This window comes from Dipodomys merriami, unplaced genomic scaffold (assembly GCF_024711535.1).
Source record: "Dipodomys merriami isolate MVZ:Mamm:240054 unplaced genomic scaffold, mDipMer1.0.p SCAF_26, whole genome shotgun sequence".
In the NCBI taxonomy this organism is placed as follows: domain Eukaryota; kingdom Metazoa; phylum Chordata; class Mammalia; order Rodentia; family Heteromyidae; genus Dipodomys; species Dipodomys merriami.
Window position 1 is genome coordinate 21843226 of NW_027204048.1, and position 71677 is coordinate 21914902.

The window sequence follows — 71677 nt, forward strand, 5'->3', positions numbered from 1 at the left end:
CCATTGGCCCGTAGACCTGTGTGCCCGTCAGTGGAGACTGCAATGAAGCTAAGTGCGGATGGCGCCTTGGTTCTGTGAGCGACCGGTGGCGGGACGGCACTCGCCGTCGGTGCGTGGGTCAGATACTGCTGTCATTAGCCGTCTGTGGGCGTTCACTTCCCCATGCTGAGACAAAACACTGGAGGCGGTGTGCTTTATGAGTACCAGAGGTGTCTTCAGGGGGTCTGTTCTGCTCTGGTCAGGGCTTTGCGGCCTGTGCTATCACAGTGCTGGAGTGGGCAGGAAGGTGGCAGAGGAATTCAGAGTCCATCCTTTAGGGGACAAACTATAGAATCTCTTGAAAGTGATACTAAGCGCTTCCCAGGGCAGCGTTCCAGATGCTCTGTTTCCTTGCGTGGGGCCCCCCTGCTTCAAACGGGAAAGCTCTACCTACTTCACACCACCACCCTTGGGAGCGAGTCTCTGTCATCTGTGTCTCTGGGATGTGGGCTCAGATCAGCTCTGACTCATATACTGTCCCTTCCAGAGTGGACGAACAATGGCTCACGTTCCGTGAGTCACTGAGCTCAGCGAGCCCTCTGGGTCTCCTGACCCTACAGGCACATGGCGGCTGACACTGGTCCTTAGGAAGTTCAACTGGGATTGAACTGAAGGTGGCTTCTTTACTCAGTACTTTTCCGTGTAATGTTTCACTCTTCAGATATCTCTTCATGGCCTCTTTTCTATAGAATGGTTGGAGGTGTGTGTGTGTGTGTGTGTGTGTGTGTGTGTGTGTGTGTGTGTGTGTGTGTATGTATGTGCTGCTATTGGGGCTTGAATTCAGGTCCTTATGCTCTTGCTTGGCCTCTTCACCCAAGGTGGGTGCTCTACCTCTTGAGTACAGCATCACTTCCTGCTTTTTGCTGGTTAATTGGAGCTAAGAGTCTCTTGAATTTATCTGCCTGGGTTGACTTCCCACCTCTAACATCGGATCTCAGCCTCCTGAGCAGCTAGCGTTACCAGTGGGAGCCACTGGTGCCCCACTGAGCTGGGCTTCTTGTAGCACAAGGAACTTGGGGCATAACATGAAGAAGCTGACGTGGTTTCCCGAGGCTAGCTGGGGACGGCCGTGGGGTCACTTCAGCCACATCCCCTTGGTTTGATCAGGTCACAGGATCAGTACGGAGGGCGACTTCACTCGAGTGTGCTCATCCGGAGATAACCATCATCAGAGGCCTTCGGGTTTCCTGACATCCCTCGGGCAAGAAGCCGCCGTGGTTTGGTTACGCTACTTCATTCCAGGGTTCCTTTGGCAAAACCATATTTGGATTGAGCCAGAAGCAGTCGTGAGTTACAAAGACACGGGAGACCCTCTGCCCCAGGGGTGCAGCAATCTCAGCGGCTTCCCCGGCCTTCTCCCTAGGATTGCTGCCCTCGGGGGCTTCCGCGTGGAGGGTGGGAGGAGAAGGCTCCAGCTCCCAGGCCCCGCCCCGAGCCCTCGGAGCTCCCACCCCAACCGCTCGAGGCTGCAGATCCCTGGAGGAACTCATACTTGGTGATGACTTTGTTTCTTCCCCATGTTAGGTGTGGCTTTTGGCCTCTGTGACAGTTTGGGTTGGAAATAATCCCCCGGGGGTCCCTGGGTTCAAATCCCAGTCCCCAGCCTGCGGCACCACTGGGAGGCAGCAGAAATTTTAGAAGGTGGAGCTTGGCGGAAGAAAGTTAGATCTTTGGGGGTTTTCCTTTGAACCTCGGCCTCTCTGCCTCTCCCTCTTCCTCTCCCTGCCCCTCCCACACTCCTCTGTTTTTCTCTCTACCATGAAGTGATGGACTCTGTTTCACCAAACACAGACCCAAAGCCACGGGCCCGAGTGGCGGTGCATGGAAACCTCTGGAACCCTGAGCCAAGGTAAATCTTTCCAGTGAGGGAGAGGGAAGCAGCATTTACAAACAAATGTACTCATTACCTTCCTTATTCTTTGACTGTCTATTTTTATTGTAAAGATGCTGTACAGAGGGGTTATAGTTACGTGAGCAAGGTCATGAGTTCATTTCCTATCGAGCATCGTTACCTCCTCCTTTGTTTTTCCCCTACCATCCCTTCCCTTCGCACCTCCCCACCTCCTCCCTTCCCTTCCCCCCCAAAATTAAATCCCCCAACAACAAATCCTCAAAGAAACAACTGCCTGATAAACAAGTGGGCTAAAGACTTACAGAGAAACTTCTCTGAAGAGGAAAGAAGGATGAACAATAGACACATGAAGAAATGCCATAAAAGAAATGCAAATCAAAACAACATTGAGATACCACCGCACTCCAGTTAGAATAGCAAAAATCAAGATCTCTAATAACAACAGATGCTGGAGGGAAAGTGGACAGAAGGGAACCCTACTGCATTGTTGCTGGGAGTGTAAACTTGTTCAACCACTTTGGAAAGCAGTATGGAGGTTCCTCAAAAGACTCCACATAGAGCTCCCCTATGACCCAGCAATCCCACTTTTGGGCATTTACCCAAATGTTTACAAACAAGACCACACTAAAGATACCAGCTCGTTCCCTTACTTATGCAACTGTGTCCCCTCCACTCATCACCCGTTCAATAAAATTTTAAAAAGAGAATCTTTCTGCCAAAGTCATTTTCTCTGGTGCTTTGTCAGGATGAGGGGCATGTGGCTTTCTCTCTATCCCCTTCCGCACTTCACCTCCTGTAACACAATTAAAGCTCCGGGATGTGGCTCCGTGTAGATGCCTGCCTGATGTGCACATGAGACCTGTGGGTTCAATCTCTGATACTTGCAAATGAGCAAGCAAATAGGCGAACACACAAAATCGCTGGGCATAATGGTACATGCCTGCAATCCCAGCACTTTGATGTTAGAAGCATGAAGATGGAGAGTTCAAAGCCAGCTTAGGTTACAGAACTAAACACTGTGTCCAAATAAAACCCCAAGCTGAAAGAAATCTAAAAGGAGAAAGATCAGGGGAAGGCAGTCAGGAAGGAATAAAGGAAAGAAGAAGGAAGGAAGGAAGGAAGGAAGGAAGGAAGGAAGGAAGGAAGGAAGGAAGGAAGGAAGGAAGGAAGGAAGTCAAAAGAACTTTAATGTATAGGATGAACATGACCACTAAAACTGTTAACAACATCTATTAACAAGAACTGCTCAACAAAAACTATGAACAACAAGCCCCCCCCCACTGTATTAGGAGAGTGTTTCGTGTGCTTTAACCTGCTTCCCCCGTTTGTAATCAGCAATGACAAGGAAACTCAGCCAGATGAAGTGCCATCGTCATGGAGGTACCAGGCAAACAAGGGGAAGGCAGTGATTGAAGAGCCCTTCAGCAGGCTGGGTACGTTCACATCAGCAGGGCCTGATTACAGGCAGCCAAGGCATTTAAGGAATTGGCAAATGTAATTGCACAACTACCACCAGCCTTTATTTCAGAAAAGCAAGATTGGCCAGGAGAAGGTCCTGATGAGCAGTCAGCAGCTCGAGTACCTGGTTTTTTCAAAGAGGGAGAAGAACAGCCATCGTAATTATAGACTATTCAGCTTACCTGGGATTCCTGGGAAGACAGGAGAACAAATCATTAAACAATCAATTTGCAACCTCCTAGAAGAATACAAGGTACTGGGTATAATCAACCCGGTTTCTTTTGAAGTGCAATTATGCCAGACCAGCCTAATTTTATCCGGTGTAGAGTGATGAGCCTAGAAGCAGAGGGGAAAGCAAGATCGGTTGGAAAGCAGTTGGACACCTGTTTACGTGTGTGTGTGTGTGTGTGTGTGTGTGTGTGTGTGTGTGTGTGTGTGTGCGGGTGTTTGTGTGTTAAGTTCCACCTCTTGGCATTTTAAGTGTCAACTCTACAAGGACATGACACAGAACAAGTTGGATGGAAATGAATCTGGGTAAGGCACCAAAATTGGTAAAAACAAAGATTCTGCTCACAGTGAATAATAATTACTGTAATTATCTTCATGGATGGTGGAAGATGAGAGTTCTGAAGATGTGGCCATAGAAATAGCATTTTCTACCACTGATGGAAAATAGGAGAGAAGATAGAGATAATAAACAACCAGTCTCAGGAGGGGAGAAAGTTGGAGAAAATGAGGGAGCGGATAACACTGTTAGAAAAGAAATGTACTCATGACCTGATTTAGGAAACTGTAGCCCTCTGCACATCACCTTTATAGTAAAATTTAAATAAAACCAATCTGTGAAGTCCAACAGCTCAGTCATACAACATCTAGCCACAGACATCAGACACAGAGCTATCAGGGAAATTATTAGAGCAATCATACAAGAAAAGTTCTCAGGAAAGGAAAGGACGCAGTATTGACATGAAGATAAGAGAGCACCAGACAGAAGGGTTGGGAGAACAGAGGAAGGCGTGGGATTGAGCAACGTGCCCTGCACTCATCATCCGGCCAGTTGAGTTGAATCCCTTTTGTGTAGCTATTAAAAATTCAAAAATAACGAAGGAAAGAAGCCCTGTAAATGCCAACTAGGATAAAAGAGGAGCATAACCCAGTTGGACAGAGCTCTGTACGATTTTAGGACTCTGTGAGTCCAGGTTTCCCCCGGCTTTCAGAGAGAAGAATGCAAATGGAGCAGCACTTTGTAGTTGGTGTCTCTGGCCAACCTGTCAACAAACCAGGAATTGGAAAACTTACTTCCCAGGATCATTTTCCTAAGTCATTTGAGTATGTGATCCAGCAGAGTGACAAAGTTATCCAAGAAAGAAGATGGTAGCTGGGTGCTGGTGGCCCACTATTGCAGCTACTCAGGAGGTTGAGATCTGGGGATCAGAGTTCAAAGGCAGCCCAGGCAGGAAAAGTCCGGGACACTCTGATCTCTAGTTAACCACCAGAAACCCAGAAGTGGTGCTGTGGCTCCAAGTGGCAAAGCATTGGCCTTGAACAAAAGAGCTCAGGAACTAGGCCAGTTCAAGCCCCATGACCAATAGAAGAATAAAGATGGTACGTGATATTCCTAACACCAGATAGGAGCATAAGCGTAATACAGACACATCGCTACTGGAGTAGAGGGTGAAGAGATCCAACAGCGAGTACTGGGGCAAGGACAGCTCTGTGCCGCCTCTGTGTGAGAGAATGACAAACCTTCCAATACAGAAAATACATATGTAGTCCATTCAAAGACATTTCACGGACTAGGCGGAGTATTTCAGTGGTAGAGGGCTAGCCTAGCATCCCGGAGGCCCTGGGTTTGGTCCAAGTATTGCCAGAGAAGAACAAGGCAACTAAATGTTCCAGAACAAAACAAAAAGCAAATTCAAAGTGTTATGGTCCAGTTTTAACAACAAATGCAATGTGATTTCAGTCATTTATGTAGCGTGAATAGATGACTAGTACATGCTACTCAAACATTTTCCTTTGGATAGATGAAGTGTCATATTGCCCTCACAGAAAAGAAAATCATCTTCCTAACATCCTACCTCTCTGTGTACAGTATGGAGGTCCCATGAGCAGGACAAAGGACTCTGATGGCAATTTGTTTGGCTTTGTATTTTCTTTGCTTTTTATTTTCTTTGCTTTTTATTTTCTTTTCTCTCTCTCCCCTCCTCCCTCCCTCCCTCCCTCCCTCCCTCCCTTCCTTCCTCCTTTCCTTCCTTCCTTCCTTCCTTCCTTCCTTCCTTCCTTCCTTCCTTCCTTCCTTCCTTCCTTCCTTCCTTCCTCCTTTCCTTCCTTCCTTCCTTCCTTCCTTCCTTCCTTCCTTCCTTCCTTCCTTCCTTCCTTCCTTCCTTCCTTCCTCCTTTCCTTCCTTCCTTCCTTCCTTCCTTCCTTCCTTCCTTCCTTCCTTCCTTCCTTCCTTCCTTCCTTCCTTCCTTCCTTGTGGTGCTGGTCCCGGGGCTTGACCTTAAAGCTGCCAGTGAGGTATTGCTCTACTTGCAGTTTTTCTGGTCTTTTACTGGGGATAAGAGTCTCACAGACTTTCCTGCCTGTGCTGGCTTCGAACTGTGCTTCCTGAGAATCACAGAGGCTGGGAATATCAGCCTCGTGACTAGCTAGGATTGCAGGCATGAGCCACCAATGTCTGGCCTTTCTTTCTTTTCTTTTCTTTTGAGACAGGTCTTGCTGTGCGAACGGAAGCTGACTATGAGCTCACACTCCCGCTCTGTGGGTCACCATCGCACCTTGCCTGCTTTATGTTTTGCTTTGTCTTAGAACGAGTCATTACATTAGCTCTCCGTCCTTTGACTCTCCTCCCTTATGGACATCTTAAGGAAAGAATAAAAAAATCTTAGTTATGGTTCTCCTATGCTGGGCAAACGATCTTGGGAATATAAATCTTTCAAAGAGGTGAGAGGTGAAAAGTGAGAACTATTCAGAAAGAGAAGGGCAGTATCTCTGTTTCCCACAACTTCTGAAATCAGAAGTCAAGATACTGACTCAGCTTGGGAAGCAAACATTGAGGTATAACGCAATTTCAAGTTACAAGAGTAATCACAACAGAACCTAACAATAATGATGTAACTAGCCACCACTGGGTGGGATGGAGAGGAGGAAGAAGAAGATTACATAAATGAGCTGAATTCTTATCTTTCATACCTAGAGGCCGTTACATAACCAAGAAATTGGAAAGAGGAATGATTTTTCCAAACATCTCTATATATTCAGAGTATACATAATTCATGAGGAACTCTTCATAGGCATACCTGTACCCTCGGGAGTGCAATCTCAGAGTACAGGTGTACACAATCTGTAGCTTCAGGACATATTGTAGGGCTGATGATCTTACAGCCACTGCATTTATCCGTTTGACTTTCCATGCCCAGTTTTAAGAATATATTTGCAAACGTAACGATGTACCTGCTTTAATGCTCTTTTACATTTTCTAAGTTACCCCTAATATTTCATGGAGTACTCTTTCCAAAATTAATAGCGTTGTCTGCGGCCACTACTGCTTTTTTGAAGTGTTTTAATATGCTGACTTCTATTCCAAAAAGAATATATTTTCAGGGTTGGGATTTTATTCCCATTGAATGAAAGCTTAAATGACCTATTAGGGGATAAGAAGCTATTTTAAAATTATAAATGTAAAAATTAAAATCACAACATAAAATTCACTTACATCACTTCTACATTACTTAAATTTAAGTAACAGCACAATTCATCAGCTCTTAATGATGGAGGTGCAGCTTCCTGCCGGCGGCTCACGCCTGTCATCCTAGCTACTCAGGAGGCTGAGGTCTGAGGATCGCAGTCAGAAGCCAGTCTTGGCAGCCAAGTCCTTGAAAGTCTTCTCTCCAGTTAACCAGCAAGAAGCCAGAAGTGGAGTTATGGCTCAAGTGGTAAAGCACAAACTTTGAGTGAAAAGCTAAGGGATTGTGCTGCCCAGGCCACAAATTCAAGCCTAGAACTGGGACCAATAAATAATAAACAAAGAGAGAAAGAAAAAAGAAAATGGCGGCAGGCCCAAGTAAAACCTTGCTACAAATTCCTAAGCATTAACTTCGCACAGTCTCAGACTGTGTGGAGTGATCTTAGTGCAAAGTTAATGAGGGGACCACATGGTCCTGATGCGAGAGAACCAGAGCCAATCACCAAGCTCTCGAGATCCAGATCCTCATTAGCATGGAGTGTATAATCACAAATCCTAGTGTACTTTTGATTACCAGCTAAAGTGGCTTGACACATAGCCACACTGGAACACGCCGTTGCCAGTCCCACCGCCTGCTGGCTTTGAAATTATGCCGTCTTTGATTACGCTTGGCGGGAGTGGAGCCGCTGCAAATTTTGCACAAAACCGGGATGCTCCTAATCGGCCAATTACTCTTCTTCAAATATTCATAGTTCTGATTTAACCAAAATCGGAGCATATTTTAAAAGAGCAGTGCTTACAAAATTTTTTTTGGATGTGGAGCATGTTTACAATCAGAAGAACTAAAAGCTGAAATGTTTAACAGAAAGTTTTCACAGGTCTGGGGGTGTAGAAAAATCATAATCGACTACATTCCATTTCCTCTATATCATTTAATTGGTTACAAGTACATTAATTACTATACTACAGCAAGCATTATTTCTTGAATCAAAGATACCATGCCACTCTTGATTTTTAGTCCATGTAACACTCGCTACATATGCAGATTCCAAAGTTCCAGACACAGCACTCTTTAATTTCCCTCACTGAGACCCGGGAATCTGTATTGAAACCTTCGGTTTAGGCCTTGATCTTACCAAAAGCCGCTTTGTACATTCTCTATTCTCTTCATGCTTATTTGAGAATGGAGAGGTGTGTGTGCCTGTGTGTAGACGCTGGTCCTGAGCTTGAACTCAGGGCCTAGGCATAGTCCCAGAGCTTTTATGCTCAAGGCTAGTGCTCTACACTTGAGCCAGAGCACCACTTCTGGCTCTTCTGAGTCGTTTATTGGAGATAAGAGTCTCATCAACTTTCCTGCCTAGGAAATCCTTAGATCACAGCCTCCTGAGTAGCTAGGATTACAGACATGAGCTGGTGCTAGACCAGGAGGAAGCTTCGAGTGCCGCTATCATAGGTTTTGTTGCCTTTGGTGGTGTTGCCATCTCCCAGCATTCCTCCTTAGAATTTACAAGTACATAAAAAACCCTATCTATCTATCTATCTATCATCTACGCCTATTATACATGTATCTATCTGTCTACCTACCTGCCTACCTACCTTACCTACCTACCTATCTCACAAGGTCTAACAGTTCTAAGATCATTTAAGCTATGCTTCTGAACATGTAATTGCTAAAAAAAAAAATGTGTTGAGTTTTGAGATTCCTGACAGTGACTGTTTTCTTCATCATGCAGGTGGAGGCATTGGAGACCGGCTTCGCATCTTGTTTTGGCGGTGGCCATTTGTTCTCATTCCCAGGACTGCAGGAATATTGATCTCAGCGTTATTGTGACCATTAAAGAAATAGGATGGCAATAAGCAAAGACACGCACCTCTATCCTCGCGGGAGCCTGACCTTCTGCTAGAGCACTAGCATTTGTAAGTCAGCACCTGTTTAATCTATGTCCTAACTATCTGTTATTCTCCTTTAATTATGTATTGACAGTGGTCCATTTGCCAGCTAAGAGCAACCAACTGAAGAGTCAGATTATTAAAATATTGACTTTAAATTAAAAATACCAAAAGGGAACAAAACTGAGTTTGTGCCTATCCATTCTAGTATAATGGCTCAGGGATAATTACTTCTGGTTTCAAGAACAGTTTCAGGAATTCTGTAAGAACCCCCCATACACTTTGGCACTCATGCATTATTTATACCTCATCCCGTTTATCATCCTGCGTGTCTGTCTATCTCTGTAACCCACGGTCACCGTTTAGGATTTCACTTTCTCCATTGTCCCAAAGATGTCCTATTAATCTACTCCCCCCCCCAGTCCAGGATCTAATTCAGGATATGAGTTGTACTAAGTTGTTATAGCTCATTGTCTCCTGCTGTCTATAGGCATTTCTCAGCTTTTCTTAGTTCTCTCCCCCCGCCCCCTCTAGTTTTAATCTGCAGGTGCTGGTGCTTGAACTCAGGGCCTCACACTCTTGCTTAGTTTTTTTTTTTTTCATTCTATCACTTGAGCCGCACTCTACTTCCAGCTTTTTGCTGGTTAATTGGAGATCAAAGTCTCCTGGATATGTCTGCCCGAGCTGGCTTGGAGTCAAAATGTTCAGATCTCAGTCTCCGGAGTAGCTAGGGTTACAGGTGTGAGCCATGGGCCCTGGGGCTGTTTTTCCTACTTGGAGTGTGTTTTATTTTAATGCTGTATTTTTCTGTAGAGTAGCATGGTTTTCTTCTTCTTTTGAACAGTGCCCTTCATTATGGGTTTAGCTTTGGGTTTCCCATACGGGAAGTTAGGGCAGTGTCTTGAACCCAGGGTACTGTGTGAGTGATGTAAGTTTGCCAACAAGCCCGAACAGTGGGCACACGATGCCCGATACTTGGTGATACTAGCTCTGATCGCTTGTTTTGTTCTACTAAACAATTATAGCCTCTTGCCCCGTGACCCTCTAAGGATTTGGGTGTGTCCCTTAGCCTTTTCCCCGTAAGGCTGGTGCTGTACTTCTTGAACCATTGCTTTTCGTCTGGATTTTTGGTGGTTAATTGGTGTCAAGAATCTCATGGACTTTTCTGCCCAGGCTGGCTTCGCACCTCAATCCTCGGACCTCAGCTTCCTGAGGAGCTGGGAGGAGGTGCGTGCTTTGTTTAGATTTTTATTTGTGGTGTTTTTTGGTGTGTGTGGCGTGTGTGTGTGGTGTGCGTGTGGTGTGTGTGTGTGGTGTATGTGGCGTGTGTGTGTGGTGTGTGTGTGTGGTGTATGTGGCGTGTGTGTGTGGTGTGTGGTGTGTGTGTGTGTGTGTGTGTGGTGTGTGTGTGTGTGTGGTGTGTGTGTGTGGTGTGTGTGTGTGTGTGTGTGGTGTGTGTGTGGTGTGTGTGTGTGTGTGGTGTGTGTGGTGTGTGTGTGTGTGTGGTGTGTGTGTGGTGTGTGGTATGTGTGTGTGTGTGTGTGGTGTGTGTGTGTGTGTGGTGTGTGTGTGTGTGGTGTGTGGTGTGTGTGTGTGTGGTGTGTGTGTGTGTGGTGTGTGTGTGGTGTGTGTGTGTGTGTGGTGTGTGTGTGTGTGTGTGTGGTGTGTGTGGCGTGTGTGTGTGTGGTGTGTGGTATGTGTGTGTGTGTGTGTGTGTGTGTGTGTGTGTGTGTGTGTGTGTGTGTGTGTGTCCATATTGAAATGTCTTGAATTTGCCAATGTCTTTTTTTGTCGCTGTGACAAGACACCGGATTTAAACAGCTTTAGGGAGGTAGGCTTTGCTTGCCCTCCGGCTTCCGTCCATGGTGGTGTGGTGGCGCAGAAGACTGCAAACCAGCAGCAGGCAGGAAGCAAACAGCGTGGAAACAGAAAGGAGCCAGGTCAAGATACAGCCCCCGATTTCACAGGACCTGCATCCTCGGCCCAGGTACTACCTTCCGCAGCTCCACGACCACCTGATAATCTGTTCAGATGTTGAACTTGCCATGTGGTACACCACAGGGCCCTCATGGTGTAATGGTTTGGGAAACAGCCTCACACACACACACACACCAGAGAGGTGATTTACTAAGGCCAGGTACTTCTCAAGCCTATCAAGTGGACAAGACTCCAGCAATACCTTTTCTCTTTCTTTAAGTCCGACTCTCACACATGATGTAGCTGCCGAGAGCTTGAGTTCTTCCTGCCTCAGTCTCCCCCATCCTGAGATTATAGGCATGAATATACTTGGCCTAATTTTTTAAAATGGATTTTATGAATTAGGGCTCCATGTTCTTTTTGTTTTTCTTCAAAAAATAGTTATTAGGCTAGTGAAGTGGCACACACCTGTAATCCAAGCACTAGGCAGGGAGGCAGGAGAACAGGGAATCTGGGGCCAGGCTCAGCTACTCAGTGAGAGCCTACCTTCAACGAAGAAAAAACGTGGGGAGGGATGAGGCTGGTTGGAGGTGGCTCACGCTGTCAGGCTAGCTCCTCAGGAGGCTGAGATCTGAGGATCGTGGTTCAAAGCCAGCCCGGGCAGGAACGTCCACGAGACTCTTACCTCCAAGGAACCACTCAGAAACCGGAAGTGGTGCTGTGGCCCAAAGTGGTAGAGCGCTAGCCTGAGGGAAAGAGCTCAGGGACAGCGCCCAGGCCCTGAGTTCAAGCCCTCAACCATCACACACACACACACACACACACACACACACACACACACACACACACACACACACACACACACACATACACACACACGGGGGAGGAGAAAATAGGAACAGAAAATAGGGTTTACTGCTTACAACCGTTTACAACAGAAGCAGGACTCAGGAAAACAGTGCAGTTGTTTCTCACTCTCTTACTCATTATTCTTGTCTTCACCTTCTCGCTGTGAGAGGCGGATTGTGGGGATAGACGTCGTACGCTATACGATTGAACACACTGATGGACGTGGAGCACCGGCACATTTCCTGACGTCCATCTTCACGGTACTTATTCCTTGTTCTCTGAGGCTCTTGCTGACAACCTGACAGGCCGTCAAATTGCTTCACTGGTGAAATCCCCTCTCGGTAGAAGGGAAGCTACGGCCGCTAGGCTTGGTTCCCTTCGGGCTCCCGTCGTGTGGACAGAAGCTCAACTTCAGCTCTTCCAAGGGCGAAGCAGACGAGCACGGTGAGCAGGAGCCGCTCTGTGCGGGACGCAGAGCCCGGCTCACCCCCGCCCCGTGGGCCACCCTCTCCTGCACCTCCACCCCAGACTCACAACCCGCCTAGAGGGGCGCAGGGACCCCCAGCCTGAGTGCTCCCCAAACAAAGGCAGCGCTGGGCACTGGACGCAGGTGTGGCGGCAATGGCGGAGGGTGGAGGTGCTCACGGAGAGTGTCCTGGGTTTAACGGCAGGCCGGCCCTCCTCCTCCTGTCCCCTCCTTCCCTCTCTCCCTCCCTCCTGTCCCCTCCCCCCTCTCTCCCTCCCTCCTGCTCCCATCCCCATCTCCCCCCCCATCCCTGTCTCTCCCACGTTCTGTCCCTCACTCTCCAGGCAGGTGCCCGCTGCGTGTAGCCAGGCCGTCCTCAGCTCCCGCAGTGCCTGCCGCGGGCCGGCGTGGCCTGCGTGCACCACCACACCTGCTGCCGCGGGCTGGCGTGACCACCACACCTGCTGCCACGGGCCTGCGTGCATCACCACACCTGCTGCCGCGGGCTGGCGTGACCACCACACCTGCTGCCGCGGGCTGGCGTGGCCTGCGTGCACCACCACACCTGCTGCTGTGGGCTGGCGTGACCACCACATCTGCTGCCATGGGCTGGCGTGACCACCACATCTGTTGCCGCAGGCCAGCGTGGCCTGCGTGCACCAGCACACCTGCTGCTGCGGGCCGGCGTGCACCACCACACCTGCTGCCGCGGGCCTGTGTGACCACCACACCTGCTGCTGCGGGCTGGCGTGGCCTGCGTGCATCATCACACCTGCTGCTGCGGGCTGGCGTGGCCTGCGTGCATCATCACACCTGCTGCTGCGGGATGGCGTGGCCTGCGTGCATCATCACACCTGCTGCCGTGGGCCGGCGTGCACCACCACACCTGTGCTCACCGCCTGCTTTCTGCCGTAGGCCAGGAACCATGCCAGGCCTGGGACCCAGGCTGGACACATGTCCTCCCCTGCATCGGTGGCGCTGCCATCTGCGCTGAGCATGCCATCTCCTCTGTCTTTCTTGACTATTTTATTGACAAATGGCAAACAGACAGCTCACGGTGCCATGAGCGCCTCTCGTACGTCCGGATCCAGCATCGCTGACGCGTTCCTTATCCTCCAGCCACACATGCCTCCCTCGCACACACACAGTGCACGGAGCCACCGCAAGCTGGACATCACGCTGCATCCTCACCTGACACACACAGTTATCAGAATGACCACTAACCTCAGGGCCTCAGAAACACCACGGTGTTACACCATTCATACATCACAGTGTTACATCATTCATACATGACAGTGTTACATCATTCATACATCAGCGTTACATCATTCATACATCAGCGTTACATCATTCATACATCACAGTGTTACATCATTCATACATCACAGCGTTACATCATTCATACATCACCACAGTGTTACATCATTCACACATCACAGCGTTACATCATTCATACATCACAGTGTTACATCATTTATACATCACAGTGTTACATCATTTATACATCATCACAGTGTTACATCATTTATACATCATCACAGTGTTACATCATTCATACATCATCACAGCGTTACATCATTCATACATCAGTGTTACATCATTTATACATCACAGCGTTACATCATTCATATATCACAGCGTTACATCATTCATACATCACAGCGTTACATCATTCATACATCACAGTGTTACATCGTTTATACATCACAGCGTTACATCATTTATACATCATCACAGTGTTACATCATTTATACATCACAGTTTTACATCATTTATGCATCATCATGCTCACGCTATAGTCTTCTGACGGAGACGTTTCCCCCTCTTTCTTCTTTCTTCTTGCTATCATACAGGTTGGTGTACGGAGGGTTACAGTTATGCGAGTCAGGCAGTGAGTACATTTTTTAAAACAATGCCCCCTTCCCTTGTTCTCGCCCAGCCCCCCAGCCCCCCACAAGTTGTATGTTCACACTCACCACAGGGTCCAGTGAGGACCACTGCTGCGTTTGTTCACCCTCTGTCCCCCATTCTATGTCCTTCCTTCCTTCCCAAATACAGAGAAATGAACAAACAAGACCGCCACCACCACCAACAGCAAAGAAAAAACCTCTTGTCTCCATGTCCTGGAATTCATTTAGATAAATATTATTTTGTATGATCAGATGTACATAGTCATTTGTGCCTTTGTGTTCCTCTCCTAAGAGTATCTTCCTTTGATCCCACTGTGTGTGAACGCCTAGAGTGTTTTCCCTCCCTCCCTCCCTCCTTCCTTCCTTCCTTGTTTATGTGGTACTGAGGAATCGAACCCAGGGCCTCATGCATACTAGGCAAGCACTCTTCCACTAAGCCACCTCCCCAGCCCATTGCATTGGCTGTGTCAGAGTCCAGGGCAATTGGGGAGTGTTCAATAGTCTGTGTCATTGTTTTCTTGTGATGACATTTGACTTGTTTCAGATTCTCCATAAATACTACAATTAAGTCAGCTCTGGGCTGGGTGCTGGTGGCTCACACTATAATCCTAGCGACGCAGGAAGCTGAGGTCAGAGAATTTCCGTTTGAAGCCATCCTAGGCAGACAAATCTTGGACTTTTATCTCCCATTAACTAGCAAAAAGCAGGAACTGGGAGTGTGGCTCAGTTGGCAGAGCACCAAACATGAGTGGGAAATTAGAAGTGAAGCTAGATCATAAAACCCTACATTTAAGCCCCAGGTAAGGTTGAGAGAAGTAGTTGGGTTTCTGTTATGTGGTTTTGGTAAAAAAATATTTCCTGGATGAAGTTGTGCTAGTCTCAGTATTTTATAAAAATTATTTGTGCTTACAAAACAAATTTAAGTTTGTGTTTATGTCACCTAATATGTCGCTGAGCTATATAGTAAGGGAGACAATAAAAGTGTGAGTTTGGGCAGTGGATTTGATTAGAGCCAGTATGATTAGTAGGGTGACCAAATTAATTGACCCAGGAGATTGGTTCCTTCAAAGACCAGGCCAGACGAGTTCCCGTCCTTAACCTGCACGCTCCTCTCCACCTACTAGTGTTTAAAACATTTAAATGGAGCAGTTTTCCCTGCCAGGTGCTGGTGGCTCACGCCTGTCATCCTCGCTACTCAGGAGGCTGAGATCTGAGGGCACGGTTCAAGGCCAGCCCACTCAGGAATGTTCACGAGACTCTAATCTCCAATTAAGAAAAAACCAGACGTGGGGTTGTGACCCAGGTGGTAGAGTGCTAGCCTTGAGCAATTTTTTTTTAAAGCTCAGGGACAGGGGCTGGGAAGGTGGCTCAGTGGTAGAGTGCTTGTCTCGCATGCATGAGGCCCTGGGTTTGATTCCTCAGCACCATATAAGTAGAAAAGGCTGGAAGTGGTACTTGTGGCTCAAGTGGTAGAGCGCTAGCCTTGAGCCGAAGAGCTGAGGGACAGTGCCCAGGCCCTGAGTTCAAGCCCCATGGCCAACAACAAAGAAAAACAAACAAATCTCAGGGACAGAACCCAGGCCCTGAGGTCAGCCGTTGGGCCGACACACACAAAACAATCTCTTTTCCTTACAAGGCCCACTTTAAAAAACAGACGACTACTCACCCTGGCCACTCTCCTATTGTCACCCCAGCGTGAGTGCTGTTGTTCTCCAGGAGCCCTCATCTACCATGAGGGGCGACTGTGAATTTGAAAAGTAGTGTAGGTGTAAATTATATGTAGCAAATCACAAGCTGGACGCTGGTGGCTCATGACTGTCATCCTAGCTACTCAGCAGGCTGGGGTTTGAGGATCGCATTCCAAAGCCAGCCCGGGCAGAAAAGTCCTCGAGACTCTTATGCCCCATTAACCACCAAAAGGCCAGAAGTAGAGCCGTGGCTCAAGTGGTCGAGCGCCAGCCTTGAGCAGAAAGAAGCCAAGCAAGAGCAGGCAGCCCTGAGTTCCAGCCCTATCCCAGCACAACCGCAGCAGCCACAGCAACACGGTATCTACTCAAAAGTCGTCCAAGAACGTTTGCGCTCAGGCCAGAACTTCCATCAGCCTGCAGCGGGGCCAGCTGTGTGAGGACGCGCATTCACACAGAAGACGGTCACACCCACGCACATTCACACAGAAGACGGTCACACCCACGCCCATTCACACAGAGGACGTTCACACCCATGTGCATTCACACAGAGGACGTTCACACCCACGCCCATTCACACAGAAGACGGTCACACCCATGCCCATTCACACAGAGGATGTTCACACCCATGTGCATTCACACAGAGGACATTCACACCCATGAGCATTCACACAGAGGACGTTCACACCCACGCCCATTCAAACAGAAGACGGTCACACAGAGGACGTTCACACCCATGCGCATTGACACAGAGGATGTTCATACCCATGCACATTCACACAGAGTACATTCACACCCACACACATTCACACAGAGGACATTCATACCCAAAGCTGACTGCAGTGTGTGTGTGTGTGTGTGTGTGTGTGCACGCATACTGGGGCTTGAACTCAGGGCTTTGTGTTTTTGCTTGGTTTATTTTGTGGAAAGCTGGCATTCTACCACTTGAGTCACAGCCTCAATTCCAATGCTTTGATGGTTGATTGGAGGTAAGAGCCTCAGACATTCCTAACTGGCTGGCCTCAAAAAGTGATCCTCGCATCTCAGCCTCCTGAACAGCTAGAGTTATAGGTGAGCCACTAGTGCCTGGCTATCACCTACTGTGTGCAGATACTGGAGCTTGGACTCAAAGCCTTGCATTCTCTCTCTCCTCGCTCTATCTCTCTCACAGCTTTTTCATGCATGACTCATGCTTTACCACTTGAGCCACCTTTCTAGCTTTTTGCTGGGTAATCGAAGCTGAGAGTCCTGAGGAGTCACCATAGAAACACAGTCACATCCCAACTGGGAAGAGAAAGGGATGGTGAGGGAGCTGGGCAGAGCACTGTGGAGCCGGCGGTGGAATGGCCGATGCTATTGGAAGCTCAAGCTTTAAGGAGGTGACCTTTAAGCTGGGCACTGGAGGCTCATGCCTACAATCCCCACTACGCAGGAGGCTGAGACCTGAGGATTGAGGTTCAAAGCCAGCCTGGGCTGAAAAGTCCCTCCAACTCACCTCTCAAAAACCAGAAGTGGCGCTGTGGCTCAAGAGGTCCAGCACTGGCCTGGAGCATAAGGAGGCCGGGGCAGCATCCGGGCCCCGAGCTCAAGGCCCCAACTGAACATTATTTATGGTGTGGCTTTCAGAAGGACGATTCCAGAGGCCAGTTCTGACGTCAGCCCTGGAGATGGTGCCGGGCGAGGCCGGGCCCGGGGAGCTGGCTGGGGGAGGCCGGGCCCGGGGAGCTGGCTGAGGCCGGGCCCGGGGAGCTGGCTGGGGGAGGCTGGCCCGGGGAGCTGGCTGAGGCCGGGCCCGGGGAGCTGGCTGGGGGAGGCTGGTCCGGGGAGCTGGCTGAGGCCGGGCCCGGGGAGCTGGCTGAGGCCGGGCCCGGGGAGCTGGCTGGGGGAGGCCGGGCCCGGGGAGCTGGCAGGGGGAGGCCGGGCCCGGGGAGCTGGCTGAGGCCGGGCCCGGGGAGCTGGCTGAGGCCGGGCCCGGGGAGCTGGCCGGGGGAGGCCGGGCCCGGGGAGCTGGCTGGGGGAATGGCCTCCAAGCCAGATGGCTTTGCACTGAGATCTGCAGCTACATACAGGGTTGGGGGCCACGGCTGGTAAGCCATCATCATAAAAGGGGTGGCAGAAACTTCTGGAAATTCTTCTTGGAAGTGTCTTCAGAACCAGTTTCTAAGTAATGTGGTAAAGCCGCGGCCTCCTTCTTCAAGAGGCAAACTCCACACCTGGGCGTTGGATTGGCGTGCCCTCCACATGGCTGGGCCTACGCCTTTTCTGAGCAGGTTAGGGCTGTGGCTGTGGTGGCGCTCGGCTCTGCCCCGTCTCCCTGGAGAGCAGCTGGATGAGGAGCTCCCTGGGCTCCCGGCTCCGGCGAACTCGGTGGGCACCATCTGCGCAGCGCGAGGAGCGGCTTCACGGAGTGACCTGCTGCGTGGGAGGCAGCGTGGGCTCTCTGGCGAGGGCGTTTGGTGGAGGCAGCTGGGGAATGTGGCTCTGGGGCGTGGATAGCTGTTCTCACAGGCTGGCCCCGAGTGCCCGACTCCCCTGGAGGGAGGAAACAATGGTCCGAGTTCTGAGTCAGGAGATCCCGGGTGAGGAGGAGGAGGAATGCTACCGGTGGGTTTTCCTACCTGTGGATTAGAATGACGAGATTCAAAGGACTTTCTCTCGGTACCATCTATATAATGGGGATTATCGTAAATAAGACAGACAGACATGATTTAAGCAGGTGGTTGGCAAAGCCTCTTAGCATCACAGCTGCACTTTTAGAAAAGGGAAGTTGTATCCACCCAAGTTAAATGGCTGCGTCTAACCCTGGGGTCTGAGATTCTTCCTTTATTTCATTGCTAAAATTCCTGAAACTAGGTAGCATTCGTCTTACCAGATTTCTCCGTGGTTTTCTGTTTCTTTTCATTTTCAAGTTTTTAAAAATTAGAGTACTTTATATTGTTATGGTAGAGGTGATGTAGAGAGGGATTACAATGACATGAACATAATGAGTGCATTTCCTTTGGTGCGGGGTCTTCTCTTTTATTTAATAATTTTTGTTGTAGAGATGCTGCGCAGAGGGGCTGCAGTTACACGATTAAGGTGATCAGTCCATTTCCTATCCGGCATTGTCACCCCTCCCCTCCCCACCCCACCTCCTCCCTCTCCCCGCAAAGTGGTAACGTTCGTTTTCAGCCTAGTGTCAGTTTTGAAGGCGATCTTTAGAGCAGCTGTGATTTAGCCTTTATGCGCTTCCAGATCTTACCATTGCTTCATCTTCCTTGAACCTGAAAGGTAGGAATTAGTACCTCATTTTCTGGATGAGAAGCGAGGCTGAGAAGTTAATTACCAGGTTAGCTCGCAAGCCAGAGGCAAAGCGAGAATTCCAGCCCTGTCTGCTGTGCTCTAGAGCACAGCTTCTGGAGGCATTATTAGGAGGATCCAGAAAAACTTTTAACTGCCGGGTCCTGGGAAGTGCCCTCAGCACACACCTGGCCCGGATGGTCGAAGCAAAGTCCGCACAGATGCCCCTGTGCCCCTGCTGGAGGAGACCCTCCTGTCGCCCGCATCACTGAGCTTCAGTGAGAATCCCGTTTCGTTTTTATTACTATTTTTGTTTGTGCCAGTCCTGGGGCTTACACTCAGGACTTCATGCTTTGCTTGGCCTATTGGCTCAAGGCTGGTGCTCTACCATTTGAGCCACAGCTTTACTTTCAGTGTTTTGCCAGCTAGAGATACGAGTTTAAGGTGGTGGTTGTTTTTTCCGCTCAGGCAGGTATCAAACGGCGATCCTCAGATCTCAGCCTCCTGAGTAGCTGGGATTATAGGCGTGAGCCATGGCATCCAGCCTAAAAAAAAGTATTCTGAATTAAAAAAAAAAGAATCCTTCCTGACCCAGTGAAGCAGTCTGACGTGTGTCTGCTGCAGTGAAGGTGGGGCGTGTCCTTCCAGGCAAGGTTTAGTGCGTGGGGAGGCGTTCCTCGCTGGGCCTCTTCTTGCTATGACCATGAGTGAGCGTGGCATCGGGACACAGGCTCAGCAGTCGCACTGCAGCCTCTAACTGTGCGTCGGCCTGCGTGCAGGCCAGTCGTGATACCGCACACGAGTCACTGGTGCGGACAGTGGGAGGCATTGTGTTTTGTTTCTGAAGCCAAAGAGGCGTCACCCGGGCACGATCAGGGGCGCCTGCATTTCAGCAGCGCCGCTGTCTTCAGGTAGAAAAGCAGAAGCCAAGGCCAGCCCACGCAAAAACCTTGAAACCTTCTCTGAAAAATAGACTACAGGTAAAAGGAGCTGGGAGTGTGGCTCAAGCAGTAGCGCACCCTCCTAGCAAGTCAGAGACCCCAAGTTCAAACCTCAGTACCACCAGCTGGCACCGTGGGGGAAAGGGTCAGCTACTGAGAGGCACGCGGGTTGCTGGTGCACCCACCGGCAGCAGAAAAACCAAGACAGGCTGAGCAGGGAGGCTCTGGAGCTTCCGTGCCAGCCAGAGCAGCTCCCAGCCAGAGTGCCAATGCCGCTGCACAGCATGCAAAACGAACCTCTTTTGTAAAAATAACTCCTTTGATTTCTCCCAGGCTTGAACCCTGTTTTGTGAGGGGCAGTGCCCGGGAAGCGAATCATCTCTGCAGAGTGAGAACGCCCAGAGCGGGCCCACCGCACTGCCTGCCGAGGCAAAAGTTCAGAAGCAGAGGAATATATATCTATATCTATATCTATATCTATATCAATAAATAAAAGAACAAACGAAAGAAGACCTCTTTGAAAACTCTCTGTTCCCTACGATCTCCTGTAGCCATTAGTGGATCATCCAAAAACATGGATCTGACGCTATTTCTCCCCCCTTGCTTTGATAGCAGCCTAGCCCTTGAGGCTCAACGTATATGGCAGCCCACCTATCAAAGTTAGTTAACAGAAAGTCCTGGCTGGGAAATCGCCAGCCTGCCTGCGAGTGACATCCCATTTTCCTATCCACCCTATGACTGAGAAGACAGCCACATAGTATTTTAGGATCCAGGATTCCACCTCTTGCTGGTCATGGAAACCCACACTTAATTTGCTTAGAAATAAGGGGGGGATTTCTTGGGAGGGTATTGGGGGTATTTTAATTCCTAGAAGGTTAAAAGTCAAGCTATAGGAAAGACAAAGGATTATACATATATAGTGATATATATATTGTGATATATAGTGTACTTTGAGCAAGTTCAGTCCCTCTGTTATATTTAGCCCCCCCCACCTGAGTCAGTATTTGATGGTTTCACTGTGCTACTTTCATATGTATATATATATTTCAAATTAGACTTAGTTTCAGCAACCATAATTAGAACATAAATTTTTATTAAAGAGAATAAATGTTGTAGGTTTTTGTTTTTGATGACAGGGTCTTGCTATGTAGCCCAGGCTGGCCTTTATTTATTTAGCCAGTCCTGGGGCTTGAACTCAGGGCCAGGGCTCTGTCCCTGAGCTTCTTTTGCTCAAGGCTAGCACTCTACCACTTGAGCCACAACACCACTTCTGGCTTTTTCTGTGTATGTGGTGCTGAGGGTTTCATGCATGGTAGGCAAGTGCTCTGGCACTGAGCCACACTCCCAGCCCCCCCCCCCAGGCTGGTCTTGAGCTCATAACCCTCCTACCTCAGCTTCCCGAGGGCTAGAATTCCAGGCATGAGCCTCTGCACACAGGTAGAATGAATGAGTTTTCTGTGTGTTAGGATTGAGGGCAGGACAGGTTCTCTGTCTTAAAAGTAGAATAATTCTGCATGTAATTTAAATTCAAAATTGTACACTAGTGTTCTTAAAATCAGAGGTAAAACCTGAGCTCCTGTTTGGGCAATGCTGTAGCTATCCACTGGCTGCAGGGTACAGGTCTGCATCCTGGCCTCCGTCCCGGCCTCCGTCCTGGCCTCCACCCCGGACTCCATCCCAGCCCCCATCCCGACTCCCATTCCAGCCCCCATCCTGGCCCCCATCCCAGCCTTCATCCTGGCCTCCATCCCAGCCTCCATCCCAGCCTTCATCCCAGCTCCCATCCCAGCCCCCATCCCGACTCCCATTCCAGCCCCCATCCTGGCCTCTATCCCGGCCTCCATCCTGGCCTCCATCCCGGCCTCTATCCTGGCTCCCATCCCAGCCTCCATCCCAGCCTTCATCCCGGCCTCCATCCTGGCCCCCATCCCGGCCCCCATCCCGGACTCCATCCCGACTCCCATTCCAGCCCCCATCCTGGACTCCATCCCGGCCCCCATCCTGGCCCCCATCCTGGACTCCATCCTGGCCCCCATCCCAGCCTCCATCCCAGCCTCCATCACAGCCTCCATCCCAGCCTTCATCCCGGCCTCCATCCCAGCCTCCATCCCAGCCCCCATCCTGGCCCCCATCCCAGCCCCCATCCCAGCCTCCATCCCAGCCTTCATCCCGGACTCCATCCCAGCCTCCATCCCGGCCCCCATCCCGGCCTCCATCCCGGCCTCCACCCTGGCTCCCATCCCGGCCTCCATCCCAGCCCCCATCCCAGCCTCCATCCCAGCCTTCATCCCGGACTCCATCCCAGCCCCCATCCCAGCCTCCATCCCAGCCTTCATCCCGGACTCCATCCCAGCCTCCATCCCGGCCCCCATCCTGGCCTCCATCCCGGCCTCCACCCTGGCTCCCATCCCGGCCTCCATCCCAGCCCCCATCCCGGCCTCCATCCTGGCCTCCATCCCAGCCTCCATCCCGGCCTCCATCCCAGCCTCCATCCCGGCCCCCATCCCAGCCTCCATCCCAGCCCCCATCCTGGACTCCATCCCGGCCTCCATCCCGGCCTCCATCCCAGCCTTCATCCCGGACTCCATCCCAGCCTCCATCCCGGCCCCCATCCCGGCCTCCATCCCGGCCTCCACCCTGGCTCCCATCCCGGCCTCCATCCCAGCCCCCATCCCGGCCTCCATCCCGGCCTCCATCCCGGCCCCCATCCCAGCCTCCATCCCAGCCCCCATCCTGGACTCCATCCTGGCCTCCATCCCAGCCTCCATCCCAGCCTCCATCCCAGCCTCCATCCCAGCCTTCATCCCGGCCTCCATCCCAGCCTCCATCCCAGCCTCCATCCCGGCCCCCATCCCGGCCTCCATCCCGGCCTCCACCCTGGCTCCCCGGGCAGCACAGCCCGGGCTCTGCCTCCTGGCCTGGCCCGGTCTACCGGCTGTTGGGTGGAGGTGTCTCCTCCTTGCTGTCAAGATGATCTCAGAAGTAGTTTCCACTGGGATGCTGTGCACTCTTTCTGGCGGTGTATGAGGCAAACATCTTAGTCTCTCACGATACGTGTCAGGACTGGAATTCTAATTCAAGTTGTTTTCTTAAGGACCTTCCTCCTTTCATGTGTATTTTCCCAATGAAGATCCTTGAAAGTGTGCAGTCATTTTCTTCAATAATTTAATTTTGTATTTTCATTTCCTTCTCTTCTCTTCCCTTCCTTCCTCCTCCCACTCCTCTCCCTCTTTTTCTTCTTCTTTCTTCCTTCTCCTCTCCTCCTCCTCCTTCTCCTTCATCTTCTTCCTCCTCCTCCTCATTTTCCTTCTTCTTCCTCCTCCCTCCTCCTCCTTCTCCTTGTACCAGTATTGGTGCTTGAACTTGCTTAGGGCCAGAGCACTGTCCCTTACCCTTTTTTTTTTTTTTTTTTTTTTTTATTCAAGATTGGTGAGCTACCACTTGAATTAGAGCTCTGTTTCTGGGTTTTGCTGGTTAATTGGAGTTAAGACTCTCATGGACTTTCCTGAGGGGCTGGCTTTGAACCTAAATCCTCAGATCTCCACCTCCTGAGTAGCTAGGATTATAGGCATGAGCCACCAGTGTCTGAAGTGTTTTCATTTTGATGGTAATTTTGTTTCATTTAACAGATCCACTTCACATACAGCTGTCATGTACTTAAAAAAACTTTTTTTGGCTGGTTGTGGGGCTTGAACTCTGGGCCTGGGCACTGTCCCTGAGCTCTTCAGCTCAAGGTCAGGCTCTATGACATGAGCCACAGCACCACTTCCAGTTTTCTGGTGGTTCATTGCCAATTAGTCTCAAGGACCTTCCTGACCTTCCTGAATGGACCTGAATGGAGCTGAGACTGCGGTGTGGGTGAGCACCCGGGTGGGTGAGCGGAAGCGGCAGAACCTGCGTGTTGAGGGGAGCCCTGCCGATGCTGTGGAGCCGGCCCCCAGTCCTTCAACATCATTCACAGTTATCTGACTTTGAGGAGTTTCCTACATGCGTTGATTTTTGTGGTGGTTGTGGTTGGTTTAGGGCTTGAACCCAGGGCCTGGGCACTGTCCCTGAGCTTTCTGACTCAAGATGGCGCTCTACCCCTTGAGCCGCACCTTCACTTCTAGCTTTTTGGTGGCTAATCAGAGATAAGGATCTCACAGACTTTCCTTCCTGGGCTGGTTCTGAACTCTAATTTCCAGATCTCAGCTTCCTCAATAGCTAGGATTATAGGCATGAGCCATTGAACCTGGTTCGTTTGGTTTTGTTTTTTTGTTTATCTCTTTGTTTTTCTTAATGTTTGGTTGGTGGTGAGGCTTGAACTCAGGTCCTGGGCGCTGTCCCTGAGCTTTTTCACTCAAGGCTAGCACACTACCACTTGAGCCACAGAGCCACTTCTGCTTTTCTGGCAGTTAATGGGAGACATGAGTCTGACTGGGACTTTCCTGCCCTGGCTGGTTTCAAACCATGATCCTCATGAGCCTCATCCTCCTGAGTAGCGAGGGTTCCAGGCGTGAGCCACCGGCCGCCCAGCTGAGTTAGTTTTTGACATGCATGCTTCCTACGCTCCCACAGGGGAGGCCACACTAGCTCTTGCGTCCCCATTTTTTTTGGTGTATATAACATCAACACTGTTACCAATCAATGCATAATCTGAATAATGTTATTTCCTATCATTACATTACTACCACGTTACCTTTTGCCCTATGGCAATCATTCGCTATTATAAGTAATACAATGAACATCATAATGCTTCCAACATCCTCATTCTCAGGGTTATCTCCTTCAGAGAAATGATCTCCCAGGCTCGTCCCTTGAATGAATATTTTTGGGGTTTTCGATTCATATTGCTGAACTACTTCTCCTAAAGATGTTTATTAATATGTGCCATTCAAACAGCACCATTGAAAGGTCTGAACTAATTTTTAATGGACATTTAACAGATGACATATTTCCATACTGGCCTTCTTGTGAGAATATAGAGCTCTTATGAATTATGGTCCATTTTTTTCAGAGTCTGTTTCCACTGCCAGAGTGGCCAGAATCGGGGAGAAAGAGCAGGAAGGGCTAGGGCAATGTGTTCCTGGCAGCCTTTGCTTCCTGGTTCTTCTTGATTTTGGGGTTTGCTAGTAGACCTTGCCAGCCAGGGCCTGGGGACGGGTGGAATGGAACATGGGGACAGGTTAATGACAAGCACCAGGAAAACCTTTGCTTGGTGTTTTTCACCAAGACCTTTGCACTAAAGTTGCCTGTCTTCATATTGGATACAATAACACCAGACATTCAGACTTCGTGTACCAGGATGGATTTGGGTATTTAATATTCTTCCATGGCCAATGATACATAGATATAAGGAAATTTATTTGCTTCACTTAGTGATTACTAATATCTGCGTGAAAAAGACCTCAGGTAAGATAATTATTTGGATGAAAGAATTCCAATTCTAAATTCTATTGCTTCCTCATTTTAATTAAAGTACAGAAATACACGAATTCTCTAGAGCATGCCCAAAAGCAGACAATAGTCCAAAGGACGTCTCCTAAGCAATGGTTATTGGTTTTCATTCTTCACATTATTGAGAAAACTGAAAAATGTTAGCCTGCGAAATGATTTTTTTATCCATGCGAAGAGGCCAGAAGATATAAATATAAGAGTTGTCTCCCGGGAAGGGGGCTGAAGAATAGAGCTGAAAACCTGCCCCCCACTTCTGCGCCTCCCGCGTTCTGTAGCCAATAAGCATTCCTATGCAACAATGCATCCGTCAGCAGCAAGCGCTAGTGTGGGTTCCGTCTCCCCGCTTTCCGAACCCTCTGTCGTGGGGTTCTTTCTCTGTGGTCTGGGCCTCTGACCCATGGTCCTTCATCCTAAGCCCCACAGTGAAATGCAGCGATGCGCTGTCACAGGCTGTGCGAAGTCCATTTTAGGGTGGAAATAGCAGTGTAAAGAAATGTTTTCCATGACCTTGAGGTTCATTTCTTTCATGGAATCACTTTCTAGAATGTTCATGTGCTCGGTGCTGGGCTGGATGAGCTCTGGCCAAGACAGGCCTATTCATCATGGAATCTTGGGGAGACGGAGGAAGGACTGGGAGGGTGGCGGGGTTATGGAAGTGCAGGTGCTTTGGGAGCCTTGGTGTAGGGGGACGCAGGAAGGCCTCCCGGCCGCTGAGGGATTCATTATTATCTGGCAATGTCAGAAGGCAGAAAGAGCGGATGGCAGGAGAGGGCAGGGAAGGGCGCAGTGTGTTCTGGATCTTACGCGAGCACCACCAGCTACCCACAGCCTGGGGGCCTCGAAATGCAGTTGTGATGGACGGAGGGGTGCGTTTGACACAGGCAGTGAAAACGCGTGTGGAAAGCGTGCGTGCGGGAGGCGGGAGACCTTCAGGTGCTTGCAGGGCCGGGTGAGCCCGTGAGCAGCGAGGCGGCAGGGTCCCGCCCCACCCCTTTCCTGCTGAAGTTCAGGCCATTGACCTCAGGGCCTTGGGCCCACCAGGCGCTCACTCTACCTCGAGCACCTCTCCAGCCGCGAGGACCCCGGCAGCTTCCCTCCCCCGCCACACCCCCGGATGCCACTCAGGCTCCTCCCAGAGGGCACCTCTGACACCGCCAGCCCCAAGGAAGCCCTCCCCTTCCTGAGACGAACCTCAGGGCCTCCCACGCGTGATAACAATCCGGAGACACTTGGCTAAATAAAATAGATTACTGAATTTAGTTTTACTAAGCCAGGCGCGGATGGCTTATAACCTTAGCTTATAACTTATAACCTTAGCTATGAGAAGACTGAGACGTGAGAGCCAGGGTTCAAAGCCAGCCCAGAGACGACAAATCCCCGAGACTCACCTCCAATTAACCAGCAATTGGAAGTGGAGATGTGGCTCAAGCGATAGAGCACCGGCCTTAGGCAGAAAAAGCCATAGGGGGCCCTGAGTTCGAGCCCTCATATTGGTGTGCATGCACAAGTGTGTGCACACACACACACACACTTTCATTAGTTCTTCTAGTGTGACTACTAGACAGTTTAAAATCACATACATGGCTCACCAGGCATTTCTGTTGGACAGCGTAGGTGCAGACTTTGCAGTGAGCAGGCGCATCTCAGGACAAGAGACAAGTATAGCATGGATGGCCCCAGGAGGAAAAGCATGGCAGGGAAAAGGGTCTGAAAGCAGGCAAGGACCACATCAAGCAAGACAGGCCTCTGGGGCTCCTTCCAAGTGTCCCCGGCTAGCCTGGAACCACGCGATTGAAGCAGGGACGTGACAAGAACAGGTGTGCATTTTAAAGCCCCCTTGACCTCTGCGGGGTACAGTCACCATCGCTGAATTCTGTGTCTGGGCTTCCACGGTGCTTTGTATCTGACCCCCGATTTCTCCTCCCACCGCATGGACCTCCTGCTATCCCTCGCTGCCCATCCAGAACAGAAGAGAAACGTTCTCATCCTGACGCTCTTCCCTCACTCGTTCCTCTGGCCAGAGTGCTTTTCCCTGGCTCTTTTTAGAACTGGCCTGGTTGCTAGCCGAGCTTTCCCTCAGCTCGAGGGCCCCCTTCTCAAAGAAGCCTGCCCTGAACCTCTTTCAAAAATAGCCTCCTCGAAGTTAATTATTTCCTTCAGTGCACGAATCACTATCGGAGGTGACCTCAGGATTCATTTGTCTATTTTTGTCTCTTTAATTAGGATATAAACTGCAGGATCAAAGGCCCTGCTTGTCTAATTTGCTCTTTTTTTTGCATGAAAATTGGGGTATGGGGGAGGGAAGGGGTCTAGGGGAACCTTGTAGGCTAAGTGTAGGAGGGGGCTCAGAAGTTACCTAAGGGAGGTAAATAATGAAGAGGTGAGAAGCAGAGTGAGCCGGTTCTGGACATGGAGGACCGCGGAGACAGCAAAGGAGCGGTGTTAGGGTAGGTGAGGGCGTGCGTGCGCGGTCAGCTGTCCACCACGAGGTCTACAAGTGAACAGCGTAGCTGTCTCTGGGCCGGGTGAACTTGAACTCGGAGGGAGTGCACTGAGCGGGCAGGACCATGAGCAGGAGAGGATGTGGATGTGAACAACTCAGCTCCTTCTAGATATTTCTCAGTGAAAGAGTCAAGGATGCCACTAGCATGGAGAAATTTGTTTTTAAAGGAGAGAGGGTTAAGACGAGGTCCTGCGGCCCGAGGAGAAGCTGAAGTTATCGGGAGAGACGAGGATAATACCTGAGGTTGAACCTGTGAGACGTGGGAGGGGCGGGAATCAGAAGACAGGAAAAGTCGAGTTCAGAGACAAGTAAAACACCACTTTCGTTCCAGGAGGAGGAAAGTAGGGCTTGCTGTTAGCAGACACCAAGGAACATAGCCCCGTCATCCGAAGCTGCCGTCGGCTGGGCATTGCAAGATACTGCAGCAGCAACAACCAAAGAAGAATAACTCCGCTTGTGATGAGCCTGCAGGCCTCGAAGGCTACAGCGTTTCAGACGAGAGCAAGATTAACTCCTGATGCAGTGATCAAGGAAGTTTGCATTTGATTGGGGACTTGAAAGCAAAGCAGGGTTTTACTAGCTGGAGACATAAGTGGTAAGAGAAAATAAAGGAGGAGGAGAATGCATTTTGTGTAGAGCGACTGGCCTGAGCAAAGGACTGAAGTACTGCATTTCAATCAGTTTATCCTTCAGCAAGGAAACGGATTTTTTTTTTATCTGTACTCTGCTAGAGCACGGTAATTTAGAGGAGTCAAGAGACCTGACAGATTATCTTGTCAAATGTGCTTATTTTTCTAGAAATGAAAACCGAGCCACAAAACTGGAAAGTGACAGAGTTAGGCTCTGGCTCACAGAAGTAACGTTCACAACATTATTCTACACATTGCGAGGAGAGGCTATGTTGAGTAAAACCTCCGCTGGGTTTATTGAATTACATCAGAGGTGTAATAGAGGACAGATGAGTTTCACATTCTGAAAACTAACTACATTTTACCCAGGTGCTGATGTAATCCCAGCTACTCAGGAGGGCTGAGATCTGAGGATCACAGTTCAAAGCCAAAGTTTGGGCAGAAAAGTTTGTGAGGCTTTTGTCTCCAGTTAACCAATAAAAAAGCTCAAAGCTAATGTGGTAGCATGCCAACACTGAGCAGAAAAAGCAAAGCAAACCCCAGGAGTAGCATGCATGTGTGCATACACACATGTACGCACACACACAATCAAATGTACTTATGTAGCTACAATAATCATGGCAATCTACACTAAGGGAGATATTGGTTATTGCAAGATTGATGGCTTTCTGAAGTTTTACCACACTTAGGCTTGTCTCCTAGGTTTTTGGACAAATGAAGCCCTAATTGGCTGGAAATGAAGCGGGAGGAAAATTTATGTTAAAGTATGAATTTACAGAATAGAAGGAGGAGGATGAGAAGGTATGAGCTACCAGACGGCTGCTTTCCCCAGTCGCCACACACGTGGTGGTTTATAACAGCACACATCAATGATATTCTGTTTAGAAGGCCAGAATCTTTGTCAGTTAAAAATTAAGCTAAAAATCAGGCATGAAATCTTTTCTTCAGGCTCTGGGAGGTAATTGAATTCTTGTATATTCTAGCTTCTAAAGATGGCTTGATTTCCTTGGTTTCTGGCTCCTTCCTTTGTCATTAAAGCCAGGAACACAGCAGCAGACTCAGAGCACTTGATCTTCCTCTGCCACAGCTGGGCAGAGTTCTCTGCTTTTATGTGATGGCAGGGGCCCATTTGGATGATCCAAGATTGTCTCCTCTCAAAGTTCCTATCCTTAAATACCTCCGTCAAGTCCCAGACCACACACACACACAGCATTCAAAGTTCACAGGCTGTAACTGGGGGCCATTATTTCACCCACAACAAACAAGGAGGAAGAACAGACATCGGTGGGTTGTTGGAGAGATGATTGACAGGCAGTTAAAGCAATGAGCATCAAGAGCCTCCATCCTAACAGGTATCAGCTGAAGGGGAGACCAAACAGGGTAAAAATTTATAGACCACACAGCAACTGGGGAGATAAGACAAAACGTGATGTTACGATAGTTCACATCGAGCATTAAATAGGGGGACAAAAAGCCCCATTAAACACAGGGTGGGTTTGCTGTCCGTTTATGGGGAAGATGAAAACAAAATCTGTGGAAGCGGAAGTGAATCACAGAGCCTCAATCACCAATTTCCTGGCCATCCTGTGCTTGGGGTTCTGGACTAGAGGCTTTAAAGAAACGTTACGCATTCTCACCCTTATAAAACGTCCACGAGGGAAATGATTTCAGTCTCATAGATAAGGCTATAGTCCAGAGACGTGGAATAACTTGTCCAAGGTTAAATATCATCTGTGCACTTTGGGCTAGACTCCACAAACCACATTCATTGAGCCAGCAGGCATTTTCGGAGAGCTGAGGACTTCTAGCTTAGCAGCAAGAGCAGAGCCGCAGGTCCCCCGCACAGCCATCTGGGGCATGTTCCCAGTTTGATTTCCTCACCTCCAGATGGCTTTGACAAAGTCAGGTGTGCATGAGGAATTTGACCCAGGACCGGAGCGATCTAGATATTAATTCCTATGAGGAGTAACTGAACAGTCAGGGGGCTTGAACTCAGGGCCTGGGTCCTGGCAGTGAGCTATTTTGCTTAAGGCGAGTGCTCTACCACTTTGAGCCACAGCTCCATTTCTGGTTTTCTGGTGGTTCATTGGAGATAAGAGTCTCATGGATTTTCCTGCCCGGGCTGGCTCTGAGCTGTGATCCTCAAATCTCAGCCTCCTGAGACAGAGGCTTGCTACGTCGCCACGGCTGGGCTCCACCTTCTACCTGCTGAAATAACAGGTGTGTGAGCCCATGGCTGCCTTCCCGAACCTCCCAACATTGAGAGCCAAACATAAGGACTCCCACAGGTTGATCAATCACTGTACCATTGGATCTGTGCCCTACCCCTAGACTGACTGGCTGAGTTACTTTATCTATCTATCTATCATCTATCTATCTATCTATCTATCTATCTATCTATCTATCTATCTATCTATCTATCTATCTATCTATCTATCTATCTATCTATCATCTATCTATCTATCTATCTGTAATACTGGGGTCCAACTCAGACAAGTTCTTACTACTGAGCCGCACCTCAAGCCCCTTTTTCCTGCCTTCCTCCTCTCTTCCCCCTCCTTTTAAAATCTTCAGTAAGCTTTGCTGAAGAGAAACATACGTTATAATAGATGGCACACAAAAGCACAACAGCTCCCTGAAGCTGTGCCAGGACGGGCGGTGGCGTGTACCCATGTTAAAGCCAGCGTTGGGTCCTCACTCATGACGATGCTTCCAGAAAGGATACTTGTTAGTATTTAAGTTTTGGAAGAGTCTAGGTTTAAGACAACACATTGCTGGGCGCCGATGGGGCGCACCCTGCAATCCCAGCTACGCGGAAGCTGGCGCCCCAAGACCCAGGCTGAGTTAGCTGGAGCAGGGAAGCCCACACACTCTTATCTCCAGTTAAACCAGAAGTGGAGCTGAGAGTCTGGTGGTAGAGTGTCAGCCTTGAGTACAAGGGCTCAGGGACAGCGCCCAGGCCCCGAGTTCAAGCCCCACCACAGACCCCCCCTCCCCCCCGCCAAAAAAGTCGAGTCTCAGATTGTCTTAGCCAGGAAGTAAAGGGTTATGACTTACTTTCACACTCTGATGTCAAAGCGCAGAGTCTCCCACGGTGACTCCGAGGACCCTGGACATCAGTGCTGCAGGCAAGGTGAGTGGGCCTGTCTCACACATCACACCGGGTGGGAGGGGAAGGGGGAAGACCCGAAGGCCCTGGGCAGGAGAGGAATCAGCCGGTCCCCGAGCGAGGAGCGATGCTGGGGAGGGACACCCTCGCGCCCGGATGCTGGATTTTTATGTATTTATTTTTTAATTTTCAGATGGTTTCAAAGGACTGAAAACTATTAGAGCTGCAAGGGAGAGTGGAGAAAAGACAGGCTGGAGATCAAAGCGAGGAGTTACGTAGGGGAAAATCCACATTTCATACTGAGTGTGTGTGAGCGCGCACACGCACGCACACACACACACAGGACGTGTGTTCACAGCTTCAGGTCATTGTGGACTGACAAGAAGGAGATGGAAATTGCTTGTTAAATGAGAGGCGTACTACCAGGCTGAGTGTTTTTCCAGCCTCAGAACGACAAAATTCTGACAGGCAGAATAGAAGAAAATGAATCCAGATGACCGCACAATGGGAGTTAGCTGGTTCCGGTGCTTAATGTCTACCAGAACCTGAATTTTTTTCATTATACACTTTTTTCTGTTCACTATACCAAACCTGAAGCCTTGAAGGCTTTGAAAATGTTACTTTTCATCTTGTATAATTGTTAAGTAAAAGAATTTGCTTGTGTGTGTGTGTGTGTGTGTGTGTGTGCGCGCATGTGTGAGTGCGTGTGTGTGTGCGTGTGCGTGTGTGTGCGTGTGTGTGTGTGTGTGCGTGTGTGTGTGCTGGCACTGGCGCTTGAACTAGTCTCGGTGCCTTCCCGTTGCGTTTTCACGCAAGGCTGGCCTCTACCGTTTGAGCCACACTCTCACTATTGACGCTTCGGTTGTTTATTGGGGAAGCGAGACTCAGGGGTTTGAATCGTAATCCTCAGAGCCGGCCTTGGCCAAAATCTTGGTTATTTAAAAAGAAATTTGATTTTTATTAAAAAAGTTAGGAGATAAAGTTCGTGATTACGTCTCTACAAAGTACTTTAAAATTTAATATTTATGGTTACAGAATACTTATTTAAGGTAGATGGCTGTTTGAATGAAGAATGGGAAATACACAGAATCATAACTTCCATGGATGGCATTGTGTAAATCACAAAATGAATCTCAGAGGTCACATTTATTACTCTATAATTTAGACTCATATACAGATTTTTTTTTTAAAAAAAGGAACAGAATTTGGAAACGTAAGTTCTAGAAAACATGATAGACACAATTAGTTTTTGATTGAGGAAGGCATTACTACTAAGGAGGAAAAATTTATCAACGATGGCTGTGGGTTGCTTTGGTTTCAGTAGATGAGATAAATATAATACATTTTGATCATCTATCATTCAGACACCACTGTCTGCCATCTATCTATCTATCTATCCATCTATCTATCTATCTATCCATCTATCTATCTATCCATCTATCTATCTATCTATCTATCTATCTATCTATCTATCTATCTATCTATCTATCTATCCATCCATCCATCTATCTATCTATCTATCTATCTATCTATCTATCTATCTATCTATCTATCTATCTATCTATCTATCTATTAACCAAGATAAATATTATACAGTTAGATCACCTATGATTTAGATGTCACAGTCTGGCATCTATCTATCTGTATCCATCTGTTATCTATCTTTTTTTCTGTCTCATCTATCTATCTTATCTATTCATCTACTATCTATTTGTAATGGATTGAATTAGTAGATCCTCCTCCTCAAATATGAGATAAAGTCTCTAGCACTTTGCTACCTGATCTCCTGATCTCTGCCTCTTCAGTTGCTGGAGTGATAGGCTTGAGCCCCGGAACCTGGCCCGTCTTTACCTGGGAGCTTCAGACAGCAGAGAGGCTAAGGGAGTGGCCCTCTCCTCTGAGGGCTGGGGACGGGGCCTGCTGAAAAGAGCAGGCCGTGGAAGAAATGGCACAGATGGCATTTGCACACTCAGGAGCCGTCCAAGGACGAGACTCACGGAGAATCGGCCAAGGATGACTGGTCAGAGGGTTTCCTGACAGCAGCTGTCACAATCAAAGGCCACAGGGGAGTGGCTTCTGCTACGGAAATTTATTTCCTCATTTGTTTGGGGGCCAGAAACCCAAAATCAAGATTTATCCAGGAGCCTCTCTTCTCGACTTGGGAGTAACTCTTCTCGCACGCGCTCACTTGACCACCATTTTGCCATTTCTTTTTTTGTGTGTATGATGTCCGTCCTGGGGCTTGAACTCAGGGCCAGGGCACTGTCCCTGAGCTGCTTTTGCTCAAAGCTAGCGCTCTACCTCTTGAAGCACAGCGCCACTCTCGCTCTTTTTAAGTGGGTGGTTTATTGGAGACAAAAGTCACAGACTTTCCTGCTCAGGTGGCTTTGAAACTTAATCCTCAGATCTCAGCCGCCTGAGTAGGTAGGATTACAGGTATGAGCCCCAGGCTCTCCATTTGGAGTCTCTGTCTCTCTGTCTCTTTGTCTCTCTCCCTGGCCACTCCTGGGGCTTGAACTCAGGGCTTGGGCACTGTCCCTGAGCTCTTCTGCTCAAGGCTGTATGTGTGAGCTACCAGCACCTGGCTTGGAGTCTTTTTCATATAAGAACACAAGTTAGAATAGATTAGGACTTATGTTAATGGCCTCTTAATTAAATCACCTCTTTAAAAGTCATTTTGGAAGTAGTCATACTCAAGTACTATGGTTAGGGCACAAGTACTTTGCTGGGTCACGACTCTCTGATAATGCTCAGATATCATCTATCGCCTATCCTTGCCATAAAATCTCAACACAGCAACTCTACTAGGGAGAAATCTGGAGTCTAACCTACTAGACCAGAGCACACTGTGTTGAACATGGGATTTATATGCCCTGATCCGATTTCCAGCCTCCTGAGCTTTTGGTACAGGGTGAGCAAGCCCTCCCTTAAAAGGTACAGCAGAAGAGTCTAGAAACAGGTTGTCATGGAAACCACATCAGGGTATCATTGCCATCCAAGGAAGAGGAGTGGGGTCCCACCCCCATGAGCCTCATTACTGGATCTGGGGTGTCCCTCCATCTCAGCCAACAGAGCAGCTGGCATTAGAAACCCAGCGAACCTGACCCACCAAGACCCTACTTTACTGGAAACAGCAAGCTTTTGTGCACAGACACTAGACGAGTTTTCCTCGGCACTCTTCATTTAATGTCTTACTGCTAACAGAACAGCCACAGTCCTGTCCCCAGGTTCAAAGCGAGGAAGAGTCCCAAGGTACCTCATGCATGATTTGAGGGAGCTTCATTGAGAAAAACGGCCCAAGGCAATGGGGTCACTCGGCACAGAAATCTATGCCCGAATGGCTCAAGGACTGGAATATTTTCTGGAATTAGGTGAAACACAGTAGATAGGAACAATCCACCTGAAATGAATCAGAGACTAGTGGCTGTTACGCTGCTGGTCATTTTTGTAGGCAACACGTAATATTCATTAATGGGAGATGTACATTTTAGCATTTCGGAAGTTAGACTTCAATCTTGCAATGTACATGAAACGTAGTATGGTCTTCTTTTTCTCTTCTTTCCTTCTTCCTCCCTTCTGGAAATGTACTATTAAGCAGTGGACATAGCCAGCCACTTGTGGCTCAGTAATCCTAGTTACTCAGAAGGCTGAGATGTGAGGAGTGAAGTTCAAAGCCAGCCCTGGGAGGAAAGTCTGAGGTTCTTGTCTCCAATTAACTACTAAAAAAGCCAGAAGTGGAGCTTTGGCTCAAGGGGTAGAACGCTAGCTTTGAACAAAAATGCTCAGAGACGGCACCTAGGTCCTGAGCCCAAGCCCCAGAAAAGAGCACGCGTGTGCACGTACACACACACACACACACACACACACACACACTCAGAGAGAAAAAGTTGTTGCATTTCAAAGATGATGTATTTTCATTGCTGCCTCCATTACTGTAACAGAACACCTGGAGGTGAGTAAGTTTAGAAGCAAAGGAGGTTTATTAACCCCTCAGTTCTGAACATCATCTGGTGGTGACTTGGCAAAGGTACATGCATGTGTCCGTTCCAGTCTGTCCACCAGCGTCCAACTCTGGTGGCTTTATCGAATGCTAACCGCCTCCCGTAGGCCTCAGCTCGACTCTGTAGTCAGCTTATTGTCCTGTCTGCCCAGTACCCAGCGTGGATTTAAACTTCAACCTCTGAGCCGTACCCAGCCGCGGCAGACGGCGTCTTGGAATGGAGGTCCCGTGTGTCCATTTGTCTGAAGTCTAGTTTGAACAGTGCGTTGCGCGGCGCTTTAGTTCCTCGCTGGAAGAAGCTCGTTGAAGAGCGGAGACTTCAGGACTGCTTCTTTGGGGCCCACGTTGCCTGCTGGTAACCTGAAAGCCAGCCGACACCCGGCGCCCTTTGTTTTTCTTTTGTATCTTTTCCCTTATGATACCGTGAGCTTCGCGTCAGAGCCCTGCGGCGCTCCGCACGCACTGTTCACCCGGTGAAGAGTCATCGCCAAAGCTGCCCTGCTGGTTCTGCCCGCGATACGTGCCCGGATTTCAAGAACAGGGGGCTTTGCAGATGGTGATGCGACCTTCTGTGACCTTCCTTCTCTGGGTATTGGGCTGCGCGCCTCAGCTCGAGGCCAGGGTTCTAGCAGAACCTACCGTGGGTCACGTCTCGGCTCATACTGCCCCAGGGTTTCCTTTCTATCACCCCGGCCTTCCGTCCATATCCCCAAAGACAGGGCAGAGGGGATTTGGTCCCCTGAGTTTTCTGGATGTGTCAGGGTTCCCTGCAGTTGGGCTCTGGAGACACACACACCCCTTACACACATGGGAGTGTGTCGTGAAGTGAATGGACGCCGGGACGGCCAGGGGTGGTGGCGCGTCTCTGTGACTTGGCTTCTGCAGAGGCTGGGCGCTGCGGATGACAGTTTGAAGCCAGCCCCAGCGGGCAAACCAGCAAGTGCCAACGTCCAGGGAACCACCAAGAGGCCAGAAATGGAGCCGTGGCTCGAGGGGCACAGCGTTAGCCTCGTGATAAGACGGCACCCGAGGACGTCGGGCCCCGAGGTCAACGCCCAGCACACCACAAAGAGGAGATAAATCAGATAAAAGGACAGGAAGGAAGGAAGCAGGAAAGGAAAAAAGGAAGTAAGAGTGTGCTGGGAAGACTGAGCCAGACAGTGTGTGAGGCTTGGCAAAGCCCGAATCCCGAGCCTAACCCAGCCTCGGGGACCACAGGCCCCTCACCCCACACCCCACGAATCCAGCCTCGGGGACCACAGGCCCCTCACCCCACACCCCACGAATCCAGCCTCGGGGACCACAGGCCCCTCACCCCACACCCCACGAATCCAGCCTCAGGGACCACAGGCCCCTCACCCCACACCCCACGAATCCAGCCTCGGGGACCACAGGCCCCTCACCCCACACCCCACGAATCCAGCCTCGGGGACCACAGGCTGGCTCCTCACCCCACACTCCATGTATTTAGGCTTCTTTTCAGAGATGCACCTTCATTTACCAAGTAAGGTACAGTGGAGTGTGTGTGTGTGTGTGTGTGTGTGTGTGTGTGTGTGTGTGTGTGTGGTATGTGTGTGTGGTGTGTGTGGTGTGTGTGTGTGGTGTGTGTGAGTGTGTGTGTATGTGTGTGTGTGTGTGTGTGAGTGTGTGTGTGTGTATTATTTCCAACACAGAAAGTAAAAGCTACCATTTTGTGATTTAGAATGAAATAACCATTAACTCTTAAATCGGGGGATACATTCAAAAACCAATTATGTTAAGAATAGTCTAGAAGTCAGTGCTCTGGAACCATCTGCTTCCTAGATTAGCATAGGAGCTTATTTGCATATATGCTATAGACACATTTTAAAGAGAGAGAGTATATATAGCATATATGGTGTGTATATATATGTGTGTGTGTATAATTTTAAAGAGAATAAACATCATGTAGTTAATTCTGTGGTTAAAAGATGATTTTTACTGTTTTTGCAACATTTGCCGATCATTCCATCTTTGTAATGCCACCTAAATGAGCATTTTTTAAAACCCCTTCTATGCCTTTAGAGAAAAGGCCTAAGTGGTAGGAAGATACTAGAGGCAAATTAAGTTTGCTTTTGTCCAACTTTGTGTCATTCTCTGTGTCCATAAATAGGGAAAGCAAAATATCTATGCTTCTTATTCATGTACATCTGCCAAACCAATTAACACCTCCTGAATGTTATCTTAATTGCATTTATTAACATAACATTAACATAGCAGGGAGATAACATTCAGAAGGTATTAATTGGTTTGGCAGGCCCTTCTCAGAATCTTGGTTTTCCCTTTGAATTTTTTTTTTTTTTTTTTTTTGGTCATGGAGAGTAAATGAGATGAGGTGGAGAAAGAGAGAAAATCCATCTCCACCAGAAGGGAAAACGCATCACAGGGTCACTCTTCTCTCCTTGTCAAAGTTGCAAAGAAATATGTGCTGTACCTCCTGCTGCGTCCTCAGTTTACCCAGATGCTGCCTCTGCGGCTGGCTGTCTGCCCAGCCTTGGCCTCCGGAGACCTGAGGAGGGAAGGGTACACTTGTCAATGTTTTACAGCACCTCCGTTGCTGTATAAGGAAGCAGAGCTGGTCCCCAGGTAGGGATGTAATGGGACCCTGCTTGTACAGGACCCTGTTGAACTAGACGCAGGGGTTAGGAGTCGCAGGGCACCTGCTAGCACAGGACTGGGGCCCAGTGGGATGCAGAGATACCTCTATCCTCCAGCTGGTGAGCATGTGCCTACAGGGACACCCAGTGCGTACTCATGGAGCGAGCGGATTGATGAATTATTATTTAGTGCCAGTACTTGGGCTTGAACTCATGACTACATATTTTTCCACTCAAGGCTGGAAAAAAAAAATCACTTGACTCACTTGAGCCTTACACTTACTTCTAGACTTGGGCGGTTCATGGGAGAGAAGAGTTTCATGGACTTTCCTGGTCAGGCTGGCTTTGGACTGTGGTCCTCAGATCTCAGCCTCCTGAGTAGCTCGGATGACAGGCGTGAGCTCCCTGCCCCTGGCTATTATGCCCCTTTTTAAAGAGGGGTGATTGTTGTGTTAGGCTGAATACCGTCACTCTTCAGCTGGTCCCCATACGAACCCTCAGGGCCTGGGAGTAGGCAACTTTACCCGAGAGGAGGGGGAATTCTGGGCTGCACCTGCATGGCTAACGTAATTACAGGCGCTCACACCAAGGAGACCTGTCTTGGAGGAGACACACGGCACAGACGAAGGTCAGAGAGGAGCGAGGATGAGGGTGTGAGCCGAGGCTGCCCTGGCCGTCTGCGGTACCCCATGCCGCGCAGCGACCTGTCGGTCCCTTTCTTTGGGGCTCTTACCTCAATGAGCAATTCTTTTGCTTCATCATAAGAATCATTAAAAACTGCAAACCAAGAGCTTTGCTTTAGGTGCGCCAGTCACCCCAGCTCCTCAGGAGGCTGAGATCTCAGGAGTGGGGTTCAACGCCAGCCTGCCTAGGGTGGCTTGCTCTCTGCCTGTTACAGTGTTCTTTGAAGCTCTGGAGAGACTGTGGCTTGGGGTTCACTGCCTTGCTTGCCTTCCATCACTAACGATCGTAGGGCTGGCCAGCGGGGAGCATGGTGCGCAGGTGTGTGTGTGTGTGTGTGTGTGTGAGAGAGAGAGAGATCAGGGGTCACATTAGCTCTGGAAACCTGCCCCGCCCAAGCATGCCATCATGGCCAGTTAAGAAGAGTAGAATGAAATGGCCACTCCACCCACTTCGGGTCCACGGAGGAAGGCTGTTTGAACTCCAGAGTTCCAGTGAGGTTTCCGAAGGCTCTTACCACACCCACCCTGACCTTGGCCTCTGCTTACACTGTCAGCTGACAAAAGTAGTCTTTAGGACACTCTACTACATGTCCTGCTTGCTAAACTCTGTCCGGTCTGCTGCTCAGGGACTTCAATCTCAAACAATTAGTAATCCCAGAATTTTATTTTGAGGGAGGTAAGTATGAAAATCAAGAAAAGGCAGATGGAAGTGGCTGAGGATCACGGTTCAAAGCCAGCCAGGCAGAAAAAGCATGAGACTCTTATCTCCAATAAATCAGCAAAAAGCCAGAAATGGAGCAATGGCTCAAGTGGTAGAGTACCAGTGGTTTTTCTTTGTGTGTGGTGTGTGTGTGTGGTATGTGTGTGTTTACCTGACCTAGGGCTTGAATTCAGGGCCTGGGCACTGTCCCTGAGCTTCTTTTGCTCAACGCTAGCACGCTACCACTTACGCCTCAGCTCCATCTCTGTCTTTTTGGTGGTTTATTGGAGATAAGAGTCTCATGGACTTTCCTGCTTGGGCTAGCTTTGAACTGTGATGGTCAAATCTCAGCCTCCTCAGTAGCTAGGATTACAGGTGTGAGCCACTGTCTCCTGGTACTCATGGTTTTGTTTGTTTCTTTTCTTTTTTGGGTTCCACAAATGAAAAAAAAATATGATACTTCTCTCACTTCTATTTTTTAAGTTAGCACCCAGAAGGTGCATAAGGGATTTTCACTTTGCAATAACCATGGTTGCTTACAAAGTACGCTGATCAGATTCACCCCATTCATTGCTCTTCTTCCTCTCCTCCTCCTTAAAATAATTTCAACCAGAGCTTTGCCTCTACTTACATACCTATATGTAAAGCAACTTCATCCTTCCATTCTCCCTGCCCTTGCTACCTATTACCTTCTGCTTCCCTTCCCCTGAGACCTGTTTTATAATCCTGTCTTCTTTCTTTTTCTTTTCCTTAGGTGTAAGTTGTTCGAAGGTGTTTCACTGTCATACGTCATTGCATTAATTACAGTAACCACCTTTCCTCTTCCCTCCTGTCAGTTAGTATTCAAACAAATCTTCAGTGAGTTTCCTTATATCATCTTGACACAATGTACTTCAATATTCTTTACTTTCTGAGTATTTCTCCTCCTCCTCAATATATTTTCTTTATAGGTATGTGTGATTCTGTATATGTTCATGTATGTTTATCTTTATGTGTGAGAGCAAACAGGTGACCTTTGTGTTCCCAAACCTGTCTTAACGCACGGATCTCTGGTCCCATCCACTCCCCTGCGGACAGCCCTCTCCTCCTGTGTGGTGGAATAACCCACAATTGTATGTATGTCCCACCTTTCTTCCCTCCGCTGATCGGTTGTAGGGCATCTGGGCTGTTTCCATAGCTTGGCTATTGTGCATTGTGCATCGGTGCATGGAGTACAAGTGTGTCTCTTGTCTCTTGACTCACATCCCCTTGGATATATGCCCAAGAAAATGTAAGTCAGACAATAACAGAGACAGCCCTGAGTAAGAGCCCTAGGACCAGTAGCAGCAGCAGCAACCACAGTCATGATGATAGTTTAAACTAATATCTTCATACTAATAAACTTCGTCTTGATTCCCAATCAGGTTCCAATTATTTGATGGATAGCTTTCCCCAAACGTCCTGTAATTCATGTCTAAAAGTAGAACCATTTGTTTTCCAACCTGTCCTGTGTTATACTTTACTTAAAATCTTGTTGTAAAATGTTTAAATAGGGATGCAGGTTGACCTATTGTAACAATGAGATGTACAAGACACTATGTTGAAAATGAACTTCACATCTTCAGGCATGGGGCGGGGAGGGAGGAGTTGGGTTGGTGGGGAGGGAAGGGAGGGTAGGGGAAAAACAAAGGAGGAGGAAACAAGGCTCGATAGGAAATGGACTCCTGACCTTGCTTGTGTGACTGTAACCCCTCTGTACAGTGTCTTTACAACAAAAAAGTACAAAAACAATCTTGCTGTGAGGTTGGGAGCAGCCCCGTGGTCCAGCCTTTGCTTCTCATTGGCAAGGCTCCCAGACCACAACAGAAATAAAACATCAGAACATTAAGCTCTTGCAATCCCCCTCCCGGGCACGTACTTTGACCATCTTCATACTTCCCTTGTCTTTTGCAGGTTTAGAAAATATGTCCCCTAGGGACTGGGAAGGTGGCTCAGTGTTAGAGCGCTCGCCTTGCATGCATGAGGCCCTGGGTTCGACTCCTCAGCACCACATAAGCAGAAAAAGGCTGTGGCTCAATAGAGTGATGTGATTGAGATGGAAATAGGAGAGACTAAGGAAGAAAATCCAGAAAGCCAGGAGATGTTAAACTTGCTGGGAAGTGCACGCGAGGGGGCCGACACCTGTAATCAAAGCTGTTCACGAGGCTGAGATCAGAGGCAGACAAAGCTAAGACTCCCAACTCCAATTAACCAGCTCAAAGCCAGACCAGAGGCGTGGGTCAAGCGATAGAGTGCCACGATCAAGCAAGCCCAGCAGGAGTCGAGGATCTGAGGCCAAACCTGTGTACTACCACACTGCCAACCCCTCCTCCCCAACAAAGCGGGAAGAAGGAAAAAGCAAACACCGAACCAAGACCTAGCAAAAAGCCACGTGTATGCGGCTCACGCCTATAAGTGTGTATTCGGCTCACGCCTGTAAGTGTGCATGCGGCTCACGCCTGTAAGTTTATAATCCTAGTTATTTAGGAGCCTGAGACCTGGGGACCCAGGTTCAAAGTTAGCCAAGCAGACAATTCTGTGAAATTCTTACCTCCAATTAACCAGCAAAGCCTTGGAAGTGGAGCCATAGCTCACGTGGTAGAGTGTTAGCCCTGAGTGAAGGAGAGATGGGACAGAGCCCAGGTTCAGAGTTCAAATGCCAATACTGGCACAGGAAGAAAGAAAGAAAGAAAGAAAGAAAGAAAGAAAGAAAGAAAGAAAGAAAGAAAGAAAGAAAGAAAGAAAGAAAGAAAGAAAGAAAGGAGGGAAGGAAGGAGGGAAGGAAGGAGGGAAGGAAGGAGGGAAGGAAGGAGGGAAGGAAGGGAGAAAGAAAGAAAGAAAGAAAGAAAGAAAGAAAGAAAGAAAGAAAGGAAGGAAGGAAGGAGGGAAGGGAGGAAGAAAGGGGAAAAAGAAAGAAGGAAAGTAAGAAAGGGAAAAAGAAAGAAAGAGAGAAAGGAATGTAAAAAGGAAGAAAAAGAAAGAGATAAAGAGGAAGGAAGGAGGGAGGGAAGAAGAGAAGAAGGAAAGAAAGAACAGAAGAAAGAAAGGAAAGAAGAACAAAGGAACCATTTGTATGTGAGCTCGTCGTCGCCGCTGGATTAGGAAGAGGTTGGTATCCCAGTCCACACAAATTAAAGCAGTCAGAGGGCAAAGCCACTGCCGGAAGCCCCCGTCTCTCCTAATCGATGCTGCTTTCTGGGTGTCCTTACCTACGCTTGTGCAGAACTCACACCTGCTTCCCGCCGCCAGACCTGCACCCCAGCCAAAGCTCAGTGATAAACAAAGAGAACCCAACCCAACCCAACCCAAACCACAATCTCCACCCAGCCCTTTTCCTCTCCCAGAGCCCGAGTCTGAACTACGCACAGGGCTCAGGGCCGTAATTGCCTGCTCAGCCCTTCAGGGAGGTGCTCGGGGCTGGCTGCCGCCACGGCTGGACACGCAGGGGGTTAGGTAATGAGGCGTCAGGGCTGTGGGACACTGGCTCACCGGCCGCTCATCTGAGAAACCCCGGGGTAGGGCTGGGACCAGACAAAAATAATGAGGCAGAGAGCGGCCATTGATTGAGCTGGAAGCAGAGGCCCGAGGAAAGAAGAGGAAGGGAGGGAAATGAGTCCAGGTGGCCCAGGGCGTCTGCACAGGGTTAGACCGACCCCTCCACCTGCGGGTCGCCCTCCTTGATCTCTGAGGCCTCCTGGAGAGGAGCGGGCCCGTTAGAACACGAGCAAGCTCCGCCCTTTGCACGGGAGTAAGAACAGTAACCAACTATGCCAGAACGTTCACAAGTGGAAAGGTATTTCTTTCCTGGTAATAAAAAGAACATTTAAATATAAGCGGCTTAGAGAGGAAACTAGACTTCACGTCCCAGTATCAATGATCCACTTCAACAATGGTCCACATTTACACTTACCTTGGAGAGAAAAAACGTATTATTTTGGGGGTCAGTGCTGGGGTTTGAACTCCGGGGTGTCCACTTGCTGGGCCAGCCTTCTACCTGAATGAGTCCCCAGGTCCTCTTTGTCCCGGTGGTTTTAGCTGGGATCTTGCTTTCCCCCCTGGAGCAAGCGCTGGCTGTAATCTTTAAACACTGTCTTTGTGACGTTTCGGGTGGTGTTCCGAGGGGAGGCAGCTGGCTACGGAAGGGAGCAGCCCACCTCCTGCCTGGCTGGGGTGACAGGCGTGGTCACTACGCCAGCTAGCTAATTGATGGACTGTCAGACATCTCCCCACTCGGGCCTCCCCGGGACCAACCTTCTCCCAGTCTCTGCCGCTGAGAAGCTAGGATTCCAGTCATGAGCCAAGGGTAGTGGCCAGAGAAAATACGTTCTGGGTTTTTTGGGGTTTTTTTGACCAAGAAAATGAACGTGAAACTAGCCCTAAGGATAAAGCCAAGGAACACCAAGGTCCCCAGACCGCTCCTGTGACATTATTATGGCATTACTTGTTAAGTGAACGGTGTTAGCTCTGTGAATAATCAGGTAATCAAAAACTAGTTACTGCTTTGACTTTTTATTACAGACTCTTCAGCCACTTACATTTAACATTTTTTAAATGTATCATTATTTTAAACACACATCATTATTTTAATTATATCCAATTAAATATACCTGCATCTCCTCAGCATGCATCATTATGCACTTTCCTAAAAAGCATTTTAAATCACGGCGCATACAAACGTTCTCTAGTATGATTTATGTGCACCTATCTGCAGTTGATTTATACATTTTAGAGATTAATTATTCGGAAGTTTGTTTAGACTTACAGTAAATCTGAAACTTATCTGAAGTTCAGTTTACTTGGGTATTTATCACTTTTTCATACTATTGTCCAATTAGACAAAACCTTTTTTTTTCTTTTGGTGCCGGTTCTGGGGCTGGAACTCAGGGCCTGGGCTCTGTCCCTCAGCGTTTTACTTTCTCAAGGTTGACACGCAACCTCTTGGGCCGCTGACCTACTTTTGCTCTTTGGTGGTTCATTAGAGATAAGAACTCACAGACATTTCCACCCAGGGCTGGCCTCGCACCACAATCCTCGGCTCTCAGCCTCCTGAGCAGGCGTGGGACAGCACCCCTGACCACCTTGCTTTTCAGTCAGTGCAGAGGAGAGATGTATGACTAGAAGTTACTTGGGTTCAGTGAAGCCGTGTGTCTCCATGTCCTTACATTGTCATTGTTATTTGTGTGTGCTCTGGATTCTGCCAAACAGTGGCCAAGACTCAGTCGCATGGAAATGACCCTGACGGCTGGACCGGAAGAGTGTTCAGCACGGAGCCCTTCACTGAGCGGTGGAGACAGGCGCGGTGGCCTCCTGATGGGTGGGTTTTGACTTCTGGTTTTGCGCCCCTCAGAGCACAAGAATCGTCACTCCTGGGAGGTGATGTCCGGTGCGGTGCTGGCTCAGCCTTCAGACTAGACTTGACCCTGAAGCAGGGTCTGCAGCCCGCACCGCTGCTCCTGGTTTCCAGCCCAGAGGCGCGGTGCCAAGGGCGGCCCCCACCTGCGTGTGAGAGCGGCCATTGGTCTGCCTGGGTGCGGATGCACTGACCGACGCGAGGACTAGAGTCTTCACTGCTCTCAGCCCCATTTGGGCGTTGCTTCTCACTTCTTTACTATTTGAACGTGAGATTGTTACAGGCGAGTGTGTGTGCTGGTTTGAACTCAGGGCCTTGCATGCATGCTTGGCTTCTTTTGCTCAAGGCTGGCATTCCACCCCTTGAACCACAGCTCCAGTTCTGGCTTTTCTGGTGGTTCACTGGAGATCAGCCCCTCACAGATGTTTCTCCTTGGGCTAGCTTGGGAGTACGGGCCTCAGGCCTCAGCTTCTGGGACAGCCAGCTTGAGACGTGAGCCACGGCACCCAGCACACAAGTTTCTTTATTATATGCTTCTGGGTTGACTTTTGTCTCTCAGACCCTGATCAAGTCCCTCCCCCCACCCCTCTTTTCTCTTTGTGAGACTTGCTCTCACTAAGTAGACTAGGCTGGCCTTGAATCTGTAATCCTGCCTCCACCGTGGAAGGCAGGGATTATAGACCTGTACACCTGCATCGGCTTCTTGTTCTCCCAAGGAATGGTGCTTGTTGTCAAAACGGCTCTGCACTGAGCCCTTCTTGCCCCCTTGAGTTGGAGGTTGGGAGTCAGAAACGGTTATTCTGTGACCTGGACTATGTCCATTAAGTTCTCTAGTCATAGTTTCATCGTTCATATATGTCATCATTAGTTTGAGCCTTGCTAACAAAATACCATGCAGGTATACAGGATAGATTTGGTTTCTGCAGTTCGGGAGGGTGGAAGTCTGCTGGATTAGAATCTGGAGAGGGTCTGTACTCTGCTCTACAGACCATGCCCCTGACGTGGCCTCACGTGGCCTCCAAAGTACCTCCCCTAAGGGCATTTGCCCCACTCCTGAGGGCCCAGCTGTACGACCTGACAATGTCCCAAAGGCCGGGAGTCGAATGGAGGGGCCCAGAACGTTTTGTCCATAGCATTACAACCAGGAGATGTGGGGCAGGTCTTCCCCATTGGTCTTTTCATTGGTAATGTTCTGTGCTGGTGTGTGTGTGTGTGTGTGTGTGTGTGTGTGTGTGCTGGTCCTCAGGCTTGAACTCTGGACCTGGGTGCTGTCCCTGATCTTCATTTTTCTTAAAGCTAGCCCTCTACCACTCGAGTCGCAGCTCCACTTCTTCTTTTTTAATTTTTTGGTGGTTAATTGGAGATAAGAGTCTTACAGCCTTTCCTTTCCTGGCTGGCTTTGAACTTCAATCTTGAAATCTCAGCCTCCTGAGCAGCTAGGATCACAGGTGTGAGCTACTGGCACCTGGCTCCTTGAATGGTATTTTTTAAAATTAAGTTTCATGATCCCAGTGACCAAGTTTTCCACCAACTACATTAAAAGGCCACATATTCTAGTAAGATTCTATATACATACATGTTTCTGTTGAAAAACGTTCTGTATACAAACTTCATAATAGCTCACACCTGTAATCTTAGCTATTCAGGAGGCTGAGATTTGAGGATCAAGGTTTGAAGCCAGCCCAGTAGGAAAGTCTGTGAGACTCTTATCTCCAATTAACCACCAAAACACCAAAGAGCCAAAAAGGTTGCTGTGCCTCAAGCTATAGAACACCAGCTTTGAGTGAAAAAGCTAATGCCTAGCCCCTGAGTTCAAGTCCCAGTACTGACACACACAAAAAGCAGGCCAATTTCCATTCTGAGATTATTGTAAAAATAACAGGGTACCTTAGGACAAAACTTAAATACAAATACATTGGTGTGATCTGTTATCAGTAGCTAATTATTCAAACAGCAGTAGTATTGTAGGGAAAAAAATTAACTTGCTCTATCAGCCCTCTGCTAGATTGGATGTAGTTCCAAGGCTTACAGAGAGCAAGCAGGAAGCTGATGTTTGAGTTTCCTTCCTGTTGTTAATTTCCTTACTTTAACAGATGGGAATTAGAATTCACTTTACAGAAGAGTTTATAAGAACGAATCCCATTTTCAGTTTCTTTGCCTCTTTGCTCTCTGCAAACCCAAGAAAAAAGCAATCATATATGTATTAAACATCCACCTTAGTAATTGTTTCTCCAAGCAGAAGAATTTACACAGTTTTCTAAAACTTCTTTGGAAACCAGGGAGATGTGCAGAAAGCCAGAATAATAAAGATCATCCATTTCTGAAAGCAAATAATTTTGCACTTCGGATTCTTTTCTCAAGCAAGTGTGCGTTCTAATGGGAAAATACAGCGATTTTTGATATAAGCACAGATCCTGTTAGAAGGTAATTGTCAAAACATATCTCAGTATGACCAGGTGTGGCAATACACACCTGTAATCCCAGCTGCCTGGAAGACGTGGATGGGAGGATCGCAGTCCAAGGTATGTTCTGGACAAAATGTGAGAGGTCTGAAGAGCAGAAGGGACATGGCCCAAGCGGTAACGCGGGTGCTTAGCAAGTGAAGACTCGGAGCTCCGCCCCAGAATCAACAAACAAACAAACAAACCACTTTCAGACTGGATAAAGGAAAATGCGTCCAATTCTATGATGTTAAAACATGTGATTCCTGAAAACAGATTCACACAGAGATTGGTGAGGATATTTGCTGTCTTGAGATTGTTTGTGAGATCCAAAGGAAATAACAACAGTGACAACAAAATCCGACAAAAGCCTGTGCCAGTGGCTCCTACCCAGGACAAACCGAATTAATAACAGAAACGGAAAACAAAAAATACCATATTAATACACACGTTTATAAAATCCAGCGCCGTCTTTGAAGTGGTGTGTAAAGCAGGTGAAACCTTTGGAAAGTCTGGTTAGGAAGAAAGAGTAAAGATGTATGCACGCGTGCACGTGCGCGCGCGCGTACACACACACACACACACACACACACACACACACACACACATGCGTGCCTGCTAGTACTCAGAGCTTGGGATTCGTCCCCTGGCTTTTTCATTCAAGGCTAGCACTCGACCACTTGAGCTACATATCCATTTCCTGCTTTTTGCAGTTAATTGGGAGTAAGAGTCTCAACGACTTCTCTGATGAGGCTGGCTTTGAACCTCCATCTTCAGATCTCAGTCTCCTGAGTAGCTAAGATTACAGGCGTGAATCACCTGGCTGAGAGAGAAAAGATGTAAGTAACTTTAGAAATAAGGGAGAGGACTTAACTGCAGGAAGCTGAATCGGGTCAGAGTATAGGATCATTAACCTGAAAATAACAGCCATAACTTATTTGAAAAGGGACATTTTTCTAGGAAAATATAAATTACCATGATTATTTCAAAGGTGGCAAAAAAGCCTAAGAAGTGCAGTAATCAGAAGAAGCTGGCGCCTTAGCCAGGCATGATGATACTTGCTTTAATCTCAGCCCTTGCAAAGCTGAAACAGATGAACTGAGAATCCCAAACCAACCTGAGCTACACGGAAAGATGAGGCGAGCCCATATCCTGTCTCACAAAAACCCCAAACTAAAACAAAACACATCTACCCAAAAAAGAGACAAGGTCCTCGCCATGACTTAGGCTTTAGACCCCAGGGGGTGGGGCTCACGCCTGTCATCCTAGCGACTCAGGACGCTGAAATCTGAGGATTGTGGTTCAAAGCCAGCCCAGGCAGAAAAGGTTTGTAAGACTCTTATTTCCAATTAAGTACTCAGAAAAAACCAGAAGTAGAGCTGTGGCTTGAGGTAGAGTGTTAGCCTTGAACAAAAGAAGTTCAGGAACAGCACCCAGGCCCTGAAACCAAGCCCAGAGTTAAAAAAAACAAACAAAAACCCCCATATCTAGATATAAATGTCAGTACTCTCCAGTTAACATATAACTTCAATGAAGTCCAATTAGAGTTCCAACAGGATCCTTTACACGCTTTGGTACTTTTTTTGTTTTTTGTTTTGTCATGGGGCTTGAACTCAGCGCCTGGGCACTGTCCCTGAGCTTTTTTTGCTCAAGGCTAGCACTCTATCAGTTGAGCTACAGCACCACTTCTGGTTTTCTGGTGGTAAATTGGAGATAAGAGTTTCTCGGCCTTTCCTGCCCAGGCTGGCTTTGAACTGTGATCCTCAGATCTCAGCCTCCTGAGTAGCTAGGATGACAGGCGTGAGCCACCAGCGCCCAGCTGGAGCACCGGTTTTAAATTTTTGTCTTGAGAGTGATAGATGAGGTTGCATTTATGTTGATTTTATTCTTTATACACTTTGCTATGCAAACCTCAAAAGCCAAACAAATGGATGGTATTATATATGGAAAATTTGAGGAAATAAAAGAACAAATGAGGACTTATTTACCAGATATCAAAACATTTGTAGCAACTCAGAGACTCTGAAATGTCTACAGAAGAGACAGCTGGATAATTCCGTTGACACTTGAGTGTGTTTGCTATACCAAGGTGCTCCTTTATCAGGTGAGAAAGCAGAGTGTCGACTCTCTAATAAATGGTGCCAGAAACATTAGCTACAGATTTTATTTGGGAGATAATAAAGTGAAGGGGTAAGTGGGAGAAAATGAGGGAGAGGGTAGCAGAGTTCAAAAAGAAACACACTCATTACATTTTGTAACTGAAACCCCTGTGTATATCAGCCTCACAATAAAACATTTAAAAAAAGAACAAAGTGATCCCATTTCTTAGAGGCATTACTATGAATTCCAGTTGCATCAAGGAGCTAACGTAAAGGACATCTACATGCATACAGAAAAGTATTAGAGGAAATGTAGGTGAAAAGTAACTGTAACTGGAAAAGTCCTTTTTGACACAAAGCCTAAACCAGAGGCCATTACACAAACACTTGTTATAAAAGGCTAACGGAGTTTTACAACACAAAGCTTAGCACTTCTGTGAGATCAAAGATAGCCATAAAATGTTGATAGCAAAAAGTTTATGACATGTTTGCAGCATATATACTTCAAAATGGATTATAATCAGCAAAATGCAGAGTTCCTAAGACTGAGTTTAAAAATCAAAAATATCCACCAGAACCATAGATAATGGGTAGATGATAGGAACAGAAACACCACAAAACTGGCAAAAGCTTAAAAATCTGACGGCGGCTGATGCTGGTGAGAGAGAAATCAGGTTAGCGTGCACATCCCTGCGGTAGGTAGAAGGGTTTGAGGGCCCAGCCCTGGCTAGGCTGGTGTTCTGCTGCTTAAGCTCTTCCCTAAGACGTGGAAATGTAAGTAATCTTGATAGAGGTACCTGTGAAAATAAAAAGCAAACATTTCTTTCAACTTGAAGTTTAACATGTGCATAAAGCAACGTGTTCTGACATTGTTGGCTGGCACCACCCTATTGAACTTGGCCTAGATGTCAACAGGAGGGAATCTAGAATAGTGTATAATCCATAATAGTAACCGGTGGTGCATTCATACCTTTTTTGGTGGTGGTGGGATCAGATGGGGTTTGAACTCAGCTTGAACTCCCAGACAGGTGTTCTACTACATGAGCCGGCCCGTTTGTGTTGGCTGTTTTTGAGACAGGGTCTTGTTTATGCTGGGTTTGGCCTGGAATGAGATTCTGTTAGTTGTGCTTGTGGTGTTCCTGGGCTGTTGTGTGCTGAGCCCCATGCTAACCATTGGCTGGAGCAAAGTCTTGTGTGTGTTTTAAATGCTGGGCCAGGACTGGCCTCCGATTATGGTTATCCAAATCTCCGCCTCTCAAGTGGCTAGGATTAGAGGCATGACCCACTGTGCCCAGTGCATCTGTATACTGGAAGGCTAGGGGGTTAAAAAGAACAAGGTACTGCCCTGTAACCAACCTGTCATCATCTGACACATAATATTAGAGAAAAAAGAATGAAATGTAAGGCCCATGTGCAAAGTATGACTTTATCCAAATAGTAAATCATATATTACAACCTAACGGTAAAGAGATTATTCTTCTAGAGCTGGAGGGGGAAAAAGAGATTGTGGGAGAGAGGGAAAGATTCTTTCTTTGCTAGTATTTATATAAACTTGAGGATGACTTGACATGCATCGGTTACTATATTACTTGCATTTCTAAGAAGCTTCTGTCTCCTATTTTACTTCCAGTTATTAAAGAGGAAAAATATGATTGCGCCAGTTTGTTTCGGATATATTTTGCAGATGACATGCCATTACAAAAGAGAAATAATTATAGCATTAGGTTTTTATGGTGGTACACTGGTTATTTGTTCGCCTGGTATTTATTGGGTGCGCAGGTCACGCGTAAAACACATTTGGGGAGCGCACGGGGAACGCACAAGTGGGCCTGTTCTCAGCCCGCTGTTTTCTGCCTCGTTTCCCTAGAGAAGCACATGAAGAAGCAAGGGAGGCGCCGAAGACGAAGAAGCAAGGGAGGCCCCGAAGACAGGTTCTGGTGTTTTGTGGCCCTTCCAGCCTTCTTTCTTAGTAGGCCAGGCAGAGCTGTTTCATATGAAGCAAAAGGAAGAAATCACTGACATAGAAATGGAGGGTCGGAGGGTGAACGGAACCACAGGGGCGCTCACGGGACACCGTGTGAAAATGGACTGTACAGCTGTGGGGGGATGGGAGGGGGGACTGGAGAGAGAGGGGAGGGGGCACTGTCCAAACCCAGTGTGCTCGGACCCGGCTTACATCCCCACAGCCCTCTTTACCACAAGGAGCTGAGGCCAAGGTCTTCTCTGAAGGCCACAGGCCTCCTCCCACTGCCCTTCTGTTCCTCGTGGAAGGAAGTCAGACCATCTGGAATAATTTGCTTTACAACTAGCTATGTTGGTTGGCAACATCGCTTGCTATTCGGCGTGGTTACTAATTCAAATTCAGCGGCAGGTAATTTTACATTTTTGGGTATGGGGTGGGGGTGCTGGTACTCAGGGCCTGGCTTCTGTGCTCAAGGCTGGTTCTCTACCACCTGAGCCACACATCCATGTTTGGCCTTTTGCTGATTAGTTAGAGAGAAGAGTCTCTTGAGTTTGTCTGCATGGGGTTGGCTTTGAACCCTGAATCTCAGATCTCAGCCTCCTGCTGTGATGATTACAGGTTACAGGTATGAGTAACCAGCTCCGGACTCTATTTCTTTCTTACAAGTCAGCCATTTGCACATGCCCATTTCTACTTTCAGTTACATCCTTTCTAAACCTATCCGTTGACCCTCAGATCCTGTTCCTCTGAGGGTTGAGCGGGGACCTGAGCTAGAGGACCAGAAGAGACGGGGGGGCTGAGCTATGAGCCATCAGTGTCGCTGTTTGAGGCCTTTCTCCGGGTTCTTTGAGGTGCTCATGAGCCCATTAAGTGTCACTGTGTAACCGTGGCCTGGGGGAGCTGGGGAGGCATGGTTACCAGTGACATGACGTGACAGATGGACGGGCCTGGGTCTTTAAGCCCCCTCCTTAGCCTCCCTGTTGATTTGTGTCCGTACTTGAACTTGAGGCCTTGGTGCTACCCCTTAGCTTTTAAAAACAATTAATGGAAAAGGTACTGTACGCAGGGGTTACCTTCACACGAGCAAGGTCACGAGTCCATTTCCCACTGAGCATTGTTACCCCTCCTTTGTTTTTCCCCATCCTCCCTTCCCTCCCACCTTCCCAACTCCTCCCTCCCCTCAGGTTTTTTTTTTTTACTCAAGGCTGGAACTCTACCACTTGAACCACAGCTCTTCATTTCTGGCTTTTTGCTGGCTAATCGGAAATAAGAATCTCAGACTTTGCTGACTGGGCTGGCTTTGAACTTAGAATCTCAGATTTCAACCTCCTGAGGAGCTCGAGTTATAGGAGTGAGCTGCCACTGCCCCCTGCCTTTCTTGGGTCACCCATGGCAGTAGCCACACGCAGGCTTTAGGTTCTATTGTTTCCTATCGCCTTTCCTTTACAAGTAGGCATGGAGATTCCTTTCAGCGCGAGCGCCCCGCATCTCCCTGACACGGGAGGTCTGGAATTGATTCACCGCTAGTTCTCAGCTGTGCCTGTTTTCTCCCAGAGAGAACATTTACCTGAGTGTCAAAGGCACAGGGTGTTCCCTTTTTGTTAACTTAACCTCTGGTGCTGTTGTTTTAAAAATCAGATGCAAAAGAACAAGGACCCTAGAAAGCTTGGGATAATGTAAATATTTAGCCAGGCAGATAGGATAGTAAGCGTTTTCTCTCTTAACACAAAACATGATTTTATTTGCTAAAGCTCTAATCTTGTTTGATAATCCATCAGTTTATTATCAAGCGATGTGCTGAGACTTAATGCCACCAGGAGATAATCAAGAACGCAGCCTGACACTGCAGGGTTGATTACAGACTGCAAGGATAGTCTTCTGCGGAGGATTATGTTAAACACAGCCTTTCTGCTCCCAGTTGAGTTCCTCTCTGCTCTTTAACCATTCTGCTCCCAGCTTAGGTAAGTAGGGCATCTGAAAACCCTCAAAGAAGAGAAGACTGGCCGGTGTGGAATGTCTCTAGCAGGCCTAGGAAGCAGTTCTGTACTCCACACATTTCTGAGTCAAAGGGGGGAAAAGAGGCAGGATGACGTTCCAAGAAAGCCAGCTTTTTCTCTCTCTCTCTGTGTGTGTGTGTGTGTGTGTGTGTGTGTGTGTGTGTGTGTGTGAGAGAGAGAGAGAGAGAGAGAGAGAGAGAGAGAGAGAGAGAGAGAGAGATCTTTCAGTAGTTGCTCCAAAAGGTTCCGGTTCAGCAGGTCGGTTTAGGAGTACAACGCTGCTCCAGCAAGGTCCCCTTCTCATCATTCTCTCCCCAACCCCACCCCACCCATCCCTCGACCTCCCTCGTCCATTTTCACATGGACGATTCCCACTGTAAGAGCCCATCCTTCCCCCTTCCATTCCAAAGACAGTGTTTAAAACAAAGACCAAAAAGAGAAAAAGACCCCAGGAGGGCGCCGGTGGCTCACACTGTAATACTAACTACTCAGGAGGCTGAGATCTGAGGACTGTGGTTCAAAGCCGGCCTGGGCAGGGAAGTCTGTGAGACTCTTATCTCCAGTGAACCACCAGAAAACCAGAGTGGCTCTGTGGCTCAAGTGGTAGAGCGCTTGTCTGGAGCTGAAGAGCTGAGGGACAGCGCCCAGGCCCAGAGTTCAAGACCCAGGATCAAAACCGAAACAAAATGAAAAGAAAAATACAAGGAAGAGTCCAGGTGGGAAACAGGGCAGGAAATCTCTCTTCCTCCCAGGGCAGCACGGCTCTAGGTTTCATGTCAAATAGACTGTGTAACTCACCTGGAATTGGAGTGTGCCATCCATCTGTGCACGTATCCAAGGCTGTCAGTAACCTGTGGTTCTGCACAAGGGCAAACTCGCTGTGGGAGATCCTCAACACCCTTCCCGGCTGAGCCGCCGCCCGGAGCATCTCAGCGAGCATCCTACCCAGTGGTGCACCCAGTGGTGCTCCCCAGGAGAGTGCTACACAACCGCGGTGCAACTTCCCACCCCCGGCGGGCAGAGGAGCCTTTTCATTCCATTCCAACGCACTTTTGTTTGTTTTGTTTTGCTTTGTGCTGGTGGTGGGGCTTGAGCTAAGCGCCTAGGCACTGTCCCTTAGCGATTTTGCTCAAGAGCCACAGCTCTACTTCCAGCTCTCTGGTGAGTAACTGGGGAAAGTCTCATAAACTTTCCTGCCAGAGTGGCTTTGAACCTCGATCCTCAGATCTCAGCCTCTTGAGTGGCTAGAATTACAGGCCTGAGCCATGGATGCCCAGCTTTCATTTCAATGCTTATCCGTGTGTGTGTGTGTGTGTGTGTGTGTGTGTGTGTGTGTGTGTGTGTCACACCCACGGTGGTTGCAGGCAGCAGTACTGCAGCTCCTACCCGGGAAGAAACATCGGGTAACACACAGCAGGCCTCGGGTTTTCCTTTTCTCCCAGAGGCCTCCTGGGGCGTTTCTATCATAACCACACGTCTTGCTAGCACATTCTGTAAAGGAGGGAATGGCTTCCCTTGGCTCACGCCCTGCTTGTGGATGTGGACACTCAGAGAGCGCGGTCGTCATCCCTTTCCACTTCCAGACTCACGTAGTATCTGGAGCTGCAGGTGGTGTGGTTCCTACCTGCGTGGAAGGTCCACGAGGGGACCCTGGTTTGGTCTCGCTGGTCTCTGTCTCTGTGGCTTGAGCAGTTGGCCACCTCTCTGAGCTTCCCTGGTGAAAATGCAAAGAATCCCGCACCAGGTGCAGCCTGGCGGGCGGGCGGGCGGGCGGGCGGGCGGCTGGGGCGGTGGGTGGGTGGGTGGCTGGGCGGGGGGGCTGGGGCGGTGGGTGGGTGGGTGGCTGGGCAGGCGGGCGGCTGGGGCGGTGGGTGGGTGGGTGGCTCGGGCGGCTGGGGCGGTGGGTGGGTGGGTGGCTGGGCAGGCGGGCGGCTGGGGCGGTGGGTGGGTGGGTGGCTGGGCGGGGGGGCTGGGGCGGTGGGTGGGTGGGTGGCTGGGCAGGCGGGCGGCTGGGGCGGTGGGTGGGTGGGTGGCTGGGCAGGCGGGCGGCTGGGGCGGTGGGCTTGCGAACCCTGCCTTTACTGTGTCGCTCGGTAGGTGGGAGGAGCCGCTCTCTCTCCCCTTGGGAGGTGCTTCTTCTCTTGTGGTGCGAGGATCCGTTGCGTGGCTGCCACCTACCCACCTACCCACCAGGAAGAGAGAGCTTTCTCCTCTGGAGGGCTGCAGAGTGCTCGCTGCTCTCCTCTCCTCTTGACAAACAGCGTGACAGCCCCGCGCCGTGTTTAACCACGTTAATATGTATGTTCCTGACATGAGGAAGCGCTCTGATCATGAAGTACAGCTTGGGTGTCATTTGGTTTTGAGATGTTATGGAGTAGCACTAATCTTGACATATTTTGGTTGGCACCGCCTCCCTGGGGTAGTGGGGTTTCGTGGTTGAATCGTTTGCAGACTTCAGTGAAACAAAAATCTTCATGGAACTGTTTAGTTTGGCTACAGTTTGAAAATATACAAAAACATAATGTGCTTTTATTTTATAGAGATCTTTTTTTTCTGACTTGTGGTTTTGGTGTTTTGTATTTTCCTTTTTCTTTTTCTCAGTGCTCTATTTTTTCTCTGTCTGTCTGTCTGTCTGTCTGCCTGTCTCTTTTTGAAGTTTGCATTGCAGCAGCCTACAGAGAAAGCATCCAAGCGAGAAGCCAGTGAGTGAGCAGACTGGACTGTAAACAGAAGGTTCCTCGTGTGGCCACAGGTCCAGGACGTTGTTTACACCAGGCCCAAGCTTCCAAAGTCTGCTCCGGAGAGCTGGAGGCTTCTGAGAGCCCTGTGGCAGGCAAAGGGTTAAAGCCATGGGCGCAGAGTAGGAGGCTGGATCAGAAGCTGGGTGGCTGGGGGGCTCTCCTGGCTCCACAAAGCCCTGGGTTTGGTTCCCAGCGCAGGAAAGAAAAGTGTGGAGCCAACCCCAGGGTGCGGTGCAGTGCGTGGGGTGCTCAGGAGCTCACACCCAGGGGGAAAGCCGCCGCTGGGCCCCTCCCGTCTGCTCTCCTGTCCCAGCCTCTGTCTGTCTGTCTCCTCTCATCTTCCCCCTCCGACCATGTTTAGAAAGCAAAGCTGCTTCAGAGGAGCCTCCTCTGCTGCTTTGACTGGAAGGTTCCGGAGGACACTGGGCTGTCTCTCTGTGAGGTAACCTCGCGCTCCCTGGGACTGTAGGCCCTTTCTGCTTTGATTGTCGTGCCGGGGCTGGGAAGAGGCGGAGGGCTCTCTGGAAAGCTTCACGGAGAAGCTTCTGCTGTGACGCAGTTTATCTGGGGGCCAGTGGAGGTTGGGGGAGGGGAGGCAAGGCCCCCAACATCTCCAAAGAGGGAACATTAGGTTCTAGGCCATACTGAGTAGGTCACAGAATCAAAGGAAACCTTTTTTAATTGTGTGGGGGGCAGTTGGAGCCATTTGGACAGTGGTGGGAAGAATCTAGATAAATACTGGTGAATGGATGTGGCTGGAGAGAGAAAGATGTAAAACAAACATTTTCTTACTTAGGAGAGCAGTAAGAAAAAAGCATCCATAACCCTCACCCCACCCCGAAAGGAGGGGAAAAAACACAGTAATCATCGGCCGGCCCAAACTTGAGGCCCCAAATCCCCTCTGTCCCCAGCTGTTCAGTAGGAGGACACTTCGTTACTCTGCTGATGTAGCAGGAAATCACAGGACGGCCTGGGGAATGGACAGGCCCGTGACCCGGGGGGGATAGACGGTTGTCTTCCTGGTGGGAGGAGGGCTTTTTATAGGTCATTTGGATGTACAGTGGTATTCAATGGAGCAACTGAAAGATGTTTTATTTTAGATTAGTGCTGCTGTGGTTATTTCCCCCATGGCACTCATAATCCAGCAGCTTCCAAAAGCCTGTTTTCCCCCTTGTCAGGGTATAAAGTAGAGGCCTCCTTTATCGACTGTCCATGTGATATGGGGGGTGCCTTCATGTCCCCAGACAGGGGTGTGTGTGGGGGGACAGCTCCGGGTGGAATGGGTTTTGTGTGATGAAGCGATCGTTCAGTGCAGCCCTGCTCGCATGGAGGAGCTGGGCCCACACGCCACCCGTCAGCACGTGCAGGGCACACAGGCCCGTTGGAGTGTGCGCTTGGTGCACACGGCTGTCACAGCAACGACCAGAGACCTGCGGTGGAAACCACAGTGGGGAAAAAAAACCCAACAAAAACTAAAACTAGAAACAGCCCACAGGAGGCCACCGTGGGGCCGGGAGGGCCGTCAGACTTGAGCCCGCCCCAATGATCTTATTCATGCTGAAATTTAAGGTGGTGTGAAGCATGTTGGTGGAGGGGCGGGAGTTAATCCACACCTGCCCCTCTCCCCCCGCAGTAGTGCAATGCCTGCCTGGCGGGGTCCTCTCCCCACCTCCCCAGCCCCACCCCACCTCCCCCTCTACTTGTGTTGTGGTTGGTTGTTGTGGGTGTTTCTTTGTTATTGTTGTCTTATTTTTCCAATCTGTTAAGATGCTGGATTGTGCTTTGGGTGATTTATGGAGGAGCTCGGAGCGATTACTTCCACAGACCAGGAGAATTCCTCAGGTTCCAGGGTGGGAGCGGGCAGCCAATCTGTTACCCTGCGGGCCGTGGACTGGATGGGAACTTGAGCAGCTCGGAGCTGTAGGAGATTGTGTGGTTATTAAACACTTGTGCTAAAGCTGCTTACTGTTAAGTCCCCGATGTCCCGCTGGAGCGATAGGATGAAATCAGATCGGATTAGATCAAAGAGCCTGGGAGCCAGCCTTTGGAGCAGATTCATTTAATCAATAAAGAGACCTCCTGAGGGGGGTGGGGGGAGTACACGAGAGGGTGGGGGGCTGGGCATTCTGGCAGCCCAAGGATTAAGATGGGGAAGTTGGGGGAAAAATAATACTTTATCTACAGGGATTTCCCCCTTGTTTAGAGTGCACTTCTCAAAGATCGTAGCCACATTCACGGAAGGTCACAAACATTTCCAGTGGGTGGGATGGGGAGGGAAGGGGAGAGTACTGAGAGGGACACGTTGAGCTCATAAACCGACGGACGGATGGAAAGCCCGCGGTCAATGACTAAAGGGTAATTAATAATGATTGCGCGGATGAAAAGATTGTATCCTTCATACTCTGTTACCCAAATAATGCCTTGAAAAAAACAGCAGGAAAATTCTGTTCCCTAAGAAGTATTTCAACAAAAGCAACTTAGGCTTAAATGAGTCCCCAAGAAACACTAATCCCTTGTGAGTTAATCTGTAAAATTTTCCATTGTCCCTTTGTAAAGAGAAATAAAAGATAAATGCCAAAGCCGCCATGGAGCTCCTCCCCCGCCTCCTGCCTTCGCTCCCACCCACCTGAGAGCAAAAAGCTCTGCGCTTCAAGGAGTCTGCCGTGGCTGCCCTCATGTCTGATGAACACAAAACCAGGTGGAGCCCTCATCTCTCAGCCCTACCAAACCCAGCTACAATAAGGGCTTGTGATAAGAAAGTGATGCCCATTAGAAAGTTAACCGTGGAAAATGAGGGAAAAAATGAAGGATAGAGCAAATTAAGAATGCGTGTCCCTCGGTGGTTGTTGGCCTTAATGGTGTTATAAAAATGATGTCGGCTTTTACCAGGAATAATTTATATTCTGAATTAAATAAGGAGCTGTATCTATAAATCCATTCTATAAAACTTAATTTTCCATCTCGATATGCTGATTACGTTGGGCTGCCATACCTTTACCGATGGTTAATTACTGCGGGATGCTTTACACTATTTTTAAAATCAGCATGCATGCATAAAATGACTGCAATCCAATTTGACACATTATTAGTGATGATTATTGTCATAGATAAATTAGATGAACAGAAAATAACCTTCATCCTTAGCATGTTTTAGCTCTCAGAATTAATGTGATTTGGTGAACACATATAAATAAAAATCTGATGAGTCCCTGCAGATAGGCCTGCTGGCGCTGAAGTGTATCAATTTCATGCAGATGATGAATTCCTTAAGCATTCAACGATAATCATGCTTGATTTGACAAGACTTTCTCATGCTATTTTAGGGCCTTAATTTTCTGTGAAGTTCTGTCAAGTACTCATCAAGCACCCACTTATCCCCGAATCTTAACCTGGCAGCCAATCGCAGGGCTGCCTACCAGAACAACTCCGGAGTACCAGTCCATTAATATTCATGTCACGTGACTGTCCAAGGAGGGAAACCAATCAATGGCTGATTAACATTCAGGTCACATGACTCCCGAGGAGAGTAAATGAGTTACACAGTAAGACATCAAACAAATTTTCATCTTGAAAGAGTGATTGCTTTTTCTGCTGCTGTGATGTTTGTCAAATTCGCTCTAGCCTTGTCCAATTAAGCTCCATGAGCTGAATTAATAATGATGCGTTGTACGCACGGTGCCAGCGGAGGGCCGTGAGTGGGGCCCAGGAACCAGCACCGCCGAAGAGAAGATTCCTAGCATGATTGAAAAATCACATCTGGATAACGGGGATAATTGCTTTTGCAATCGCGCTGCTGTTTTGTAATCTCTGGTGCAGAGTGTGAACAGTGGTGGGCTGGGGCAGGAGACACAGTTAGTGGCTGTTCCTTAGAGGTGAATGTGGGCTTGGGCTTAGAGTGATCTTAAAAGCATTACACAAATACGTGTTAATTGGATGATTGTTTTTGACCGTAGACATGAACTTCACTTGCACACTCAATTCTCTGAGACAGGATCGCCCAAGATTTTTCCTTTTAATCTCTCAGAGGAAGGGAGGTTTCTTCTGTATGTCCATCCTTTGCGTTTGTATCCAGGGCCAAGTTTCTCAGAATTTGTGCCTTGGTGTGCCTATAGGTCTGTAGGTATGTGCTGTTCATTTTGTTACCCTTTAGAGGTTAATAATGTGTGTGTGCACGTGTGCGTGTGCGCATGTGCGCGTCTGTACTGGGGCTTAAACTCGGGGCCAGAGTGCTGTCCTTGAACTTCTTTTACTCTCGGCTGCTGATCTACTTCTTGGGCCACAGCTACACTTCTGTCTTTTTGCTGGTTAATGGGAGATATAAGACTCTCAGGGGCTTTCTTTCCTGGGCTGGCTTTGAACCTCCACACTCAGATCTGTCTCCTGAGTGGCCATGACTATGTGTGTGAGCCTCAGACACCCAGCTCAGTGGAGCACTCATTAAATTCACGGAATATATTTCAAAATGTGAACCTAATGACAATTTTGAGAGAAAGGCAGATGCTGTCTTGCTGTTGACAGCCTGTGAGCGTTTCCTGGAGTTTCGGGGACAGTTCCATTCAATCACTAAGTTGATTGCATTTCAGCACAGATGCACTACTAAATCCAGGTGACATATTTAGAATAGGGACCCTGTGACTAATAAAGCTTTCCTTTCTTCCCCAAAGGGAGTGAGACCTGACTAATGGTTTATTGGAATTATCAAAGAGTGTCAAATCCCACTAATAAGATCCAGAATGAAATTAGCTAAATTCCCAAAGGCCGTTCTAGAACAATATAGTCAAATAAAAGGTGTTAGGCGTGCTGGAAAGAGTGTTAAAGCCAGTTCCTTGGAAGTGAGGAGATAGAATCCAACTCTCGGCAGCAGGCGATGTTTATGTATAGAGTTAATGCCCTTCTTAATGGGACTTCTTGCCTGGTGATTGCTGTGAGGAGGGGAAAGTAAGGCGTGGACTCGGGCAGGTGGAAGGCTGCAGTCAGTTCCCAGCTCTGCTAGTCAAGGACAGAAGTTGCAAAGAGAAAAGCAATACATTTAAAAGTCCCAGAAAGCAGAGAGAGTAAAAGAAGCAATGAGCTGTGCACTTAGGAGGAGGGGCAGAGGTGGGAGGGGGCGGGGTCAAGCCTGAGCTGGACTCTCACAATGGAGTCAGGGCCCACGTTGTCCACAGAACAATCAACCCTCTTTTCTCAGGGCTGATTCACCAGGGTGAGTGAGGCTGATGGAGGATGTACTGTAGAAACGATGCTTGCTTGTTTTTTTGTTTTTGTTTTGAGAAGAAGCAAATATTGAAGCTGGGCATAGATTCTCAGGAGGCTAAAATCAGGAGGATCAAGATTCAAGGCCCCGGGAAAAAAGTTCACTGGACTTCTCAACCAGTAGCTGGGTGTTGGGGACAGGGGGAGCCTTCCATCCAGACTAAACAGGCCAATAAGGTAATGAGGAGTGGGATCCAGGCTATCCTGGGCAAAGGAAGTTTGAGACGCTCTCTCAGGCAAAGAAGCCGGCCGGATGGTGTGGAGACCTTATCCGAAAACTAAGCCATCTGAAAAAGGGGCAGAGAGGCGTGAGTTAGTGGCAGAACACCCACCTGCGTAGGCGTGAGGTCCTGAGTTCCAACCTCAGGGTCGCAAAAGGAGGAGACAAGGACAGAAGCCAAGACAAGAAAGGAAAGCAAGCCTGGTGATCCCAACCAACGCTCCAGGAAACGCGGCGCTAAGTTAACGTTAAGAGCCCGGAGGCAGGGGAGGAAAGCTGGGCCCTCAGCACGTTTCCTGGGAGTGTTTTCTGCAGGGCTCACTGGGCCTGTGGCAGCCCCCGTCTCTGTCTGCATTCTTCCTTCCTACAAGGACCCCTGCTTCCTGACTCTTGGGCCAGGGAAGGGGGCTCTACTTTGTCAGAGGGCTCTGAATAAAAGATTATCCCGCTTTCTGCATAACTTTACATAATTAATAGTTTTCCATGCAAACTATTGTTTGCCTTAATTGTTGTTTCAACAGCTGTTTTCATTAAACGGTAAAGCCGCGGTGGCTGATCCTTTGAGTCTTGCTCTTGATCATAAGAAGGGCTCTGGAGGAAGAGCTCCCTGCCAAGCTGAAGTTACTTGAAAAATAAGGCCCACAGTGGGCTGGTGGTGTAGCTAATCCATTAGCTTTTCAAAAGAGCCGTGCTCTGTACCCTTATGCCTAAATGACCCAACAACCAATCAGCCTTTCTTTGCTGAGTGGCTGCCCCAGACGGGTCGTCCAGCCCGGTCCAAGTCGTAATCAAAGCCTCCGTCGGTGCGGGGCCCTGACGAAACGAAAGGGCCAGGCTTCCACGGCGCTGGCCCCCGGCCCGGCCCGGCCGGTCACACCACTCGGAAGGCACAAAGAGGCTGTGTTGCACGGTGGAATTCATTTTCTTGTTTACTTCCTCCAGAAACAAGAGCATCATCAGCACGCCCAGAGCCCGGATCAGACCGCAGAGCTGTTGACAGAAGCTTGGCCTAGCTTGCCAGCTTCCACATGAAACGCAGGCTTTCTTCTCCTCCACCCCGACCGTGTGTGTCGCTGCCAATTGTCACACATCAGAGCCGCCATTGAGATAATGACCGTGAAGTCTCATGATACACTGTGATGAAGTGTAACATTTTTTTTTAAAGGATTTTTGTCAGTGCCAAAATGGTCGAGGCGGCTGACTAAAAATCTCCCCATCAAAAATCAAAACCGGTGAGCAGCAGCCTCCCCGGAGAAGATGGAGAGTTGGAGATTTTGCAGAGAGAGAGAGAGAGAGAGAGAGAGAGAGAGAGAGAGAGAGAGAGAGAGAGAGAGAGAGAGAGAGAGAGAGAGAGAGAGAGAGAGAGAGAAGAAGAGAGAGAGAGAGAGAGAGAGAGAGGAAGAGAGAGGGAGAAAGAGACTACAGATTCCTCTTGAAAAAAAAGTCTTTGTTTCAGATGAATATGTCAGTTGCTGAAACTTCAGTTTCCAACATTGTGTGTGTGTGTGTGTGTGTGTGTGTGTGCCTGCACATGCATGCACACTGGTACTGAGGCTCAAACTCAGGACCTAGGCATTGACAATTTGCATTTTTGGCTCAAGGCTAGCACCCTACCACTTGAGCCACAGCTCCACATCCAACTTAATTGGAGATAAGAATCTTACAAAATGTCCTGCCCAGGCTGGCTTCGAACTTCAATCCTCTAATCTCAGCCTCTTGGATAGCTAGGATTACAATATAACTCACCAGCACCCAGCTCCAACAAGTTAAAGTCTATCTATCTATCTATCTGTCTGTCTGTCTGTCTGTCTGTCTGTCTGTCTGTCTGTCTGTCTATCAGGTTCCAGAAGATTCAGAGACTGGTTAGTTTCTGACAGGTCTCTGCTGGGGAAAGCATTCTGGGCATGGCACGGTGTGCAGAGCCTGTCCCTAGACCAGTGTTCCGGTGACTCTGGGTTTCTCTTGTCTGGCCATGATGGAGATGATGCAGGAAATATTTCCGGTCAATGGAAAGCAAAATGAAGCTGCTAACAACATAGATGAAGAGTGTGGGCTTTGGGAGGAGATTGTGTGTTTGATTTGCTGCCTGGGCCCTCATGACTGTTGCTCTCCTGCTGTTGCCCAGGGCAGCACCCGGTGGGCTGGGAATCTTCTTTTGTGGAGGGGACCAAGGCCCATTGGGAGCAGGCAGGTGAGGGCTGAAGCCACGGAGAGCGGGGAGCCGGAAGGCTCTGGCCTAGCACAGGCCTTGCTGGACAGATGTCTCTCTGCGGTCACTGTTTCTACTGGACACTTGATAAATGCTGCTCAGTGGGAGAAAGGAAAACAGTTTGTGGTCAAACTGGTAACGGCAACGGATGAAGTGGGTAATGGCTTATCCCTCAGACTTTTCAAGGAAGGCATTAGCTCTGGGGTGTCCTTTTGATGAGGTAACAAAAGCAAGCTCAGAAAGTGGTGCAGATACAAGAGATACTTGCAGGGAGGGCTTGCCTTCCCTAATGGCAGCTCTGGTTGACCTTCAAACTCAAGGTTAAAGTTTACCATAGAAGAAGTTTACCTTTGGAAGGAAGTGGGAGCGGGCACTCCAAAACTTGTCTCTGGGTGGCAGTGGGAAGGAGTTTACAGTTCAATTGCCTGAAGACTCTTTGCTACCAGGTAAGAATCTATACGCAGTCCTAAAACACAACACCCCCCCCCAGAGGGGTGGAGGGCGTGAGCTGGGGAAGGAAAGGGTCAAGGAACACAGGCGTTGGGGAATGATGGCAGAAACGCGGGTATCTGCACTCTTGGTGAGATTCCCTTGGACTATTGGAGTTGTCTCCACACCGTTGCCCTAAGTACAATCAACTGAAAGATGGCAAAAGCTCAGACATGGGAACAAAAGCGCCAAGCTGATTTTGTGCACACACTGCAAGGAATAAACCACAGGGTTTCACTAACCTCTCTCTCCCAACGAGAGTCAAGATGGGGCTCGTGCCAGTGTGCACTTAAAGACTTCACTGGACTCAGTATTTGATCTTTACAGGGGACACCCCTGGCAGGGCTGCACAGGAGGTCAGGCAGCTAACCCCCTGGGAAAGCAGAAGGACGAGGAAGGCTGAGGGGGAGCTACAGAGCTCCTCTGTGCCCGGAGATGTGTTGAACGGAGGTTTTCAGAGGGTTGTTCCTCTGAGCCTCCCTAGGCCGGGGCGTGAGTATAGTCCTTGAAAGGCGAGCCTTCTACTGGAAAACGCCTCCCAGCCTCTTCAGCTTGTTTCGAATAGGAAGCACGAGCTGCCGCCGCGTGCGCGAGGAGGATTCAGTCCAGAATCCCTCCGGAGGCCTCGAGTGAGCGCCTCTGGCTTCAAGGAGAATCCCCAGCAGCGCAGCCCATCCCACGCTTCGCTTTCTCCATTGGTAAAATGATGGGTTATGTTCTCCACTGCCCAGAGCCCCGGGCATCATGGAGCCCAGACGGCGGTCTTCCATTTTTCAGGGACCCTTGCGGTGTGCTCTTTTGGGGCGCCTCTGTGTCAGCTCAGATGCCCCCAAGCGTGGTCTCACCGGCAGCCCCGAAGCTGCCTCCTTGCCTTCCTGCATCAGAAAGTAAAGTGGGGCTTGGTCATGTGTGTTCAACCTGCGGCTCTGAGGTCCTTCAGACCCGAGAGTCCTGGCGCGAGCTGGGACTGCTGCTCTTCTTGGGGGCCCCTCTGAGATCCCACTCAGATTTCGCTTTCTGCATGAAATGTCCCCGCAGCCCCCAGATGGGGCTCACGGCTCCATCTCCGAGCGCGGCTGCCTTGCTGTCTGTACACATCCATCGTGTCCAAGAGGCGGAGCCTGGGATATGGCAGAGTTGATGATGAAACGCCTTTCAGGGCTTGCCTACTGATTGCTTGGTCTCTGGTTGGTGGCACTGTTTTGGAAGGTGCTAGAAACGTTGAAAGGTGATGTTGGATGAGAGAGGTAGGTCCCTGGGGAGGGGGCCTTTCTGTGTCTGAGTCCCTTCTCTCCCGCCTCTGTCTGTCTGTCTGCTCTAGGCCGCAGAGCACAGGCCTTATCATCCTCGGACGCTGCTCACTACTGACCACAGCAACGGGTGTCGTGGATTGAGGCCTCTGAAACCGACGGTAGCACAAACCATCTTCTCCTTTTTGGAAAAAACGAGAACATTCTTTTATTTCACTTTCGGTGATCTCAGTGCTTGTGCAGAGGGGTTTCCATTCAGCCTGGTCAGCGTGTGAGCACGATCCGTTTTCATCAATGTCACCCCTTTCCTCCCCTCCTCCAGGACGCTGCTTCTCTGTCACAGCCAGTACCCGACTAACAAGCACACTGTGGAGCAGGGAGCCCCTGCTGTCCGCCGGCCGCCTGGTCCCGCGTGGCAGCGACCGGCTCAGTCCTGTGATAAAGCTGCATAAGGGCCGCCTCTGTCTCGTCGGGGACGCGCCTTCTCCCGCCTGTCTCTCTTCCCGTTCTCCCTCTATCTCCTCATCGGCTCTGGCTGTCCTGGGGCTGGGCCGTCCTGTGAGGAGGGCAGACGCATCCTGTGATGCGCTTCTCAGTGGAAGTGAGAGGGTGTGTACGCAGCGGTGGGGAAGAGTGAGGACAGTCAGGGATGCCCATCGCAGTAAACCCGCGTTCCCCACACGCTAGCCCACGCGCTGTCCCACATGGCGCCTACCAATGACATTGTGGAACTCGTGTGTGTGTGTGTGTGCGCGTGTGTGTGTGCGCGCGCGCACGTGCATGTGCTGGTCCTGGGATTTGAACTCAAGGCCTGGGTGCTGTCCCTGAGCTTTTGTGCTCAGGGCTAATGCTCTACCTCTTGAGCCATCGTTCCATTCCTGGCTCTTTGTTTCATTACTTGTGAATAAGAGTCTCATGGACTTTCCTACCTGGGCTGGCTTTAAACCATGATCCTCAGATCTCAGCCTCCTGAGTAGCTAGGATGACAGGCGTGAGCCTCCGGTGCTTGGGAATGTGTGGGTTTTATAGTGCTAGAGATACCACTTGAGTAAGTAGGATTCCTCTTCCAGTGGTCAAGTGGAAGGACTTACATTTCATAGTCCAGGTGGCTTGCTTTGCTTCTGGTTCCTCCCCCAGCACACACAGATCTTGCATTTGGCAGGAGGGAGCTTCTCCGTGGCCCGCTCTTCACTAACACCTTGAACTGACCCCAGTTGGTCGAACAGCTTTGTATTTGTGGGCTCGGCAGTGACCCTAAGCTAGAACCACCCAGCTCAAACGGCTTCTTCACTCCCGAGCTACAGAAAGCCAAGAGAGAATCGTTTGTTTCTCACAGTTGCTAAGCTTTGGGGGTAATCTGTTATGCAATGAGAGATACCCAAACACACAGATCTCACCACGGACGGCTTCCCTTCTAATAAGACTCTGTTATGTGACGGCTGGAGTTGGAGGAATTGTGTTTGGAGCGGTTTTCCAGCGTAGTCAGCGTCTGGGCTCCAAAGGAATGCAGTCACTGTAAGATGCGGGGAAAATGGTGGTTCTGGGGAGAGAATCGGCGGGGGGAGGGACCCAGGAAGGAAGAAGGGATAAACTGTCACTTAGGCGGCTGATTCTTTTTTCTTTGAGTCTTCTTGCAGGGATGGCTCTCAAATGGATGAAATGCAAAGCTTTACTTCTTTTGCTGTTTGAAGAGGACCAGGGCTCCTGCACGCAGAGCTGAATCCCCGCTCCACAGACAAGCGTGGAAGTTCTAACATGTCGCGGGCAGCCATCTGAGGGCGCAGTGCAGCGGTGCGAGTCTGCTGACAAGTTTCCAGCAGACTCTCCTCAGTCCTTTTCTTTCCCCACTGCTCACAGATGTGTTGTTTATTTTGTCTGGTTTGTTTGAACCCAGGACGTCACGTGCACGGCGTGCGGTGCTCATCCCTGGTCAGACCTGGTTCTAAACGTGACAAATAAGATCGCATGTGCGTATAGCGCACAGTGCGGTGCGTTGACATCTGCATGCACTGTGGAATTGCATTTCTTTTCCCTCAGTCCTAGTTTCTTATTTTTTCTTTTTGTTTCCTTTTCCCTCTCCTTCCTTCCCCTCTCTTTCTTCCTCCCTCCCCTTCCCTTCCTTCTTTTTTCCTCCCTCCCCCTTTTCTTTTGCCAGTTCCCAGGTTTGAACTTTTGGCGGTCTTGTTCAATTGTCATTCTACTAGTTGAGTCAGGCTGGAAGCCTGACTTTTTACCAGTTACTTGGAGGTGGAGATGGAGTCTGATAGACTCCTAGCCCTGTTGTCTGAACCATAATCTCCCAGTTCCCAGCCTGTCTAGGAGCCAGGGTTACGTGTGAGCCACAGGCGCTCACCTTCAACATTGTAATTTGTTTTTGAAGAGCTTTTATAAGTTTAAATGAGTATACCCACATAGTACAAGAGGGTTTCACTGTGATATTTCCATAGCTGTGTACCATGTACTTGGCACAAGTTCACTCCCTCTACTAGAGTCCCTTAGTTTCCCTCTCTCTTCTTTTCTGAAGCCGTGTTTGGTGTGTGTCATTGTGCTGTCTTCATATATATATATATATGTATATATGTATATATGTATACTTTCATATATATGTGTATATGTGCATATGTACATCATATGTAATGTGCTTTGATCTTTACTCCTACTGTCCCTTCCTCTTTCCCCCCCATTGATATCCTCCAGAGATCACTCATGCCCATCTCTATCATCATCATCTTAGATCTAGAGTCCACGTGGTAAAAATACACAATAAAACATTCAGTATTTGGCCTTTTGAGGTTTACTTATCTTACTCAACCTGATGATCTTCAGTTCTATTTTATTTTATTTTTTTTAATTTTGAACTCAGGGTCTGGGCTCTGTCCCTGAGCTTTTGCTCAAGGCTAGCACTCTACCATTTTGAGCCACAGCTCCACTTCTGGTTTTCCAGTGGTTAATTGGAGATAAGAGTTTCAAGGACTTTCTTGCCTGGCCTGGCTTTGAATTGTGATCCTCAGATCTCAGCCTCCTGAGTAGCTAGGATGACAGGTGTGAGTCATCTGCAGATATAACTTCATCTTTTCAAATGGCTCAATAATATTCCCTGGGGAGTCTATCTTTTTATTTTTCAGTCATGGGGCTTGAACTGGGGGTCTGAGCATGGTCCCCAAGCTCTTTTGCTCAAAGCTAGTGTTCTACCACTTTGAGCCACAGCAGCACTTTGCTGGTGGTTAATTGGAGATAAGAGCCTCACACTGCCGGAGTTGGCTTTGAAATCCCACCCTCAGATCTCAGTTGGCTGTTGGCTCCTGAGCTGGCTATTGTGAACAAGATTGTGTGTAGCCGTGTGGTGGAAGAGGGTTTTCTACCCCCGTCCATATATGCCCAACAGTGTAGGATGGGATCATAGCTAAGTCTAGTTTATAAAGTTTTAAAATTTTTTAAAGAAAACTCTATACTGAATTCCACAGTGGTTAGATTTGTTTACATTCCCACTAACAATATATGAAGGAATATATGAAGGTTTTCTCCCACTCTACAAGCTCCCTAATTAATCACCATCCTAATTTAGAACGCATATTTCTGAATCATAATCTCCTGAAAGAAAGTATGACAAATCCTTGGGGATTTGGGAGGGCTGGAAGGCAGTCTTAATTCTTTCTAAATTCTTAATTCACCTCTTGATTAACCCAGTGTTGACTCAGATTTCTTTCTCATTCTTATACAAAGGAGGCTATAGGGGCTGGAGACAGAGCAGCAGCCTACCAGCTCATATGCATGGCAGATTTGTCCACACAGTGATAAAGTAATGATCACTAGATGCTTCTGTGTGCTGCCACTGTCTATAAACACACACACAGACACACACACACACACACACAGACACAGACACACACACACACACACACACACACACACACACACACCCCTAACATGTTATACCCTCCTCTGAGAAGCCCAGTCTGAGAGCAGCCAGCTAGCTCTGAATGGAACGGGACTGACTTCCTAGGAGATTGCTTGGCTGGGTGGATAATGAAGACTTTCAATTCCAAACCATCTCCTTTGCACTTTTCTTGAAAAAACCTTGGCAGGGGTGACACTTAACAGAATATAATTTATTTGATGTAAGTGCAAGAATTTTTCTTTTCGTTTTAATTTTCTCATTTCCTGAATGTGGGACTTTCTTTTTTTTTTTTGAGATTTTTTTAGCTTCATTCTGTTGTTGCGATCTTGGCTGGTTTTATTTATTTTTTATTAATAAAAGTTATTTAGGAGACGAGCTCAATTAAGTTTCATAATATAGGGTTATTAGCTTGAGTATTACTTGTGTTTCTCAAGGAAAGCTAGGATGAAGTCATCTAACCGATTTCAAGGCAAAGCACTTCAGAATAAGTGGTTTCTTTTAGGATCCGAGGAGAAGCGTGAGTGAACTCGTTAGAGTTTGCAGGAATTTTGAAGTCACTGTTTATGGAAACGAGGATCATGCTGGACAGATCTCCCTGCCATTTCTAACTTTTCTCTTTCTCCATGCTCCTGGAGAAAGAGACATTCTTCTTTTTTATTTTTATTTTGTGCCTTTTGTGCTGAGAGTAAAGTTTGGGCGCAGCCCCTTAGCTTTTCTTTGCTCAAGGCTGGCACTCTACCACTTGAGCCACTGTTCTACTTGCTGCTTTTTTTTGGCAGTTATTTGGAGATAAAAACATCTCATGAACCTTGCTACCTGGGCTGGCTTAGAACCATGATCCTCCTCTGTAGCTAGGATTAGAGGTATGAACTATGAGCTCACCTAAGGAGTTCCTCTGGTGTGTGGAATGGAAATCGTTGTCTCCTCTCATCCTCTGTCAGTGACGTGAGTCCCGCATCGGTACACACACTGGCCAGTTTTCAATTTTTACCACAACTCAGCAGATGGGAGTTATGTTAGAAACCTACAGTTGTCTTCCCTGACCATGAAGGATGGATTCCAACCCCCAGGAGGCCTGAAACCATTCATAACATGAGCTCAGTACAACCTGTCCTATATTCTTTCTCATTCATACTTAGAACAGTTTAATTTCCAAATGAGGCACAGCAAGAAAGCAATAATAACAAATAATAGAGTTGAACGAGTCCAACAGTTCATTGACATGAAAGTCCTGTGAATGTTCTCTCCTTCCCTCTCTAAATACGTTTCTCTCTGTGTTGTGGTAAACGTTTCAGACCAAGGATGATCGTGAATCGTTGAAAAGGAAATCACTCTGTGCTGGCGGGCTCACCCAAGTCTACATTTTGAGGGAAAGAGCAACCCGTATTGGCATCTGGTCCAAGTAGGGACTGCTAAACCTATTTTTCCACAGGTGAAAGACAGCCCTTTGGTCCTGGTCCACGCTGTGTCCATGTTTCAGTGGCCAAACCTCGGACCTCAACCCACCCCCCAGCTCGGCCTTGAGCTCCAAGGCTCATTCCTCGTGTGCTCGGTCGCAGCTCATTCTGGCCCACAGTGGATAGATTTGTCTAGCGTCTCGTGGAATGGTCCATTTTCAGAGGGTCGCTTGGGGTCCATTTTTCAAGATGAGGGATTTGACCCTGGGTGAAACTTGGCTTACACAATGACTTCACAGCTTACTGAGCGACGTGACAATTGTAGTATCCCTGCAGCCAGAAGTTCCCAGAGACACACGGCAGGAAAATGGGGCACCAGGAGAGAGGGGCAGAGCGGACCCCCGTGCAATGAGTGTGTGTCAGAAAGCACATAACAAAAGAACCTTCCCCCACAAGAGACCAGAGGACAGTGGGGACCAGACCCTCCTCTAAAATCCAACCACACTCAACAGGCGTGCCAACGCAATCCAGGGGTTCATTCCACCTAGGGATGCATTGCTGGTGCAGCACCTCTGGATGTGTTTGCAGCCCGCACACCCCGCCAGTTAAGCCTAGCCTGCGCGGTATGTATTTTGAGTCTTCCAGTCCATTCTTTGAGGCTGGGCAAGTGAATGTGTTTGTCACCACCCTACAATCTTCTGGT

At 48.8% G+C, this 71677-nt stretch overlaps 1 long non-coding RNA gene across 1 annotated transcript; it reads right to left on the reverse strand.

Annotated features, from left to right (window-relative positions):
• Positions 1 to 18308: 18308 nt before the first annotated feature.
• LOC138836852 (uncharacterized) lies at positions 18309 to 42916 on the reverse strand. Its single transcript, XR_011375094.1, has 3 exons — positions 42877 to 42916; positions 38104 to 38178; positions 18309 to 18372 (listed from the first exon to the last, which is right to left on the reverse strand). It is a non-coding gene; the product is annotated as an uncharacterized lncRNA (long non-coding RNA).
• Between the last annotated feature and the right edge of the window lie 28761 nt (positions 42917 to 71677).